Consider the following 72,089-nt stretch of genomic DNA (forward strand, 5'->3'; position numbering starts at 1 on the left):
CCCCGCAGCTTTACCTCCACTTATTTTTTTAAGTTGATCTCTGATTTCACCTTCTGAGATACTAGTTGATAAGTACAGCCTATCTATTTCAGAGAGGCGAGGGAGATCCCTATGGTCCAACTAAATTTTAACGTCCTCCGGTCTATGGTCGATGTCTTCCTTGTATAGATCATACATAAAGGATTTAGCCTCCTCCCTAATCTCATCCTCTTCCTGCAACAGGACTCCAGATCCTCTTTGGACCAAGCTCTTAATATGATTCCTAACCCTATCTATTCTAGATTTCCAGGCCAGCAGAGAGCCACATTTTTCGCCATAGGCGAAATGCTGTAGTTTACTGGCATCCCATTTACCCTTCACGGTTTTATCAATCCTGGCTTGGAAATCGGCTTGCAGAGAGATCAATTCCCTCTCTAATTGTGGTATAAGACTTCGGGAGATCAAAGCTGCTTGTTGTAATTCTTTCTCCTTTTCCTTAATTTTCCTAAGGCTATCTATATCTGCTTCTTTAGCTATTCTACTTTTGTTAATCATTAAGGAGCTCAAAAGTCACCTCAGATATGCCTTAAAAGTCTCCCACATTATTTGATAACTAGTGGAGGCTATATTAAACCTAAAAATCTCCGCTATTTTTACGTCAAGCTCAACCCTCACCCTCTCCTCTAGTAGTAAGGTCCTGTTTAGAGTCCACCTCCCCTGACGCCCTTTGAGCTTAAGATTGAGCTTCAGCTCAACTACAGAATGATCGGATATTGACGCAGGAATATAGGCTATGGATTTAAGATCTGAGAGCAGAGACTGATCTACTAAAAAGTAGTCAATTCTTGAATATTGTCTGTATTTCTTACTATAAAAAGAATATTCCCTAATGTTCCCTTTATCCACTCTCCATATATCCAACAGCCTAAACTCTTTAACAAGAGTCTTAAGTGTGGAGAAAGTTCTGGGAGGCGCATTATATTTTACTTTAGATGTACGTTCCAATTGGGTATCCCATACTAAATTAAAATCTACTCCAAGTGTAACTGGGGAGGATGTACTTAGCAGGCAAGCTTGAAGACTTAAGAGTGGGCCCGGATTGTCCTCATTAGGCCCATAGTAACCGGCACATACTACCGATACACCACAAATAGAAAGAGTTGCCACTATCCACCTCCCGGATTGGTCAGTGGCCCATTTCTCCACCTTAATCCCCATATTACATCTTATAATCATAGCTACCCCTCTTGTGCAGCCCCTCTGATTTGATGACATTACCTCCTGAACCCAACTGAGTTTATTAAAACCTTGTTTGCATTCCTGAGCTTCCAGGTGGGTTTCCTGCAATAGGTAGATATGAGCCTCATTCCTCTTCAGAGACTCACTCACCCGAGATAACTTCCTAGGGTTTCTAAGACCATTTACATTCCAGGAGAGGAACTTGATCTCCTGTGTACTACCTATACCTAATCTGAGAGGAAACTACCTGACTAGAGCCATTAAGCTTTATTATTATTTGTATGAAGACAATTTTCCAATCCCCCCAACTCCCCCCTCACCCACCCCCAACCCCCTCATCCCTCCCCGAGGAACCCACCTTCCATCCCTTGGCGTCAACCGCCATGTGGGATCCTCCCTGGAGCAACCTAGCGTCTTACTATTCTTCAAAAAAAAAGAAGAGAACCCGATAGGCGTGGTAATTGAGCACGACTACAGTAACGGATTTGACAAACTGCACACCAATATTTAACAAATTTATAAAAAATTTATAAAAAGTTCTAACAGTAGTCTTAAGATAATCAAAGGTGCTGCCTTTTGAAAGCCTGTGCAACCCCTACGCAGGCCCTGAAAAATACCAAAAGTCATTCAAACAAAAGTTTGAAAAAGGCGCACTGTCCACCTGCCCTATAAGGTGCAATTGGTCAATGTGTAAAATTAAATGAGTCTGTAACGTACATCAATTGCTAGAGATAGATAAACACTGAGCACATTTAGTGTCAATGTGAGAAGAAACCTATTTCAGTTTGAATCATGAACATCGTCCTAAATGGAAAGTAAACAAATAACATATTCCAAAGCACTTCTTTGTTGTCCAATGTTTCAATATAATACAATCTGAGTATCAAAAATAACTGCAAGTCAAAACATAAGTCTGTGAATCATCATAAATTCTGAGATTCTTCTTTATTTTCTTGGTGTGTTCTGAAGAACGTCAAGTGTCCCAATGCATTTCGGTGTAAAAACACCTTCTTCAGGGGCATACTGTAAAAATATACATGTACGTGTATAAGTCAATTCAAATGAAAGCTATACAAATGTACAATCAAACTTATATATATGTCCATGTGTGACATTATATAACATGGTGCAGCCCTTATCATCCATTGTTATCCAGCCAATGTTCAGCATACAATGTGGAGAAAAGAAGAATTAATGAATAAGGTGTATTGAAAACCCAACGAAGATGAAAAAGAAAAGAAATACCAGTGAGTTCCGAAATGTGGCAGCAATTAAGAAAGCAAATTAGAAAGTGCCCGTTAGAGTAATGAAAGTGCCCGTTAGAGTGATGAAACGCGCTTAAAAGTGAATGTTAGTGAATTTGAGGATTAAAGGATTGTGTGCACGAGTAAGACAAATACCTTATAACCAACGTAATCCAACAAGAACTACATACGGAGGACTCACCTCCCAACGTTCGAATGCGAATTGGCACAGGAAAGAAGTCCGTGTCGTAACTCGCAGGAACCTATATGTCATAAATACAAATGGACGATCTAGTGATGCCGAAAGGAATCAACCAGTGATGAAAAAGGGGTCAAGCGTAAGATGCCACTTACTTTGCCTAATCCATGATGCTTAAGCATCAAGATCCATTCGGTAGAAACACAGTGGTGAAAATCGCATAAACAACGTCTGCGGGTAAAGTGAAGGGATAATGCCGTAAGCATAATGCGTGACAATGTCTCAATACTCAAAGTTTCAAAGCGATTGCGTTCTACCACCAATAAAATTACCTGCTTGTGTAGCGTGCTACTCGACCTCGGAGGGATTCTGTCTTCGAATGGCAATGACTCGAAATGTCCAAGACGTACGAGTGTGTGTTAGTAAAAGCCGTCGCGGATCACGTGACCAGTGAGGAAGCTCGTGAACAAAGAAAGTGGACTACTGTAAGCGCCATATTGAAACGGGTGAATAGTCTAACCAGGAACCCGGTGAAGAACAGAAAAGGCATAGAGATTTAACGTTAACAATTAATAACTCGTAAATGGCAGGGCTGCCTGCAAACTAAATATAAATAAATCAGCGTACAAAATACATGTGTGAAATCATATTAAACATACATAAAGCAATACAAAGTCCACTCATTATCAATAAATCAACAGTAAAATTCCATCAAGATGTTAATGAAATGCAACCACATTTTATCACAGAAAATGTATAAGTTCAATTTTGTCATTCAGACCCCCAGGGCTCATGGTCTGTAAAAAGCGTATCCAAAATGTTTCTCTTTGAGCCAGGTGCCTGTTGGGATCAGCATGTGTGGAATCAGATATCTGCTCAAGAACAGTGAATCGAAGTTGGGGTATGGTGTGCTGGTGTGTGTTCCAGTGTGATGCTAAACACGATTTCAGATTAGAAGTGCGAATAGCACTTTTGTGTTCAGTCACCCGTATTTTTACTTTACGGGTTGTTCTCCCCACATAAACATAGCCACAAGGGCATTTGATGGCGTATATTACCATGGCAGTGTTACAATCAGAGGAATGTTTGAGCTTGATAGATTTGCCCGTGTGTGGATGTGTAAAGGTGTCACCCACCATGACATTCCCACAGTGACCGCAGTTATAACATTTTCGCATCCCTATGTATTTAAGCATATGCTGGTTGGGAGTTTTTTTGGCCAGAATCTCTCTAATGTTTCTAGACCTAGAAAAGGCAAAAATGGGTTTGGCGTGGAAAACGTTTGCGAAATCATTTTCTTGCTCTATGATTTCCCATCTCTTGAGGATACTCCGTTTGATCGCCATGGCTGCTGTAGAGTATTTGAGAACACAAACTTCACGTTTGGAAACAGATTTTTCAGTTTTTTTCAGTAGTTGCGTTCTTTCCATACTGTACATACGGCGAAACTTAAGGCATACAGTATGGAAAGAACGCAACTACTGAAAAAAACTGAAAAATCTGTTTCCAAACGTGAAGTTTGTGTTCTCAAATACTCTACAGCAGCCATGGCGATCAAACGGAGTATCCTCAAGAGATGGGAAATCATAGAGCAAGAAAATGATTTCGCAAACGTTTTCCACGCCAAACCCATTTTTGCCTTTTCTAGGTCTAGAAACATTAGAGAGATTCTGGCCAAAAAAACTCCCAACCAGCATATGCTTAAATACATAGGGATGCGAAAATGTTATAACTGCGGTCACTGTGGGAATGTCATGGTGGGTGACACCTTTACACATCCACACACGGGCAAATCTATCAAGCTCAAACATTCCTCTGATTGTAACACTGCCATGGTAATATACGCCATCAAATGCCCTTGTGGCTATGTTTATGTGGGGAGAACAACCCGTAAAGTAAAAATACGGGTGACTGAACACAAAAGTGCTATTCGCACTTCTAATCTGAAATCGTGTTTAGCATCACACTGGAACACACACCAGCACACCATACCCCAACTTCGATTCACTGTTCTTGAGCAGATATCTGATTCCACACATGCTGATCCCAACAGGCACCTGGCTCAAAGAGAAACATTTTGGATACGCTTTTTACAGACCATGAGCCCTGGGGGTCTGAATGACAAAATTGAACTTATACATTTTCTGTGATAAAATGTGGTTGCATTTCATTAACATCTTGATGGAATTTTACTGTTGATTTATTGATAATGAGTGGACTTTGTATTGCTTTATGTATGTTTAATATGATTTCACACATGTGTTTTGTACGCTGATTTATTTATATTTAGTTTGCAGGCAGCCCTGCCATTTACGAGTTATTAATTGTTAACGTTAAATCTCTATGCCTTTTCTGTTCTTCACCGGGTTCCTGGTTAGACTATTCACCCGTTTCAATATGGCGCTTACAGTAGTCCACTTTCTTTGTTCACGAGCTTCCTCACTGGTCACGTGATCCGCGACGGCTTTTACTAACACACACTCGTACGTCTTGGACATTTCGAGTCATTGCCATTCGAAGACAGAATCCCTCCGAGGTCGAGTAGCACGCTACACAAGCAGGTAATTTTATTGGTGGTAGAACGCAATCGCTTTGAAACTTTGAGTATTGAGACATTGTCACGCATTATGCTTACGGCATTATCCCTTCACTTTACCCGCAGACGTTGTTTATGCGATTTTCACCACTGTGTTTCTACCGAATGGATCTTGATGCTTAAGCATCATGGATTAGGCAAAGTAAGTGGCATCTTACGCTTGACCCCTTTTTCATCACTGGTTGATTCCTTTCGGCATCACTAGATCGTCCATTTGTATTTATGACATATAGGTTCCTGCGAGTTACGACACGGACTTCTTTCCTGTGCCAATTCGCATTCGAACGTTGGGAGGTGAGTCCTCCGTATGTAGTTCTTGTTGGATTACGTTGGTTATAAGGTATTTGTCTTACTCGTGCACACAATCCTTTAATCCTCAAATTCACTAACATTCACTTTTAAGCGCGTTTCATCACTCTAACGGGCACTTTCATTACTCTAACGGGCACTTTCTAATTTGCTTTCTTAATTGCTGCCACATTTCGGAACTCACTGGTATTTCTTTTCTTTTTCATCTTCGTTGGGTTTTCAATACACCTTATTCATTAATTCTTCTTTTCTCCGCATTGTATGCTGAACATTGGCTGGATAACAATGGATGATAAGGGCTGCACCATGTTATATAATGTCACACATGGACATATATATAAGTTTGATTGTACATTTGTATAGCTTTCATTTGAATTGACTTATACACGTACATGTATATTTTTACAGTATTCCCCTGAAGAAGGTGTTTTTACACCGAAATGCATTGGGACACTTGACGTTCTTCAGAACACACCAAGAAAATAAAGAAGAATCTCAGAATTTATGATGATTCACAGACTTATGTTTTGACTTGCAGTTATTTTTGATACTCAGATTGTATTATATTGAAACATTGGACAACAAAGAAGTGTTTTGGAATATGTTATTTGTTTACTTTCCATTTAGGACGATGTTCATGATTCAAACTGAAATAGGTTTCTTCTCACATTGACACTAAATGTGCTCAGTGTTTATCTATCTCTAGCAATTGATGTACATTACAGACTCATTTAATTTTACACATTGACCAATTGCACCTTATAGGGCAGGTGGACAGTGCGCCTTTTTCAAACTTTTGTTTGAATGAATTGAGCACGACTCACACGTGAAAAGAGAAGAGAATTTCCTTCCCACCCTTATTAATTCCTTAATTTTATTACATTTTATTATACTTTTATATTTTGTATTATTTTTTTTTTTTTATTTTTTTTTTTGAAACCGTTTATTACAAAACTAAAAAAATATACAAAGATGGGCCTACAACCTTCCGGCCGGCCGCTAGTAGTCCATCCAGCACTCTATCCTCCAGGGGGGAATACTCCGGGATGGATGCAACGTCCGGGAAGACGGAGCCCAGTGCGTGACGGATCTGCAAATACCGAAAGTACTCTCTGTCATGCAACTGGAATTCCGTCTGCAGCATCTCGAACGTTTTAAATCCTCCCCTCGTCCAGAGATCCCCCACTTTGCTGTTGCCTATCATGTCCCACTTCTCGAAGCCCTTCGAGGTCCACAGGGAGCCCAACTGCTCGGACGCGTATAGTGGCGATGCCCGGGTCAGACGGTCCGTCCACCCCATCGCCACATTGGCCGCGTGCCACACACGCACCATGACACGCGTGGGGCCGGTCAGCCGAGCATCGGGCGCGCTGGAGTAGAGCGCTCGATTATAGTCCCCACCCGGGAGTAGCATCTTATCCATTTCGAATGCCGGGTTTAAGGCGGGCCCGTACAGGCCGTGATTAATCGCAGCCAGCTGGGAGGCCCAATAGTACCGTTTGATATCCGGGAGGGCGATCCCTCCGTCATACCATGGGAGCGTCAGCTTCGCCAGCGCGATACGCGGCCTCCCGTCCCAGAACAGGCGGCGCTGCAAACTCTCCACCTCACGGAAGTAGCGCGCTGGGACGAGGTCCATGGTGTTCTGCAAGGCGTACAGGAAACGCGGCAGAGACATCATCTTAAACAATGCCGCCCGGCCGAGCGGCGAAAGCGGCAAGCGCCGCCAGCGCGTGACATCTTCCTTCAGGCGCAGGAGGGGGGGAAGCAAGTTCCGATCATACCGGGCCTCCGGGTCCAGAGTAATGAAGACACCCAGGTACCGAAATCCCTGCGGGGCGATCTGGATCGGACAGCCCCGCGGGAGAATAGGAGCCTCCCCGGAGAGAACATACACACACGATTTAGCCCAGTTGATGACAAGGCCGGAGTTACGACCAAATGAATGCAAAACATCAACCAGTACTATCAGTGATTTACGTGGGGAAGCTAGGTACAGAAGGATGTCATCAGCGTATAGGGATACGCGGTCCTCATACTCGGGGGTCCAACGGAGACCACGGATGGAAGGCTCCCACCACAGCCACTCCGCCAGGGGCTCCAAGGCAAGCGCAAAAAGGAGCGGCGATAAGGGGCAGCCCTGCCGCGTGCCCCGGCCCAGCTCGAACGGAGCCGATACTCTACTGTTCACCACCACCTGCGCCAATGGGCCCGAATACAGCAATTTGACCCAACTGATGAACCCAGCGCCAAAGCCAAACTTCGCAAGCATCGCCCAGATGTATGGCCATTCAAGCGTGTCAAACGCCATAGTGGCGTCCAAGGACGCCAAAATGGCCGGCTCCCGGATGTACTGAACACGTGCGAGCACCCCATGCAAACGCCGCAAGTTAAGGGCCGTGCTAAGATGGGGAATAAAGCCGGACTGATCCTGGTGAACCAGCTCGCCCACCACGCCGACCAGCCGATTGGCCAGGACCTTGGCGAGAATTTTGGGTTCCGCGTTCAGTAGCGAAATGGGCCGATAGGATGTAACCCGGTCCCGAGGTCTCCCCTCCTTATGGATAACCACGATTGTAGCCAGACGCTGGTCCAGCGGGAGGGAGCCCACCGAATGAGCCTCCAGGAACATCGATCGGAGATGTGGAGCCAGCGTATCCGGTCGCAACTTGTACAACTCGATGGGGAGACCATTAGGACCCATGGCCTTGCCGGAAGCGACCGAACGTATGGCGAGGGCGATTTCGTCGGAGGTTGGAGCGGCGTCCAACGACACTCTGTCCTCCTCCGAAAGGGAAGGCAGCGCGATATCCCTGAGCAGGGCACCGGAATCCTCTTCAGAGCGGGAAGATACCGGGGAATACACCCCACGGAAATAATCCGCGAAGCAGGAGACAATTTCTTCCGGCTCAGTAACACACACACCATCCGTTTTCTCAATCAGCGGGACTACACGACTCGCTCTCTCCTTTTTGTCCAGCCACGCAATCAATTTACCAGCCTTATCACCCACATCATACAGTCTCCCCTGTTGCTCTCTACTGAGGCCCCTGGCCGCCTCCGTGACGAGGGCCCTATAGGCCGCTTGCTTGAGTTGGAGGACATGTAATACGGCATCCGTCACCCCACATTCTAGATTACCCTCCAACTCGGCTATCTCAGCTTCCACCCGGGTCACCTCCTCCCGCTCGCGCCTCCGGGTGTGGGAAATGAGGGACAGGGCCTCTCCTCGTAGTACTGTCTTGAATGCCTCCCACAGTGAGACAGCCGACGGCACGGACCCCACATTCTCGTCAAAATAGCGCTGGAGGGATTTAATCAATTCAGCGCGAATGGTGGGGTCGCGCAGGTACCAGGGATTGATCGGGACCACCCTACCCTCACCCCTCGGAAAAAGATCCAGGTGTAACAGGAGCGGGGAATGGTCCGAGATACCCCGTGCCAAATGACGCACCTCTCCCACCCTCCCAACATAGGCCGCCGGGACCAGGACATAATCTAGTCGTGAGAGACTACCATGGGCCCCCGAATGGAAGGTATACTGTAACTGCGTGGGATGTTTTAAACGACAGCAATCCACCAATCCCAAGGTGTCCAATAGACCAGATAGCCACGCTTGGGCCCGGGGGAGGTCCCTAGGGGGGTGACGATCCACAGTCCCGGAAACCACCACATTGAAATCCCCCCCACCACCAGAATCCCCCCCGGAAGGTCAAGGAGGAGGCGCCCCAGGTCCGCAAAGGTAGTCGACTGCAGCCCCGGCGGGACGTATACTGACACAAAAACGACCACTTTGCCCTCCATCCTTCCCACCAAGACCACGTAACGTCCCCTGTCGTCATGGAGCACCTCATCAATCTCCAACGGGAGCGAGTTCTTAACCATGATGCCCACACCCCTTGAGCCAGACGTGAAGCCCGAATGGGCCACTAGGCGATAGCCACGCCGATTCATGGCGCAGAAGGAGTTGCCAATGAGGTGTGTCTCCTGCAGAAAAACTACATCGGGCGAGATTTGCTTCAAGAACTGCAGGACCACACCTCGTTTTATCCTGTCCCCCAGTCCATTCACGTTCCAGGACAACAAAGTTAGTTCCCTACCCCCCATCGTAGACAGAAGCCACCATTTGTCCCCCCGAGAGCACTATAGAGCTAGCACAATAATACTTTTGCCTTGTGGTAAAAACGAACAACACCCCCCCATCCCTGCCCACCCGCCCCAACAAAACTCCCCCCTCCCTGCACCCCTGCATGAGCCCGAACAGCCCCCCCAACGTGCAGTGTGCCTGTCGCCCCATATATATAGTAAAAACTAGCTAAACCCCCTAGAGGAGGAAGGAGAACCCCCAGTAGACCCCACACAACCTCCATAGGAGGGGAAATTATACAGACAGACGCTTAATCGAGAGTGGCATCATTTTTGTCCAGAGTGAAGCAGAATATTACCCCCTCAGTCCCGATCCAGTGTGCCGTCTCCCCCCGCCGCCCCCCCCCCCGCCCCCCAGATCACGATCCCCAGACAGAGTGTCCAGCCAGTCTCCGGCCGCTTCGGGACGGTCAAAAAAGTGAGTGCGACCCTCTACCTCCACTCGCAGCTTGGCTGGGAAGAGCATAGCGTATTTAAGGTTCAGTTCCCGAAGACGGCGCTTGACGCCTTGGAAGCTCAGTCTCTGCTTCTGGACCGCTGGGGTGAAATCAGGGTAAAAGTTCACCTCCATATTGTCAAGCTTAACCGGCCCATGCAGTCTGGAGGCTTGCAGGATAGCGTCTCTGTCCCGAAAGTTGAAAATCCGGGCAATGAGAGGCCGCGCAGGGGCTCCGACCTTCGGCCTTCCCCCGGGAACCCTGTGCGCCCGCTCCACCGCGAAGAATTTACTCAGCCCCCGTGGCTGGAGATGGGTAGCGATCAGGTCCTCCACAAATAGGTCCGCCGCCGCTTCCTCCCGTCCCTCGGGCACCCCGATGATGCGGATGTTGTTCCTCCGGGCCCGACTCTCGGAGTCCTCCAGGCGCCGATCCATAAGCGCGCTCGCCTGACTAAGCCGGCGCACCTCTGTTTGTAGTGCCGCCACCTCAGTAGTAAGGCCCGATGCGGTGTGGGCCAAAGAATCAACTCGGTCGTTGGTCTTGGAAAGATCGGCCCTCACCAGGCCAACATCCACGAGGACCGAGTCGATCTTCTGTGCCAGTGTGTCGAACCGCTTGCCCACCGAGGCCTTCATCTCGGCAATGGCGCCCATGACATCACGCAGAGTCAGATCCGTGGGCAGGTCCGGGGCATCAGGACGGCCCTCAGGGGATTTGTGCGGTCCGCCGGGAGATCCCTTCTGGAGGGTATAGCGGTCCATACTGTTGGCCTGATGGGTGGTGCCACGCCGGGTCGATTTGGTCTTCGCCCGGTCTCCATCTTGTTTCGTGGCCATGGCCACCAGTCCCCCGGTCGCACCAGCCACGTCGTGAAGAGCAGGCAATCAGGGCCACAAGCTCCGGGGGGGGGCCACCTCAGATCGGCGGGGTGGGTCACAGCCGGCGGGCAGGCCGAGTCTCCCCGCGAGACCACACCAGCACAAAGAGCCCCGCGACCCAACCCTGCAGAGACGGCAAGGGGGTGCGAAAGCGAAAGCGAAAGTGCGGGGTACGCGACTCGCCAGGCCCGGCCCGCCGCTGTTGTTCCCTTTGTCACTGGGTCACCCCTCAGCGCAAATCCGGGGTCTGGCGAGGAGAAGGCCGCAGACTTCAATCGGTGCTCACTCCGGTGTCCGAGGTCCGATTTGACAACGGGAAACGGGTGCCACCTCAGCTCAGGCTCACCAACACATTCCCCTCGTCCGAGACAGGATAAATTCAGGATAGTCGTAGGAGGTTGCGGAGGTCCTCGGGAGCCTCGCACCTACGCGGCCATCTTGGTTGCGCGCTAGGCTCCTCCATATTTTGTATTATTGATGTTTATTATTTCTTAATTATTTTTTTTCCCCATTTCTTCTCCTTTTTTTTCCCCTCCCAAAGACTATTGTTGAGTGAAGTACAACATCGCTGAGTAAAGTACAGTGGAGTAGAGTTGGGTAGAGTGGCGTGGCGTACTCTGGAATAGCATACTGTGGAGTGCTGTACAGTGGAGTGACGTAGAGTCAAGTGGCATAGAGTGGTGTAGAATACAGTAGAGTGGTGCACAGTGGAGTGGTGTAGACTTGAATAGCATAGTGTGGAGTAGTGTAGAGTGGATTTGCGTAAAGCACAATAGGGTAGAGTGAAGTGCCACAGTGAAGTGACATTGACTGGAGTGGCGTAGAATTGAGTGGCATAGAGTGGAATAATGTAAAATGGAGTGGTGTAGAGAGGAGTGGCATGGAGTGCAATGTGGTAGTGTGGAGTGCTGTACAGTGGGGAGGCATAGGCTGGAGTAGAGTAGAGGGGAGTGGAGCAGAGTCTAATAACATAGAATGGAGTTGCGCACAGTGGAGTGGCGTACAGTGGAATGAAATAGAATGGAGTGGCATACAATTAAGTGGCATACTGTGGAAAAGCACACATTAGAGTGTCATAGAGTGGAGTGGTGTAGAATGGAGTGCCATAGACTAGAGTGGCATAGAGTGGAATAGCATACAGTAGAGTGGTGTACAGGGGAATGGCATAAAAAGCAGTGGCATACAGTGTAGTTGCATACAGCGGAATAGTGTCGAGTAGAATAGCATAGAGTGGAGTGGCATAGAGTGTAGTTGGGTACAGCGGAATAGCGTATAGTGGAGTGGCAACGAGTGGGGTTGGGTACAGTGGAGTGTCATACAATGGAGTGGTGTAAAGTGGAATAGCGTAGTGGAGTGAGGTAGACTGGAGTGGCATAGAGTGGAATAGCACTGAGTAGAGTGGTATAGCGTGTAGTTTGTGTACAGTGGAATAGAATGTAGTGGGTAGCACAGACTGGAGTGGTGAACAGTGGCATGGCATAAAGTGCTATACCATATAGTGGAGTCCTGCGAGTGGAGTGGCATATAGTGGAGTGATGTCCAATGTGATAGCATACAGTGGAGTGTCATAGAGTGGAGTGGAGTGGAGTGGAGTGGCAGTGACTGGAGTTGCATGCAGTGGAATACCATAGAGTGGAGCGGGATGGCCTTGAGTGGCATAGAGTGGAGTGCCATAGTATGGAATATCCTAGGGAGTAGTGGTGTAGAGTGGATTTATGCAAAATATAATACTATAATTTGGAGTGGTGTACAGTATTGGGGGGTGGAGTGGAGTGGGATAGACTGGAGTGTCACAGAATGGAGTGGATAGAGTGGAGCGGTGTACAGTGGATTAGCATAGAGTGGAATGGTTTACAGTGAAGCGACATAGAGTGGAATGGCGTAGAGTTGAATACCATACAGTGAAGTGTCATATAGGGAAGTGGCGTAGAGTGGCAAACAGTGGAATATTGTACAGTAGAGTGGCATACAATGAAATAGTGTAAAGTGGAGTAGCAGAGAGTATAGTAGCTTACAGTGGAGTAGCATAGTTTGCAGTAGCAAGGAGTGGAGTGGTGTAGAATGGAATAGTGTACAGTAGAGTTGCATACAGTGAAATAGCATTAAGTGGAGTGGAATACAGTGGAGTGATGTAGAGTAGAATGGTGTAGAGTGGAGTAGCATAGAGTAGAATGGCATTGTGTGTAGTTGCCTGCAGTGGAATAGTGTATATTGGAGTGGCATAGAGTGGAGTGGGGTACAGTGGAGTGGCATATAGTGGAGTGGTGCATTGTGGAATAGTGTACAGTGGAGTGGAGTAGAGTGGAGTGGCATTGAGTGGAGTGGCATACTGTAGAATATCATAGACTGGATTGGTGTGGAGTGTAGTTTCATTCAGTGAAATAGCTTACAGTGTAGTGGTGTCAAGTTGTATACAATGGAATAGCGTATACTGGAGTGTCGCAGAGTACAGTGGTGTGGCATAGGCTGGAGAGGCATACAGTGGAGTTCCGTAGAGTGGAATAATGTACAGTGTATTGGAGTGGAGTGGGGTACAATGCAGTGGCCTAGTGTGAAATAGCATAGAGTGGAGTGGCATAGATTGTAGTTCAGTACTGTGTAGTGGCATAGAGTGGAATAGAGTGGAATATATCAGTATACAATTACACAAAGCCTATGCAACCATACACACCCATTCACTCTTACGCACACACACCCACACATTATATACATTTTCTCACACAGACACTCTCACACACATACAGACCTCACATACCTATAATAGAAAGAGTACACACACTGTATATTCACAACTAAATATATAACCTAGAAACATACCCTGCACTTGAACAGACACAAATTATATACAAAAATACTATAAACTCACACATTCACAGACTATGTACACACTCTCTCAAGCACACCATCCACATGAATACTATAGACACTCCCTCTCCCACATACATCCTCAGCAGTGGTCTGGGGGCTTGTTTTGGCTGTTATCCAGCTATGGGCAGCACAAGCTCCCCAGCACCCTTCGCACAGACCCTCTGCTCCTTGGATTCTGGTGCTCCTCAGCTCTGGCCCGTTTGCCTAGATCTGTGTGTTCATGAATGGGAGTGTCCTCCTGTTCCTAGTTTTACAGCACCTCGTGCTGTACCCACTTGCATATCTGTTGATCTGATCTGATGTTTTTTAATAAAGTTTTTGTCTCAGCAATTTCTGCACCATCTGTGTCCTAGATTGCTCGTTGCAAGTAGATACGTTTCCTGCTAATGCAAGTCCGTATGTGCTGTGAATGTAGTCCAGAGAATGATAAAGAAGGCATTTTGTTGGGAGTAGGATGGTATTAGCTGTTCATCAGATTCTGCATTTACCTGGGCATCTCAGTGCGTGATCAGATCTTAGTCCAATAATTTTTCCTACAAAGTTCATATAAGTGTCTTTACCATCTCTCACCAATGAACACTGGCAGAAATCAGTTTGTGACTTCAGGATAGGTAATAGAAACCAAGAGGGTAAATATTTAATTTCTGTCATTTGTACTTACACCATGTTTTGCTATGACAAACAGGAAGCTTTCAATGGAGGAAAAAAGGAAGCCAAATAAATGGAGGCAAATAAGGCAAAGCAGGATGATTACAGTAGTAAGTCTGAATGTTATACATTAGACAGAAATGTCCAGGAATCGATGGTGGTGGACTCTGCCCATCTGGCATTAACCACTGAGTACTGGATATTGAAGACACACTAAGTTGACTGACGTGAGGTTTAAATGTTATCTTTAAGGTGTCCAAGTAGATTATCAATTGTAGGTTGCGGGAGTGGGCATGCCAATGTTGGAATGCCAAGTGAATCGTGCAGAGTCGAAGGGAGCAGTGGATGTTTAATGATTACTGAGGCTGTACTTTTGTTCATGAAAGCAGGTATGCTGGAATATAGCTGAAGATGGGAGCTATGATTTAAAAGAGACAAAAGTAACGAGCAGCAGGAGAGTAGGTTATTTGCACCAGTTTACTAGTTTACTGAGAACATGTATGTTAACTAAAGTTTTTGGATGGAATGGAATGTGAGCTGGTGTATAATTGAGAGATGCCGCTGTCTGTTTACGATGAGTTTCATTGTGAAACCTGGGGCCGTATTACACAAATTGCCCTGGGGACTCAACAAGCGTTTTTGCCAGCTTTGTGCGCCCCTGGGGCACTTTAGTATTACAGAAGGCGCGGCAGACACTTGTGCAGCCCCTTCTGTAATACTGATAGCACTGGTGCACATAAAGCACCTGCACGATCTTCAAGGGGTGTGCCCTCATTTGCAAGTGGGTGTACCCCAGGCAAATAAGGAAATACCTATGCCTCTGCACCCGCACTGTATTAAAGACGTGAGCGCTGAGGCAAATAAGCTCTCAGGAGGTGCACTGACAGTGAGCCATCTAAATAGTGGTGCACTGTCTGTGCGCCACCTGAGAGCAGCCCTCTGGAGGGTGAAAAGGGGGTCCAATGTACCCCCAGACATCCCCTTGCAGATGGGTGCAGTCACTGACTGCACCCACCTGCAAGGGGATCTCAAATCTCTTTCAAAGTGCTGGCGGGTTGCTGCGCCTGCACTATGAAAACACAGAGCAGTTTCAAAGCAGCTGCTCTATTTTTCACAGGAATGCGCTACCCCCAGGGAAGCTCTAGTTCGCGGCTGCCCTGAGGACAGTGCATTCGTCATAATACTGCACATTTTCCTTCATTGCGCCGAGCGCTCATTTTAAAAGGTTCGCCCAGCATAATAAAGGAAAATGCACAGGATGTATAATACAGCCCCTGATGTTTTGCTGTACTTCAAAAACATAAACACCGAGCATGAAGAATTGCGTGAGGTGCATTGGGTTGTAGTGAAGGGTGTAAGTAAATAGGGTATTAATGAGAATCTAGAGCAGTCTACTGAAATAAAAGATAAACATGCCCTGATGTCTGTCTGTTAAAATGACCCCTGGCAGTCAATTATATTTATATAACAATTCTTTACTCAGTTTTGATTTTAATAAAACCAATAAAAGTACATCAAAAATACAATATTTTTAAAACAACAATATCCCTAAACACAATAAACTATAAAAAGCAACAAAGCATGCAGTGTACTTCATAATACGTATAAAATCAATCGATAATCCTGGGAGTGCTTATAAGTTGTTTAAGTTGATCAGGTGGGGGAAATGAATAATTATGGAAAGTCCCACATTAGTAAGGCTCTGGTTCAATAAACTATGTACGATATTTCCCTCTTTAGTTGCACTTGAACACTATAAAGTGCATGTGCTTTAAATACATATCATATATCAATAATCTCCGTCGATGCATACCAGTTTCCTTACCCACAAAGGAACAATCAGCATAAGTAGCCAACTTATATCCCTGATACAGATAAACAGTTTTTGATTCTCAGCCACTAGGCAAATATCTAGACACAGCAAACACTGGCCATGGTGCAGTATCACTCTTTAAAATTCTAAAAGCCTCCTTTAGGTGCCTCAAAGATAAAGTGTGACAAATCGGGTACAGCCATACTTTCCTGATGGCTAAGTTTTTGAAACAAAGAAACAAGAAGTAGTCCAAAGACTCAGACTATCTGAGCAAAAGAGACAGTTTGGGGAACTTAGAACTTCCCGCCCATCTGCTACAGAGCTCATTCAGTAGTAAAATGCCATATCTATGCTTTAGATACGGGTTCTTGACTCAGGTGGTTCTATGCAATTAAGAAAATCCTTACAGATCATATATCTTTAAAGTCCTTAAACCTGGTTGTTAACTCACCAGCACAGGCACAGCATAACCACTGGGTAATAACGTAGTCCCAATACCTTTTTTTTAGGCTGGAAAGAGATTTTTTAGACATTACTCCAGGGTTAGTCCATAGCTGAGGCATCCCCAGACTGTATAACCACTTCTTGACTTGTTTGAACCAGAGGATGTTCCCTTTGGAGTCTAATGAAATTATTTTAGTAACAGATTCATGTAAAAACAGTGGAAGGTCATTGGTCCACAGTCTGCTCCTAAAAGCCAGGGGCCGAAATGCAACCACATACAACATATTTTTCAGATCACGATCTAAATGAAAGGGGTTAAGGGAGCATTACAAGACAAGGAAATAACAGTTCTTATAAAACTGTTCTGTATAAACTCAATGCCTCCTATGTTATTCACTGTCCATAATTCAGCACCATACAATGCTACCTGTCAATTTCAGTGACCAGTAGTATGGATCTAAATCTTGAGCCATCAACATTTCCTTCGAGAGTCATCAACATTTCCTTCGAGACAGCAACCTTCCCGGAGAGCTGGAAGCACACCGAGATCAACGCCTTACTCAAGAAACCCAAGGCGGACCCCAAGGATCTCAAGAATTTCCGGCCCATCTCCCTGCTCCCGTTCCTGGTGAAATTCATTGAGAAGACCGTCAACAAACAACTGACCCGCTACCTCGAAGAGAACAGCATCCTGGACCTGTCCCAGTCTGGGTTCCACAGCAACCACAGCACCGAAACTGCCCTCATCGCCGCCACCGATGACATCAGGACCCTGCTAGACAATGGAGAAACCGCGGCCTTTATCCTCCTGGACCTGTCTGCCGCCTTCGACACGGTCTTCCACCACACACAACGCACACGCCTCCTCGATGCCGGGATCCAAGAGAAGGCCCTGGACTGGACCACCTCCTTCCTATCCGGCAGAACACAGAGCGTCCTCCCCCCCTTCCGCTCCGAAGCCACTGAGATCATCTGCGGCATACCCCAGGGCTCATCCCTTAGCCCACCGCTGTTTAACATCTACATGGCACTGCTCGCCCACGTCGCCCGACTGCACAACCTCAACATCATTGTTTACACCGATGACACCCAGCTGATCCTCGCCCTCACCAAGAACCTCCCACACCGCCAAAACCAACCTCCACGAATGAATGAAGGCCGTCGCCGAATGGATGAGGAACACCCGGCTGAAGCTGAACTCGGACAAGATGGAGGTTCTCATCCTCGGATCCACCTCCCTGGCCTGGGATGACTCCTGGTGGCCGACCGCACTGGGAACAGCTCCAACACCCACCGACCACGCACGCAACCTAGGGGTCATCCACGACTCCACCCTCTCCATGACGAAGCAGGTCAACGTTGTCTCTTCCTCCTGCTTCAACACACTCCTCATGCTCCGCAAGATCTACAAGTGGATCCCCACCGAAACGAGAAGAACGATCACCCAGGCCCTCATCAGCAGCAGGCTGGACTACGGAAACGCCCTCTATGCAGGAGCCTCGGACAAACTCCTGAAACGGCTTCAATGCATCCAGAATGCCTCTGCATGCCTGATCCTCGACATTCATCCCCACAGCCACATCACACCCCACCTGAGAGACCTGCACTGGCTCCCCGTCAACAAGAGGATAACCTTCAAGCTCCTCACCCAGGCACACAAGGCACTCCTCAACACTGGACCAGATTACCTCAACAGACTCAGCTTCTACACCCCCACCCGCCAGCTCCGCTCTGCCAACCTCGCCCTCGCCACAGTCCCCCGAATCCGAAGAGCGACCTTCAGCAGCAGATTGTTCACCCACCTCGCCACCAAGACCTGGAACACCCTCTCCATCCACCTACAGCAGACCCAAAACCTGCTAATCTGAAGAAGACTCCTCAAGACCTGGCTTTTCGAGCAGTAGCAGCATTCCCCACCCCCCCAGCACCTTGAGACCCTTACGGGTAAGTAGTGTGCTTTACAAATGCTATTGATTGATTGATTGATTGATTGATTGATTGATTGAGTTATTCAACCTTTTAGATATGGCACACCCCATATGCTGTAGTGTCACATGGCTCTTGATTATTTGTGGGGACCATGATAAAGTATTAGTGAACCTGACCCCCAGATAATCAAAGTGTTTTACATGCTCCAAATACATGTCACCCAACTTCATCTTACCTTTAAAGGGTCTTGGTGGGTTGAAGGTTATACATTTTGTTTTTACTACATTTATTTCCAAACCAAATTCCCAACAGAAAAAAGGAAAATCAATTTAATAGATTATGCAACTTCATAAGTGATTTAGACAGTCAGTTAAATTATAGTTCAAGCAGTATTGATGCAAAACCATAAATAGAAATACATTTTAAGCACATCTTGATAGTCAAGGAATGTTCCTGCAATTGCTAGAACCCAAATTCAACATAAGTGTCAATTGCTTGAAGTGTTGGGATTTCACTGCAAAAATACAAATAAATCTTAAAAGTTGTCTAGGTCATTTTGCCTGGCATCTCTGAAAAGTTCCTTTTAGCAAGTGTAAAGATGAATATCTAGATTGTAATTTTTGTAATTAGCAGTGGCTGACTGGAGTGTGATCACTAGTCAAGCATCAACAACAATCCTAGCAAGGGAATGCACGAGCAAACCCCAAACTAATCTGTGCTCAATCCACTAGTAGCTTGGCACAGAGCAGTCAGGCTTAACTTAGAGGCAATGTGTGAAGGACTCATGCAGCACTTCAAATGGTAAACAGTGAAAACACCATGGAAAAGGATTCCAAATCAGGTTGAATAAATAGAGCAAAATTTAGTAAATAGAACAAGACAAAAATGACAAAAATTCAATAAGTAGACCCAGAGTTATGAGTTTGTAAAGAATACACTGCAATTTAGTGCCTAAAAGCAAAAAGCGCCAATCGCGGCTATCTGGTCATGCTGGATCTGGTCAAAGTCAACACTTCAGGCTGATTGCAATAGAGCATGGGTCGAATATAGTAACAGATAAGTCCAGCTGAAGTTTTTCCTTCTCAAGTTTTCGCGTTGAAGAGGGTTGCCGGGGGCAAAGGTAGCATCACAGGTGGTGGTCAGCTTGGCACAAAGAGCAGGCCAGGCATTGTGGGTGGGTGTGCTGGAGCTTCATGTTGACAGTTTACTGTGAGCTGTCAATGCTGCTGTGCGAAGAGACAGTCTTTTAGGGGATTACGCTGTTTTATGGAGCGAGCCGTGCGGATCCAGTGTGAACAGGTCCATTCGCAGACACAAAGAGTCCAAAAGCTTGATTTCAAGAGCTCAAGAGACACACCAAGAGTCCAAGACCTATGGGGCATCAATTGGAGGCCAGGAAGCTGCTAAAGACGGATCCAGGAGCCTTTTATGTCCCTGAGGTTCAGATCAGGAGGCCAACAGACTAGAGTTTTGAGCCACTGTGGGGTCCTGTGTTCCAGATGAGTTGCATGTCCAGGCAAGAGGGCAGCAGGTTCAGTACAACAGGGCAGCGGTTCCTTTAGAGCAGCTGTCCAGCAGAGTGGAAGTCCTTTTAGCAGCACAGCAATCCTTCCTGCCATAACATCCACAAGTCCAGTAGTGTACTGAATTTGTGGTGTCTGAGGCCCTTCTTCTGCACACGGTTGTGCCTTTCAAGTGGGGAGACGCTTCTGGAGGCATGCTTTTGAAGTGCACAAATACCCTTTCTTCTCTGTCCTGGCTCCAAACTACTACAGGGGTTATGCAGCTCTTTGTGTGGAGACAGGGCACATTCTATTCAGGTGTAAGTGAGGCTGGACCCAGCTCCTCCCTCCCATTCTGCCAGTGATGGCCCATCCTGTCCACCTAAACTCCCATTGTGTGTGGCTCTCTAGGAGGAATACACAAAGCCCAAATGCCACCTACACCCAGTCAAGTGACCAGAGACAGGCTGCAGGCACCAAATGATTAAGGTAAGACAATTTCGAATTTCTAAAAGTGGTATTTTCAAAATTATAATTGAAAATCCAACTTCACCATTAATTACGATTCCCGAGATACCAAAAAGGAACAATTCATCTCTTCCCATTTGGAAGTGCACTTATAAAATGTAATAAGGCATCTCCAATGTTATCCTATGGAAGGCCTAGGCCTTGTAATAGTGAAAAACGAATTTAAGAGCTTTCATTTCCAGGACATGTAAAAATTAAAAGTACATGTCCAACATTTACATACACTACACCCTGCCCTTGGGACTTTCTAGGGCTTAACTTAACGGACAACTTATATGTATTAATAAGGAAGGTTTGGGCATGGTGCAAGGCTTCTTTTGCCAGGTGGACATAGCAAGTTAAAACTGAACACACATGCTCAGGAATGCCAGGTCTGAGACATATTTAAATGGCTACGTAGGTGGATGGTTATGTTATGTTATGTTAACAGGTATTTATTAAGCGCACGGCTACTCATGGGAGTGTCCCAGTGCTCAAGGCAAATACCCGCACCACTGAGCCAAAGTACTCCAGTTTAAGGCTGCTGTTGGAATAACCAGGTTTTTAATTTCCTTCTGAAAGTGAGGAGATCCTGGGATTTCCTCAGCGCGAGGGGCAGACCATTCCAGAGGCGAGATGCCACCACTTGGAAAGATCTGCCACCCCTCCGAGAGAGCAGGATATGTGGGGTAATGATCAGTGACTGGGCGGATGACCTTAGAGTTCGACACGGAATATAGTGCTGCAGTCTTCCCCCAAGATATGGGGCACCTATTGTATGAAAGGCCTTAAAGAACAGCACTAGTGAGTTAAAGGCGATCCGTTTTCTAATAGATAGCCAATGCAGGGAGGCCAGGAGGGGTGTAGAATGAGTTCTCGGTCCTGCCAAGAGAATGGCTCTGGCTGACACATTTTGGATCACCTGGAGGCAGCAAAGTAAAAATTCAGGAAGGCCAAGATACAGGGCATTGGCATAGTCCAATCTCGACACCACCAGAGCTTGGACTATCGTCTTCCTGTGGGAGACCGGGAGAAGAGGCAGAAAGTTCCTCAACATCCTCAGCAACCCGAAGCAGGTCCCAGCCACTGATTGAATTTGAGCCTTCATTGAGAGAGAGTCATCACATTTGACGTCTAGATTTTTTACAGCCTGAACGGCTGCAGTGGGAGGAGACATGTCTTGCGGCCACCAATGATGCCATAGATCACAGGACCGAGAGCCAAAGAACATCATCTCTGACTTCTCAGAGTTGCACTTCAGTTGTTTTTTCCTGAGCCAGTGGAAAACCTCTGATAAGCATGTGTTTTTTTCTCTTAAATTCTGAGCTCTTCTCGCAGGTAAACAGCAGTTGTGTGTCATCAGCGTATGACACTATCTTAGCCCCATGATTCTCTGCGAGACACACCAGAGGCGCCATATAAACATTGAACAATGTGAGGCTAAGAATTGAGCCCTGAGGGACCCCCACATTCATAGGGGAAATGGGTGCCGAGAAAGGCGGGCACCAGATAGTTTGCTGGCGGCTGTTCAGAAAGGAATTAAACTATCTCAACACCGTGCCTCCGTTCCCGCCCTCTTGGAGCCTTCGTAAAAGTCCACTGTGGGGCACGGTGTCGAAGGCCGCGGAGAGATCCAGCAGCACCAGAGCTGCCCTGCCTCCCTTGTCCAATGTGATTTTAATAGTTTCCGCAACTTCCAGGAGGGCACAATAATTGCTGCAGGCCCACCAGTAGGATTTAATTTACAGTGCCTGGGCACATGTAGCGCACTTTACTAGGGCGATAGTAGTAAATTAAATATGCCAATTGGATATAAGACAATGTTACCATGTTTTATGAGGAGAGAGCACAAGAACTTTAGCACTGATTAGTAGTGGTAAAGTGGACAGAGTTCCAAAGCCGACAAAAATGAATTTGGCAAAAATTAGGAGGAAGTAGGCAAAAGCTTGAGAGTGACCCTGCAAAAAAAGGGCCAAGTCCAACAGGCACTATTTACTGAACATAGAGTCAAGTGAAAGCATTCATAATACTGTCCTGGAGAATTAAAAACATATTTCAACATTGTTTTATGGCAAACAATGGAATTTCGATGATTGACATGTGCTTCATTTTTTGCCAACGGAGAATTGCGAATAATATCAGTAAAAACTATTCAAGAGTTACGAATAAAGCATTTCTCTCTCTGAATCTCAAATTAACTGGTATTCATATTGTCTTTTCAGCAAGATCATTCACTGTTCCCAAAGACAATAGTTTCAGGACAAAAATACTCATTGGCGGTAGAACAATAAAGAAACCTCTGAACCTCCCTTTGCTGCAACTGTCTAAAAGTTCCCAAAAGAGATATGAGATATCACCATGCTTAGTAACAATATTTATATGCGTCCGAAAGAATGCAAACAATTCCTTACTTCCCTCGTTACTATTTCTAGTATGTGCTTGTGCTAGTGATGAAGGCTTCTCCTTAAAATTCTGTCATCAGCTCACTGCTTAAGAAAGGCTTTGGGTAAAATGGCAAAGGAGTAAGTTCGGGGTTTGAGAGAATATCTGAACTTTTGAGTTGCAATCAACTACGCCCTAAAATGCTGGCTTCAAGTAGTAGGCGGGGAGACATGGACATCTTTTTATTTTTCTGCACTCTGAGCAGTATTTCTTAAAGTCGTAAAGCTGTTATAGAGGTCACTGATGAAAGGACATTGTTCGACTCTGGCGTGGTGTGGTACAACATTCTTTGTCTTTTACCTCCCAAGCAGGAGAAACAGCTTTGCTAAATCATTAACCTACATTTAAACAACATGGCCCCTTCAGCTCCATGTTTGGTTTTCCTTCTCAGTCAGGTATCAGAGCTGGTTTTTCCACCGAAACCACCTTACTTGGGGTCACTGAAAGCATACGCCACCACCTGGACAATGGGGACACAGTTGCGCTCATTTTACTAGATCTGAGCGCCGCCTTTGATACGGTGTCTCATGCTGTGTTAATAAATACACTTAAAACACAGGGTACCGGCGGACCCGCCTTAAACTGGCTTACTGCTTTCCTTTCTGATCGCACTTTCCAAGTTTTCTCACAAACAGCCTGCTCTGAAGTCCACTCTTTCACCCATGGGGTGCCACAGGGATCCATCCTCAGCCCCTTGTTATTAAATCTTTATGTAAAACCACTGGCCGAGGTGGCAGAGAAATCAGGGTTGCCTCTTTTTTCTTATGCCGATGATTCTCAAATCATTTTCTCCCTTTCCTCACACAAAACAAAGGCTCCTTCTATTCTCAAAATTGGCCTGAACAAAATAGCTTCTTGGATGCAGCAAAATTGTCTTAAGCTAAACGGAGAGAAAACGGAGATATTGGTGTTAGGAAAAAACAAAGATCTCTGGAACCCCAAACACTGGCCTTGTGGAATTTGGTGATCTTCTGTCCCCTTCTACCCAAGTTCCTCATCTGGGTATCACGATTGAGATATTCACTCAGTATGCACCCCCAATCAGTCAAAGTCGCAGCGACTTGCTTCACCATTTTCAAATGGTTAAAGAAAATCTGTTGGATGCTACCGGAATCTACCAGAAAAACATTAGTCAATGCCCTAATTACATCTAGGCTTGACTATGGAAACGTACTTTATTTGAGCTAAAAAAAATTTGTAGTCCGAAGACTACAGACGGTACAGAACGCTACTGTCAGACTCTTGTGTGGAGTCCCAAAGACCACCTCCATTTCGACCTATCGACGCAAGCTGCATTGGCTTAAAATCGAGAATCGAATAAAGTTCAAGGTACTGAGCTATATGCACAAAATTAAATCCTGTTATCTTCAGTCCTTAGTTAGTCCTTACTTCCCCTCCCAAAATCTCTGCTCTGCCACCCAAGGAAGGTTCGTCGTCCCCAAATTCAAACTAGCCCGGATGGGCGGCAGGTCTTTCTCTTACCTTGGTCCCTTGTACTGGAACTCTTTACCCACAGCACTCCGGAACGAGACAAACTATACTCAGTTTCGAAAGTCTTTAAAGACTTGGCTATTCGACAGATAACGGCTTTCTGTTTTCCTCTAAGCCCTGACTTGTCCTTGGCGCCGGGAAACCCTTTTTGGGTAGCTGTTGTGCATTATAAGTTTAAAAACTAAACTAAACTAAGAACACTAAAAGACCTTCTAATTTTTCGGTCGAGCCTGAGTCAGCGTGATTGTGCTGCTTTGGCGATCTGCTGTGGTGGAGTAGGGAATAGAAGCCCTGCCCACTCTCTGCCCATATTTGCCATTGGCTTGTGTCATTGTCTGTCCTAAATAATGGCTTCGGATTCGTAAATAGGATTGTTTGTCCCTCCTTAGTACCTCCTCCTCATTTGTCACCTCCCGTGGGGACTGGCGCCTTTACTTTGGTTGTTACACGGTACTGTTATTTAGGCTGTGAGCACTATTGTCTTTATCCAGTTTCTCTTACTGCAGGCACGACATGCTAATGCTTGTTTTCATATGAAATGGTGTCTCCTTTTTACCCCCGGTTTTGGCCTAAACTACACAACTGACGAGCCAACCACATTCTTGTAAACTGTCGCCCTGGTACACTTGCTGTTTTTGTCTGGCAGCGTCTTCATTGTGTTTCTGCGCAGCTGATAACACCTCAGGTGGTGGAATAAATAATTCCTTCTCTCTTTAAGAAGACAGAAAGGGTGGCAGGGTGGGCGAAGTACGAGGGGTGTGAATGCTCAGGTCAGGTAATTGAAAGTGTGCGCAGAGAGCAGAAGACTGACTTCACTCTTCTTCTATGTGAAGGCTAAATGAGTTGGGGTGTGCATCAAGTCACATAGAGCATCAGAAGCCTCGGTGGAGCATTAAGGTGAACCCGACCCTGGTTGACAGAGGGACATCGTGCAGGGGTCAGTTAGTCACCCTGGTCTCCAGAGACCTGGATATGGTGGAGAGGGAGGGAGATTTCCAAAAATCAGTTTCAGGAGCACACTCTTCACTATTGGAAAAGAAATATCACAGCAAGAATTGTGATGTAACAGCACGACTAGAACTTCACACTGATTCCACTCCCACCCAGACCGAACTCGGTGAGAAAGCTCAGTGAGTTCAGTGCTAGCTGCTGGCGCCTGTCGAGCCATCAGTCGCAACTTGAAATCCTAGCGCCAGCCTTTCCTCGCTCACGATGAGCTTAAACTGAGCACCATTGAGCAGGTGCCTAATAACACATCTTATCTATAGCGATTCGAATCGGTCGACCTGTAGGAGAAAGCACTATAGGCCATGTATTATTATATGTACTAGTAGTATTTCTATTCTGTGCTAAGACAAATAAATCACTTTTATTTTGCTTCTTGCCAAGGGCGCTAACATGGGCGGGCAAAGCTAGGCTTGCATAACCTAATGACTTCCAGGTACTTGATGGAACCGCTCCGGGGATTGGTGTAGCGTGGCGGGGCCTTGGGAGTGATTAGGCCTCGACTGCGCTGAAAGAAATACACAAGACTACACTTTCGATATCGTGGCCGGAAGACCCCGAGCGGTCTCCTGCCGTTTACTTATCCCCTCGGGTCGAGCCCGCCCGAGGGGTGTGGAGATGCGTGTAAGTGGCAACACTGTAGTGAAGAGCCCAAGTGGCTCTCTACATCCCTCCTTTCTTTCGGTTCTAGACCATCAAGTCCTCTCAGTTCACGTAGACATATATGCAAAGTCTTTCAGTCTCTGACTAGGCACAGGATTTGGCTGGAGACCATACTTCTGGCTCCAGGAACTAGGACCGGCCTGAGCACTGGACGGGATACTCTCAGATGACTCAGTTGCTGTGCTTTGACCAGTCGACCTGACGGTGTCACTAGACCCTTGGCTAGCTTGCCGAGGTGTTTCCGATGGTGGGCTCCCCATGCTGGGAGAAGCAGGTGGGGAGAAACTCGGAAGGGTTTCCTGATGGTCAGATGCTTCTTGGTCCAGCTCCCTCTCGGACACCTTCTTAAAGCTGGACACATTTCTCGTGACAGAGTGCTGTCCCCTTCGAGCAGTAACCATGGTCCCTTGAATGCCTACAACGACCCATGCTTCCAGCTCATAGGGCATCCGAAACTTCCAACCGGGGTGTCGGTCTTTAATCACCACCTGATCTCCTACTCTCAGATGGTGTTCCTGTGCCCTTCGGGCTTCGCTGGCCTTTCGATTGGTTGTTTCTCTCTTTGCTTGGACTGCGTCGTTGTCCCGTTCCATGAGCATCCACGTAGGGTCAGCCGGGATGCTGTCCCTTTGCGCCCTTTTGAACAATAGATGAACCGGCGCGCACTTGGTCGTACTGTGTGGGGTCTGTCAATATGCTCCCAGAAATTGATCAAGAGCCATTTCAGCATCTTCTCCCCCATCCACAGCGATGCGCAGTGCTCGGTTGAGAGTCCTCATTAGGTGTTCTACTTCCCCATTTGCTTGGGGCCATAGCGGGGTGATCTTCCGGTGCTGTAGTGCTTTGTTTTCAAGGTACTCTTGAAAGTCTCGGCCCTGAAATGGGGGTCCATTGTCCGACTTGACCTCCTCCGGTAGCCCCATCATTGCAAAAGTTCTGTCGAGGACCCTCTTCACTTGTGGAAATGCCGTTGACGCAACTATTTCCACTATGGGAAACTTTGAGAAGGAGTCGACGATGACCAGCATGTGACATCCATCCGGGAAGCTCCCAAAGTCGAGACTGATTTGAGTCCCAGGGGCCGTGCTCGGCTCTTCCGTGATCACTGGTGCCGGTGCGGGATCGCCTCCAGTGATCGTGCAGGCATGGCATTGCCTTACCATTTCATCCACCATAGAGTCTATTGCCAGGAACCAGACCTTGGCCCGCAGCCTGGCTTTCATTTTCGCCCTTCCTTGGTGGCCAAAATGTGCCAGCGCGAGAATCTTCTTCTGTAAACCCTCCGGGACCACTATGAGGTGACCTCTCAGAACCACTCCTTGCTCGCCCACGCTGAGTTCGTGGCGTATTTGGCACAGCTGCTGTCGGGCGTGACTGACTTCCGGCTGGAGGGCGCAGGCCACATCCATGAAGTGTGTCCATCCGTTGTTCTCAAGTGCCTCCTTTACCATGGACAGTGTGTGATCTTCCTGTGTTGCCCTGTCAATTTCTTCCAGCGTCATGGCCGATGGGCACGCCCCTTGAGACACCATATTCACAAAGGCCTCTGTGTGACACGCATCTTCCGACAGGTCTAACGCCCTAGGGTGCTCCGGGTGACGAGACAGGTAATCAGCCGGATTATGAGCGCCGGGACGGTAGATCACTTTAAAGTTGTATGATTGCAGCTGCACCACCCATCGTTCTATCCTCGGGGGCGCCAGCCGAGATGAGCCTGTGAACAGCGGTAGCAGAGGCTTGTGGTCGGTCACCACGTGAAACTCCTGGCCACACAGATACAGATGGAAGTGCTGGCATGTTCACTTGATGGCCAACACCTCCCTTTCTATTTGAGCATACCTGGTCTCTGTGCTGTGAGAGCCTTACTTGCGCAGGCAACTGGCTTCCAGATCTCCGAACCATGTTCTTGCAGGAGGACAACCCCTAGGCCAACCGGACTTGTGTCGACGACTAGCTCTGTGCGCCGTTGGGGGTGGAAGTAGGCCATTACTGTCTTGTCAAGTAATCCTGCCTTGATGGCGTTGAACACCTTGTTGGCAGCCACTATCCACTCCCATTTGTGATCTTGATGTGTGAGGGTCCGAAGTAGTTCTAAAATGGCAGTAAGGTTCGTACGTGGCCATACCAAGAAAACTCCTCACCTCCGTTGGATTCTTCAGGGTGCTGGCGGCACGGATGGTCGCGGCCTTCTTGGGGTCTACGAGCAATCTATCCCGGGTGAAGGTGTACCCAAAGAAGTCGACTGTCTCTTGATAGAATGAGCATTTGGACTTGTGCAGGGTAAGGCCACAGTCTGTAAGTCTCTGCAGGGCAGCTCGGAGGTGAAGGTGATGGTCTTCCAGGGTGCTGGAAAACACCAAGATGTCATCACTCAAGTTGATTACTCCCTGCAACCCAGCCAGTGCTTCCCTGATGGCGTTTTGAAAGACTTCAGCTGCCGACGACACCCCAAAATGGAGCCGTTTATATCTTCGGAGTCCAATGTGGGTCGAGAAGGTTGTGATATACCGGCTTTCCGGCTCCAGTTCCAGCTGATGGTAGCCAGCGTTGAGATCTAACTTGGAAAACCACTTGGCTCCATTCAAATCAGCCACTATGTCGTCCATCGTGGGCGTGATATGGTGTTCTCTCTTCACAGCGGTGTTCGGCAACCTCATCTCGACGCAGAGCCGGATGGCTCTGGGTTGCTTGGGCTTAGGTGCTATGACCAGCGGAGAAACCCAGGGGGTCGGGCCAGAAACCTTTTCGATTACATCTAGTTCCTCGAGTTTCTTTAGTTCTTCCTCGACCTGCTGGTGAAGGTTGAATGGCACTCTCTGGTGTCTGAGGGCTACTGGTCTGATGGAGGGGGCAATGTGTAGTTTAAACCTTTTGCCTTTGAGCTTTCCTAGTCCTTCAAAGAGAGCTGGGAATTCTTGCAGTATTGCTTCAGCGTGCGAATCATGGACTTGATTCACAAAGAATACGAGTCCTAGATCTTCTGCCGTGTGGCAGCTCAGCAGGGACCCTTTTCGTCCCTCCGTGATGTAGAACCGGGTTTCCGTTGAGTTGTTCTCGCTCCATGACTTTTGCTTGCATGACCCCACGGAGAGGAAGCGTGTCAGTCCCTCCATATGCGTATATTCAGGCTGTAGAGGGCGTTAGCAGGGGACAAGGTGACAGGCAGTCGTATTGTGTGGAGTCCATCACATTGACAGACGCTCTGGTGTCAATGAGGCCTTTACTTCTGTGTCCTCGACTGCGACTGAGCACATGGGTGGGAGGTGGCCACCACCGCTGATCTGTTCTGCCAATATACGACACTACAAACACCTCGTCATCTTCGTCTTCATACATGGGCCGTCGCCCCTGTGGCTGATTGTCCGCAACTGTTGGCGGATCATCAAGAGAGATCTGGCGGACGCGTTGTGCCATGCCCTGGGACATTGACGACATTTGCCTGAAACGCCCTCCACGGCATACTCTGGCATAGTGGTTTAGCCTTCCGCACCGGGAGCATGTCTTTCCTTTTGCCCGCAGACAGCTGTCGCGGGGTGGTCCTCTCCGCAATATCCACACGGTCCCCCTGGTACCGGTTGCGGTCTGGGCGATTGGCGAGCCGCCAAGAGGCGTCGTTGGATGGCTTCAACTTTTTCCTCTTTGATCGGCGGATGTCGGGATGCAGACAATGCGGCAACCGGCGTATGTAAAGCGACCTCCATCTCCTGCGCTCGGACGTCCGACAGTTCATGGGAGCGGGCTAGGACCAAGATCTCGTCCAGCGAGATTCCAGGTTGCCAGAGGATCAGCTTCCTCAGGAGTTTAGAACTGCATCCCAGGATGATTTGGTCTCTTATCTCCTCTCTCTGATCCGTGAATGTGCACGTGCTGGCCAGCCGGTGCAGCCGTGTGTAGAACATGTCAACTGACTCTGAGTCCAACTGCCAAGCCCTTCTGAACTTGAACTTCTCAAAATCGGGGTTGAGTTGCGGGTCGAAGTGCCTGTTAAGTGCAGTGACGTCGCATCGTAGTCGTCGTCATTGCCCGTGTTGGGGAGCGTCTCAAAGAGGTCATATATCTCCGCACCTCCATAGTAGATGAGGAATGAGCGTTTAATGGTGCCATCTGTTTCCCTTGTCCCCTTGAAGTAGTGGTTGAGCCGTCCGACCCACGCTTTCCATCTCGGCGCGGCAGTGGAAGGATATGAGGCTTCACTGAAGGGGGGCAGAGGCGCAACTGCCATGTGGCTGTGTCCTTGGAGAAGCACATTGGCACCCCCACGTGGATTATTCGCTCCATCCTGCTGAGCAGCAGCGCCAGCTGCCGGAGGGTTGCTCATGGTGGCTGTGCGCTGGGGTCCTGGAGCGAGTCAGGGGCCTAGATGTCAAGCTTGGTGGCTGGGTGCGTGTGTTGGCGCATGGCCATGTGCCACTGGCTGACTTGTGGCAACACGTGCGTGCGTGGGAGGCGACCCATCCTCTGGCGCAGTCCTGTGGTGGAAGAGAGGCGTGGGTGTAGCAGGCGTCTGTGTTCCCTGATGTGCACTATTGCCCCTTTCACTTATAATTTATGTTAATGTCCTTTCAGGTGTGTGACCTCCCCTCCACTCTTCTGTTGTGCCCCCTCCTTGTTGTAGTGAAGTTGTATCCGTATCTAGGTAGAATATTTTCAAGCAAGTGGTCTAGTAGTGACCACGTTGACCAGTGCAGAAGTAGGGCAATATCTCAAGCCTCGGAAATCGGTAGACTCTACAGACACTGCAGCCGAAGACACTTCACACACATCCTATCAGTTTGAAAATAAAAATCCCGTCTGTACAGAGTTACACCTGTGAATAAGTAGATGAACAGCAGTGTGCTTATTTCGAGAAAGTAGAGGAGCGCATTTTGCGACAAATGTGTAACCTAAACTAGGCAGCTTCAATAACAGGCTCGAATTTGGCCTACTCTCCGCTTACGTGTTTGCTATGGCTGAGTGTTTAGATTGAGCAATGAACTACTGAATAGTGTTGAGAACCCCTTACGGGTTTCATTGTGTGAGGAAATATTTGCCTCCCTGAAGGGAAAAAGTGTTCTCTTCAGGAATTATAAGAAAGCTGTAAATGTATTTGAAATAGAGTGAAGAGGTATGCGCCCTCTTCCTAGACAAGTTTTGAAAATAAGAATTAAAATAATAGTTTATGAAGTCTCTCATAAAGGAGATAAAGGAGATATAGTGCTCTGCACATTCTAGTAATGATATAATAGCAGGGAATAGTTTGTTTAAACAGCCCCAACCCTATGTTCTATGGATTCTTCCCCACGGAGTACACAGAACCATTTTGCTGCTAAGGTTTAACCTGCTTCCTATACGAAATAAAACAGGGGCATGGGAGGGTATACCTAGACAGGATAGACTTTGACACCTATTTGGAAACTGGCTGCATGATCCAAACCATCTTTTATTTGTGTGTCCCCTACTACAACCAGTACAACGTTGCTTTTTGCGACCGTTGTTTTTATAATATAATGTTGCTGCAGCTGAGGAGGCTCGAAATTGTCTTTTGCCTCACCCCTCTGAAATAGTATGTTTTAAAATGCTTTGCTTTTTTAAGCAATTGTTATATAGATTCTAGAGTAGGACTACTGAGATGTGATTTTCTATAGTAGGCTGGATATGGGTTTCTTTGGGCTGAATCAAATGCATATTTAGGCGGAATTTATGGGTCCTTTTCATTTTACAGCTGAAGTTGTTAGTGTACTCAATGGCATGACATGCTCTGTAGTGTCTACGTCAGAATGGTACCCTAAAGGACTTATGCAATTGGTACTGTAGCTACACCCTTGTACCTTTGACACTCTATATGTTGCTATGCTTTTTCTCTGTACAATGGATGCATATTTCTAAGCTCTTTGTATGTAATTTGCATAAGCTCTACTTAGGGTAAAATTAATTTTGTTACTTCATTCAAAGTCGCTTAAAGGTCTTGTGTAATTACTTTCATACTTGAGCATGTGCGTTTTTAATGCCTCTTATGCTGCTATGAACTGAGTACTCTACAGGAAATTTGTCATTGTGTACAAGCATTTGCACTTTTGTCATCTTTTCTTTTTTTGCTGTTATGCACTGCGTACTGGATAAGGAACCTTAAAATCATAAAACGCTGCTACGAATTGAGCACTTTACATGAAATTTGTTATCTCTATCCAGCAGTTGCACTTTTATAATTTTTCTTGCTGCCACGCACTGTGTACTGTACAATGAAACTCAGAATTGTTAAATCTTTTATTACAATAAGTACTGTTGGGCTAAATTCATTCTACAAATGCTTTTTAAAGATCTTTTGCATTACATTGTTGAAGAACTCAATGGTATAACTCGGTCTGCACTGACTAAGGGTGGTGGGAATAGGGACCGCCCGCTCTGCATGCGCCTGCCATGGTCGCAGTCTGGACCCGCCCGCCATCCTAATCTGGCGGGCGGTGAATCGTCCTTTGATGGCGGAGGGATCGCCACTGCACGGTTGTGGGTGCCGGTCCTTCCGTCATAGCAATCACCCCCTTAGCAAGCTCTGTATTTTATAGGACCTATGAAATCGGTTTTGCATCCATAATCTTACTTATTTTATCTTCTGTATGCAACTATGAATTTTGTATTGTTTTATGAAATCTGTACTCTAGGAGGTCTTTTAGCTTGTTATTCAGTTTTGGAGTACATGATATATTAGAAATTTTTGGGGGGAACATTTTTATGTGGAACTCTTTTGAGCTCCAAATCATAATAAATAAATTGCATGGTCCACTTTTAAAACAAGAACAATAGCAATTAGAGAACTTCTGATTCTTCAGTCTACTTGTCCACCACATAATACAAGACAAGCAGTTCCAACAAGTATTAAACATAATATGGGACAATGTAATAAGCATTTCCTATATTGTACAGCATTGCAGATATGGCTAGAATCTTTTACAAGTAGCAGGGTCATATTATAGTGCACTCCACTCCTTCTTGTGTAGATAACAGAATCTGCTTTTCAACTTAGCCTAATGTCAGATCGATTAAAGATCTAGTTCACTTGTGAGCAGTGTCAGGAGTCCTTTGTCTAGCTGTCTGTGGATTAAGGTAGAGTGCCATTATCTGTGGGTGTAGGGCATACACACTGTCACCTGACTTGTCATATACACATAATAAGATTAAGAAAGATCACTAAGGACTGCCACTGACAGGAAGTCGGTTTGTTAGAATTAAAATTCCCTGTTCCCATATCGCATTCAGCATGTTATATTAGGTTAGCAATGTGTGACTATAGTACATGTAATTATGCTCACGTTATGCAACCCACTGAGTTATCCCGGTAGCATGCAAGCTTTTGTTAGCCAGTGTGACCTAATTTTGTATTTTGTAATCCTTATTAGACTGTCTCTGTTGAGCCCGTGTTAGGCCTTAGAATTCAGAATAGCTTGCCTCAGCTGAATACTGTATTCCGTTATATTTCCTTACTCTGTGCAAGGCTGCAGCTCGACTTGCTAACAAGACAATTATTCTGCTTTTGCATTCCATTGTATACATGTAGCTCTGCTCCCACGTTAGGAAACACGGAGACTCGGCACAGTGGCCTTGGGCCACTGATAGCATGCCCATCTGGCAGGTGTTGGCTCATCTCTCTGTACCTCCTGTGTTTGTGTCCGGCTCAGACCAGTACTTTTCCTCCAGAGGCGTGGCCGAAGTCTCCTGAAGGGTTTATCTTCTATTAGCAAATGCTGGGGAGTCAGTCCCCTCACAAACATCTTATGGTGATGGTCTGACTGGACTCCTCTGCAGAGATTAACAATAAATATGTATGTTTTCATTCTATCGACTTTTCATTTGGGAAGGCATAGCAGGTGGTCATAAGTGCCTGCGTGGTCCTAAAGAGCCCCGTCCTTCAGTTGGTACCTGAACAGGGACCCCACAAAAGGGCCCCTCACCCGTAATCGGGTTCATAGTGGCAGGGGTGGTGTCTGGTCGGTCAGGCGGACCGTAGCCCCTCACATACAAGATCGAGCTTGGTTCTTACAGCTGCCCTGCCCTCTCGATCAGGTTGATCTTCAGCTAGTGGCCCTTGGCTGGGGTTCTGAAAAGGCGAAACCTTAGAGCTGACCGTTTGGTCTGAAGAGTCGGCAGTGGAGAATAACTTGCTTGACCTGTGTGCACCAGGTGAGTGATTTGGTTCGTGGGAAAATGGCATCATTCTTGGTTGACACGAGCCTGCGGGCCGTGTCCTGGTACAGTCTCTGACTGTCTTGTTTGAACGACACAAGCCGACGGGCTGTGTGTCCTGGTACAGTCTGCGGACAGTCTTGTCTTGGACTTGGTGGGTCTGCGGACCCTTGAGGGACACAGAGCACTTGAGAGCAGTCTACCGGACCAACTGGTAATTAGCCTCTTTGTGAAAAGGCCCTGGACTGTTCACAGGTAGTCTTCCAGACCAACTGGTAATTGGATCTGCTTTTGAAAAGGTCTGGGGCCGAGGCCTGTCTTCTTGTATTGGTGCAATATCCGGACTGTCTTGGCTGCAGTTTGCGAACTGCCTTGCTTGGATGACACGAGTCGACGGGCTGTGTCTTGGTGCGGTTTAATACTGTCTTGATTTGTACTGGCTGGGTTTGTGGACCCTTGGAAAAGGCAAAGAATGCTCGTGAACAGTCTGCCAGGCCAACTGGAAACCTGGCTCATGCTCAAAAAGGTTTGGAACTGTTTGCAAACAATCTGCCAGGCCAACTGGAAATTTGGTCTATGATTGCAAAAGGCCTGGGGCTAGAGCCTGTCTTCTTAAACAAGGTAAGTCTCTGGGCTGTCCAATTGTCTTGGTACGGTCTTTGGACTGTTTTGTTCTGATGCAGTTCCCGAGCTGACTTGTGGTTTGATTGTTGCGTTTGAGTGTTATGAGGTTTGTGGACTGACGTTGGTGGTGGTGTTTGTGCAATTCTTCTTTGAGTGAGTAGCGACTGTGCTTTCCAGACAGTGCTTTTGGTTCGCGAACAATATTTGTTCCCCTATTTTATTTGTATTACAATTGTGGGTTTGATTTGTCCGTTAGGGACAGTATACGTGTCTTATGTTAAGATGCCTTGTTTCAGTAAGTTTGGATGTTTCAGATGCCAATGCTGTTCTAAAGATGCGCGTTTGGAAGAGAGCCAGCCCGCCCCTCCGGAGGGTACTCCGAAGTTTGACATATATGTCAAACACGGTATTGGCCCTATGATGTTTAGCACATTGTGACATAAGTATACGTGGGACAATACTGAGCTGCAATGGCCACTTACTGGTTCATTCGATGAACAGGAAATTAATTTCCTGCAGGATAAATTGTTTGCTAAATGGAGTAGACAGTCCATTTTTGACTCTTTGAGGCTGTGGCAGAAGGAAGCGAAGCAATAGTGCTTGAGAGCAGAGAAGGTGGCTAGAAGGAAAGAGACGCAAATGATCACACAGAAGGCAGTAGCCTATGATAGGGAAAAGATAGAGAAAGGCATAGAGCACAAAGACAGAAAGTTTCGACTGCAGACTGATAAAAGTTATGTTGCGAGGGAGGAGAGAGATGAGTTAGTTGAGGAGCTTCTGGATTCTCGTCCTCCACCACCCTATGCCCCGCAGCGGATATACCCCACGGTCCCCACTTCCTCAGCTCTGGCTTCTGGGACTGCTCCCTCTGATATTCCCGGCACTGTCGCATCAGCTTCAGCCCCACTTGCTTCCCTTACATTCCCGCCGGTAACTGGAATGAACATACTTTGTCTAGTTCCACCTCATCCACTACCCTTCCCTTACACCCCCCACTCTGACCCCCTATGTGATGGTACCCATTTCAGCATCTACTATTCCCTCTGTGGGTGCTATGCCGCAAACACCGTTGCACACTGAGACGCCCAAGCGCGGACGTCCTGACACCAATTGGGAGGCAGTGCAGGATCGCATGAATAAAGTGTTAGTGCGCTCTACTGTAGGCACTGAGGAGAAACAGATGGTAGCGAACCAAGCAGCACAGTGGGCTTGACACCCGATTTATACTGTGGAGGATGTGTGGAGTGTGATGAAAGATTTTGAGCCCTTCATGCAGCAACATGCCCTTAAACACATGTCGGCCACTCTGATGCAATTGTGGGAGCAGTGTTTTCAGGGCACCGCACCTCAGGTAATCTATGACATATGAGACCGAGAACATGTTGCAGACATAGCCCGACTGAGGTTTTTAGTAATTTGTCCACCTTAGTGTGTTATCGAGGCAGATTCCTCCAGAAGGTTCCGTCACCGTGGGCACAACACCCCATGTGGTAAGTCCATCCTATTTACCATCCCGAAATACTAGAATTGCCTGACTCAACAAATACTGTAATAAGACAGCGAGTCGATGCTCGGTTTCAAGAGCAATGGATCTATAACCCTTGGAAAAGGAGTGAGGTCCTTTCCCTAAGGAGTCAGTTACCAGACCCGTGAAAAAACCCAACTGTGTGCTATAAGGAATTGACAGAAGCGGCCTCCTCCACAGTGATGACGTTAGCTGACATAGAGTTATTCTTCGGCTTGTTGGTACCGGTAGATAAATGGAGACAAGTCCATACGCAAGACCATGTACTTGAACTGGGTGGCACATGGGAATAGATCAGAGCATGGGATAAGGAGCGCAAGCCCGGGGAGAAACCTGCCTGGACGTATTATTGCCTACATGCACTTCGTTATCCCACCGATGAAAGTGGATTGGGATAAGTTGACTGTGTGTTGTCAGAAGAAGGATGACAGTGTGTCAGATTTCTTTACCAGATTTGAAGGGGTGTTCCTAGATTTTAGTGGTCAGGATTTGTCAAAGGAGGATGGTGTTCATTTGTTTGTGAACAGGTTTGTTACTAATTTACTCCCTGAGATTGACTGCAGTCCTCGGAGAGTACCTGGACCACATCCTCCCAATCAGTCATATTAAGTATCGCTCAGTATTATGAGCATAGAGAGAATGAGGACAAGGAAAGAGTGGAGAAGAAGGCGAAAGATTTGAAAACAAGAGTGTTGATGCAGCAGGTTGCAAGAGGAGGTGGTAGAGGATGTGGTTCGGTGCCAGGTCCGCAGAGCCCCAGGTCCAATAAGGGTGGTGCGTCAGGTATGGCCGTGGGGCCTGACCAATGTGTCTACTGTAGAAAGAAGGGACATTGGTGGAATGAGTGTCCGGAATTGTTTCAGAGAGGTGGGGCTCCTAGAGGTAGAGGTTCTGGAGGAAGAGGACAGGGAGGGGGAGGCCAAGGTGAGACGCAGTCAGAGAACATGACAAACACTAGGCAGAGCGGGAACTATTTTGATGACCCCCGAAGCCGACAATACTATCATGACGACTATGACATGGATGAAGTGACAGGGTTGTCTCACAGCTAGGACAGCCAGGGGCAGGGCAAGGGACCAGTTCCAGGGCCTGTAGATCAGCGTGGACCATACAATACTGCAGATTTACAAGGCTCCACATAGAAATTCCTAGTTGATACAGGGGCTATGGATAGCTCTGTTTCCCGTTCACTGGTCCCGGGGGGGGGGGGCAGCTCTGTCTGGCCAAAATAATATTTCGGTAGGTTTTTCAGGTGTGCAGGTCATTAGCCACATTTCTAAGCCTCTTGCTCTTACTATTGTTACTTTTACAGTCGATTCACCATTCCTACTGAAATCGGATCGTGGGGAGAACTTACTGGGACTGGACTTGTTAAAAAGGTTGCATGCGACAATATATTGCTCCCCGGATGGTGTTCACATGACTGTAAGCCCGCGAGTTGCCCATGCCAAGCAATACTTTGCAAAAGACGACCCCCTCCCTCCTGAGTTCCACGACATACCACGCTCAATGTGGGCTACTGGTGATACAGATGTTGGGTTGCTTGATACCCCCTGTCTCTATACAGGTGAAAGACAATGTCATGTTGACCAGAACTCCCTAGTACAAGATATCCCAGGCAGGAGAAAAGGCTTTATTGCTAATAATTCAGGATTTGATTAAGGCTGGGGTAGTTGAGGAGACAACAGCAAATGTGTGCAATAGCCCCATCCTTCCTATTCTTAAAAAGGCCCCTTTGAAATGTTCAGACGCTACTCCTGACATTTACCGTTTTATGATAGATTTGTGAGAGGTAAACAAAATTGTGGTTCCCCAACATCCTGTGCTGCCTGACATCACAATGATTTTGACTATGATTCCCCCGACTGCTCAATTTTTCTCAGTCATTGACTTAAAAAATGCTTTCTTCAGCATTCCCATCTATCCTGATAGCCTTCTTCTTTTCAGATTTGCAATTGCCGGTCGGAGTTCTAGATTCTGTCGTGCTGCACAAAGCTATACGGAAAGCCCTAGCATTTACAGCCAGGCTTTAAAAGCGCCATTGGATGCATTGGAGTTTCCATCTGGTAATGTGTTGCTACAATATGTTGATGATCTTCTGGTGGCCTCAGCCACTGAGCAGGGCTGTAAAGAGGCCACAGTTAAATTACTGCACTATTTGGCACACCATAGACACAAACTGTCCCTATCGAAGTTTCAGAATTGTCAACAGGAGGTCACCAACTTAGGTCTCCTGCTTTCGAAGGAGGGTCGCAGACGAACACCAGAACGCATAGCTGACATAAATAACATGTCGGTCCCTAATCCCAATGCTAGGTATGCGCGTTCCTGGGGATAACTTCGTATTGTCTGCAATAGATCCCTAACTTCTCCTTACTAACGAAACCCCTTCTTTACCTCACCATCATAGATGTGAATGAGCCTTTGCCTTGGACACCTGGATGCCAGCAAGTTTTTGAATAATTAAAGACTGTGCTTTGCTCTGCTCCTGTGCTTGATACCCCTGACTACCAGAAGCCTTTTTTTGCTCTATGTACACGAGGCCGATGGTTGCGTGCCTTCTGTACTAACACAAGGTTTCGGTGGTAAGCAGAGACCCTGTGCCTACTTTTCAGCCATTTTGATAATGTCGCCAGAGCGCCCCCAAGCTGTCTGAGAGCTGCTGCGGCGGCAGCAGTATCAATCAGACAATCGGCAGGGTTCGTCCTCGATACTGACCTCACAGTGATGGTACCTCACGCTGTGGACCAGCTATTGAACAAGACGAAGACACAGCACCTCACCAGTGCAAGTCTTACTGGATATGAACTGACTCTATTTGCTCCAGACACTACCATAAAAAGATGCACCACTTTGAATCCAGCCATGTTACTACCCCTCCCTTCGGAAGGAGATGACAATGATGTCCATGATTGTCTGTTTCGAACAAAAGAAGAAACGAAGGGATGGGTAGACCTGACTGATGTTCCCTTATCTGACCCCCAAGGGGAACTATATGTTGATGGCTCTTGTTTCAAACTGCCGGATGGCACTACTACTGCAGCCTATTCAATCACCACAATACATACTGTAGTTGAGACATCCCATGTCCCATATCAGTCGGCCCAAGCTGCAGAATTGGTCGCTCTTCTAATGGCCTGTGAATTGAGTGAGGGACTGGCTGTTAATGTCTACACTGACAGTCAGTATGTCTTCGGCGTAGCACATCATTTTGGGCATCTCTGGGCAGAGAGGGGTTCCTGACATCTCATGGACAGAAAATACAACAAGGCACCAAATACTCAGATTGTTATCAGCACTGACACTCCCTGACAAACTGGCAATAATAAAATGCAGCGCACATAAAGCTGTTGTGGATGATGTGGGGGTGAATGGATTTGCGGACCAGACAGCTAAGGAGACAGCTAGGTCAAAGATGCGTAAAATGTTTGTGGCAGGTCCTGCTAGATGGGTTCCAGACAATGGGATGTTCGAGAATACCGTGGAAAGTGTAAGAGAGGCGACTGCAGACAAATTGGCAATGTGGGAGGAGAGAACAGGACGTTTAGACGATGACTGGTGTTGTAATGATTTGTCAGTCAAACAAAGGTGGTTGGTGCTGAACGCATATGTTTATCCTGTAGTCACCATGGCCAATGGCCCAGCGCACATTAGTGCAAAAGGCATTTGTAAACTGTTAGACCCAGTATGGTAGAATGAGAATATCCCTAAAGTTGCAGCACACTTGGTGAGACACTGTATCATTTTTCTCAAGCATAATCCTGGAAAGACACCCCTACACCTGCTGGTATTTTTGCACCACCTTCCTTCCCTTTCGAGGTTCTCCAGATAGATTTCATCAAAATGGAACGAGTGAATAACCTGAAGAATGTAATAGTGGTAGTTTGTACATTTAGTAAGTGGCTTGAGGCCCACCCCAACTAAAGAGACTACGGCTCTAGCAACATTAAAGGCACTGTAAAGGAGTACTTCCCACGCTACGGATTGCCACGTGTGATCTGGAGTGACAATGGGAGCCACTTCAATGCCAAGGTCATTGATTTGGTGTGTAGGAGTTTGCAAATCACGCAAACATTTCATGCAGCAAATCATCGTCAATCAGCTGGCCTTGTTGAAAAATACAATGGCATTCTCAAACTGAAACTAGCAAAAATACATGAAAGCACAGGATTGCAATGGCCAAATGTGCTTCCCCTAGCACTAATGTCGGCAAGGGTGACAGTGCATTCTAGGACTGGATTGTCACTGTATGAAGTGGTTTTCGGGCACCCTGCTAATGTCTGAGGTGTCCCGAGACCTAAGCGCTTTTCTGAAATTGAATTCCCTCTTTTGATCGGCAATTTGTATGCCTTGTCAAAAGATCTGCATTCTGTCCACCAACAGATATCTGCCGCCCTACAAGCATTGCCAGGGGGTCCCGGATATCAGATTCAGCCTGGAACCTTCATACTCATTTGTTAATTTCAGCGAAAATCCTGCTTGGAGCTGAGGTGGGGAGGCCCCACCCAGGTGCTTCTGGACACTCGGACAGCTGTGAAAGTGGATGGCTGGAAGCACTGGGTGAATGCCTCGCATGTAAAAAGGGTGCCTCCTGCTCTACCATACGATTCCTGGGTGAAGGACGGGGTTTCTGACCAGGAAGGGGAGCTGGTCCCCCGCTTTTTTCCCTTTTCCGATGCCCGGCTGAGAGGGACACGGACTGACAAGGAGAGTGATGAGGCCTTATTCGAGGCGATCCCCCCTGGATACTCCAGCTCCCGGAGCACAAACACCTGAGTCTCAATCTCCAACTGAATGTGAGCTCTTACCTTTGTTTGTTGATGAGAAAGTGCCTGGGCACACAAGGTGCAATTTGCGGCCCCGATGGAAGTACAGTGCACCAGCAGGGCAACGCAGGAGTTAGGGAACGACTTGAGCTTAGGGAGCAGGTGCTGTACCTCTGGTGCCTGTCTTAGATTAGAGTGAAGAACACTGGAGCACTGCCCTGGACACTGGACAGGATCATTGAGGGTATTTGCCCTGGAGGGAGGTTGCCCTATCCTGAAAGAAGAAGGATTGTTTTTATTAAGGACCGCACTTGTTTTCATTCGGGTTGCCCTTGTGCAGCTCCACCGTGGGCGATAACGTTTGATGAACGATAGGAGCCTGCCTGTGAGGCTCTCGAAGGACACAAGAACGACGAATATCCCTCTGGCTGGTTGTATAGTGGCTCCAATTTCCCAAGTACTTTTTTTTCCATAATGTATCCCTTTGGCCGCCTTCTCCCTGATGAAGAGCAGCCTTTTGCCGCTCCACACCCCACCCCGCATGGCCCTGTTTGGTCCTTCTGGCACACAAAGACTAAAGTGATATTTGTGATGATAATTTTGCTTGCTTTGATGTTTGTACTTGGAATACTGTTCTTCCTGGAAGAGAAATATCCTGTGCATGCTTGGATTAGTACTACACCAACACCTCCTGAACATATCATTGGCACTTTGGCACCCCGCAAAGAATAGTACCGGAAGTCTTATAAAGATAATGTTTTTATTCAGACGCTGCATCAAACACATGCTGTATATAATACAACAAAATGTTGGGCATGTGGGTTGTTACCTCCAGTCATACATAAAAGCAAAAGACTGCTCCCTGTGCCTCTGTCCCACATTAATGGCTGTGAGGGTTGGTTTGTTCTACTTAGCTTGGTTCGTCCATTCTCCCAGCCTGACTCCTTGGATCCCAATAGACGCAGCTCCCATTCCATGTCAATGAAAGTATATCCGCAGCAAAGATCCCCATATGGTACCTCCTCTGGCGATGGGCGATTTTATCAAGTATTTTTGAATTCCTGCCTTGCAGCGGTGGATATGGGTAGAAAGCTCAACAGGACAGGGATAGACACAGATAGATTCTTTCAGTTTAATGCATCAGAATATTACCAATCTTTACAAGCCCGTAATGTCACGGAGGACAAGCCTATACCTCTGGAGGTTGCAGATGTACCGGCTCCTTTTGTGTTCCGGGAATGGGAACAGTGGATGTGGGGAATAGCAGATGCAACACCACCTCCATATTGAGAATGCCAAAAAGCCCTCCATTGATCCCACCCCCCAATGTTTATTTTATTTGTGGTGACCGTGGTTATGTGTGGTTACCTGAGGGATGGTCTGGGCGATGTTACCTTTCCTAACTTTTTCCTCAAGTCTATCTGGCTCCTCCTGACTGCCACAGAACTCGTTGTCTGCAGCGTAGGGATGTCTCGGTTTTCCGTGCTAAGAGAGTTGTTGATCCAGATGACATTTTCCAGACAGATAACTCCCTGCAGGAGTTTACTGATATAATGAGGGGTCTCATACCTTTCTGGGGCCCCATGTTCAATAGCCGCAACATTCGTTGTCTCACAAGAGTAGTTGAGGGAGTCATTAATACTACTGCAAGTATACTGACCAATATCACAGTTGAGCTCCAGGCTACGAGACTTGTCTTGCTACAAAATACAATGGTTTTAGATGTTATCCTAGCCAATAGGGGTGGAGCCTGTAGTGTCATAGGCAGCAGTTGTTGTGTATACATACCAGATAGCGCCCCGACTGCCTATTCTGCCATACAGAAATTGCACAAGCTTGCCTCAGAAATACATGAGGACTATGGTTCATGGTCTCTCACAGGATGGCTCTGGGGTTTGTTAACATCCTGGGTTGAAAGATTCTGCTTGTCTTGATAGGTATTGCAGGTATCATTTTTTCTTGTTGCTTGTGCATTCACTGTCTCCAGGTATGCTGCACTTACTGTGTTACTAAGCTTACACAAACTCCTAGACTTTCTGGTCACAATAATAAAGTCTCCAACATGATGTTGCAAGAAGTTTAGTCAATTAAGCTTATTGATGAAGACCTGTTTGGTTATTGAAATGCTTGCCTTGTTACTACTTTGCTTTGATCGATAGATGATTATGTACTGTCTCCTCCCCACTAGAATTGTAAAGACCCTACCGGATAGCAATAAAGGCTTTAGCCACACGTGCTAAAAGGAGGGTCTGTTAGAATTAAAATTCCCCGTTCTCATATCGCATTCAGCATGTTATATTAGGTTAGCAATGTGTGACTAAAGGACATGTAATTATGCTCACGTTATTCAACCCGCTGAGTTATCCCGGTGGCATGCAAGCTTTCGTTAGCCAGTGTGACTCCATTTTGTATTTCGAAATCCTTATTATACTGTCTATGCTGAGCCTGTGTTAGGCCTTAGATTTCAGAATAGCTTGCCTCAGAAGAATACTGTATTTCTTTATATTTCCTTACTCTGTCCAAGGCTGCAGCTCTACTTGTTAACAAGACAATTACTCTGCTTTTGCATTCCATTGCATACATGTAGCTCTGCTCCCCAATTAGGAGACGCTGAGACTCGGCACAGTGGCCTTGGGCCACGGATAGCATGCCCATCTGGCAGGTGTTGGCTCATCTCTCTGTACACCCTTTGTTCGTGTCCGGCTCAGACCGGTACTTTTCCACCAGAGGCGTAGCCAAAGTCTCCTGAAGGGTTTATCTTTTATTAGCGGATGTTGGGGAGTCAGTCCCCTCGACAAATATCTTATGGTGATGGTCTGACTGGGCTTCTCTGCAGAGAATAACAATAAATACGTACATTTTCATTCTCTACTGTCTGATCGACTCTTCATTTGGGAAGGCATAGCAGGTGGTCATAAGTACCCGCGTGGCCCTAGAGAGCCCCGTCCTTCAGGTTGTGGTCAGTCCGACATCCAAGGCATTGGCCCGACTTCGGGATTATGATTCTGGCAGTTGGAGTGATGTCGTCTGAGGGACCGCCCACCGACTCTGACAGGATCAAGGATCCTGTTGGGGCATCGGTCTGAGGCCTAATCCCTGCAATGGTGGCACTGCCGTAGGGATTAGGCTGTCCTTTTCAGACAGCCTTTCCATGTTGGCCTTTCTGACATGGAAAGGCTGTCGGAAAGTGACTTTGAGGGCCCCTACCAATGCCCCCGTCCCCCCTAGGCCTCCGCTGTGTGGCCTGGGGGGGCTCATGTTGTACCTCCCCAAATATCTCTGCAGCGTGTGCCAGGCATAGATGTTTAGAAACATACCTGTTTAGCATTTCAGCTTGTGCTGCTGCCCTTTTCCAGTGCAAAAACAACAGTTGATGGACAGAATGCAGAACAATGTCATAGATTCACCCCAGTACAGAGATCTGGGCCTAAATCCATCGTTTTTTTGCTCACCATGCCGTTCCAGTTTCAACCCAGCCATATTGAAATCAGTCTTGACACTGTGCCTCATGGGAACAGTCCAGCCCGAACTGCCAAGCCAGGTCCTCCCTGGACTGGAAACAAGCATCCTAGGACCGTTTTCGGGGTTTCACCCCTCTTCAGCCAGGATAGCTTGATTCCAGTGGCATGGAGAGCACGGGACCCACGTCTGGGCATACCCTTCCCACTCGGGGTGAAAAATGCAAAAACAACAGTTGATGAACAGAATGCAGAACAATGTCATACATTCACCCCAGTACAGAGATCTGGGCCTAAATCCATCGTTTTTTTTGCTCACCATGCCGTTCCAGTTTGAACCCAGCCATATGCAAATCAGTCTTGACCCTGTGCCTCATGATAACAGTCCAGCCCGAACTGCCAAGCCAGGTCCACCCTGGACTGGAAACAAGCATCCTAGGACCGGTTTTGGGGTTTCACCCCTCTTCAGCCAGGATAGCTTGATTCCAGTGGCATGGAGAGCACGGGACCCACTTCTGGGCATACCCTTCCCACTCGGGGTGACAAATGCAAAAACAACAGTTGATGGACAGAATGCAGAACAATGTCATACATTCACCCCAGTACAGAGATCTGGGCATAAATCCAGGGCGCAGCACAAGCCGCAATGGTAAAGGTTATGTTTCCAACCGCCGTGCTGGTGGTTACATCATAATATTGGGAGTGGAATCACCAACTACTTGTCCCGCGGTTCCACTACCAAAACAATGTCGGTCAGACACTCGTCTGACCAGCATCATTATAAAGCCCTAGATATCTTTTCTAAATAGTGGCACTTCATGTATCCTTACCATACAATTACAAATCTCCAAACTGTCCTCTCACTAGTTGGTCACTCAGTCCACTGTGATAACAGGAGTCATGTGTCCCTCCTGGATACCATGCAACAAGATCAGTGATGAGCCATGTGGTATGTTATATCACCTGTATAGTAAAAGAGTGTAAGCTCTTCAGATTTCTGTGAAGGAATTCACTCCCTCAGAGGAGGAGCTGGAGAATATGGGTTCTAGCCACACATCCAATGACATGTAGGCATTGCGCAGTAAAAAATTGGACCTTTCTAGCCTGTAGTACAGCATGAGTGTTTTGGAAATGTATATGTGAATGCATTATTTCAACCATAGCATCAATGAAGTTTAAAAAAAAACCTTGACAGGGCACTGCTTGATATGCTCCCACCAACTGCAACTGTATGCTGATAACTACCAGATGATAAAAGGAGTAAGCTGCATCAAACCTCAATAGATGTAGGGTTGTCTCAGTGCGTTCGGTGTACCTGCCTTCAACACTCTTCAGCTCACCAATCAAGTTTAAAATCACCTGCTTACTTCCTCAATCTAACTCAATCATAAGCATCCTCCTCAGTTTGTTCAAAGAGGGATCCCATCTGCTGGAAAAGTCTCTTCTTTCTCCTCATCCTCTGTTGTGCTCCTAGCATGTACATCCTTCTCACCATAGCACAGAGTCCTGCCATTAGCAGGTTTTCTACATATTCTCTCAGAACACAGCCCAGGAACAAGATTTCTAGACCCTCTGGCACTAAACACTTAGGGCCACATGCATCAAGGCAAGAACCGGTCGCAAACGGGCAGATTCTCAGAATCTGCCCCTTTCCAACCGGTATTCTTGCATTTGGGATGCATCATCCCAAATGCAAAAATCGCAATTTGCGATTGAATTTAAGGAATCGCAAATTGCGATGCCTTAAATGCAATCGAAGATTGCATTTAAATAGCGATTTCGCTATTCGGGTCCGCTAAATACAGAAAATGTAACCCTGATGGTATTTAGCGAATACTTTGAGAAACGCACTACAGTGCATTTTTCAAAGTTCCAAGTTACACACTCACATGCCATTGGGGCATGTATGTGCACAATATGGGTGCACATATCAATTTCAGGGGTGCAACAGGGTGTCGTTTTGAAACCCTTGCACCCTTGATATTGCATGCACAAATTGCGAGTACCTGTAGGCCCATAGGAATGAATGGGACGCCATTCCTTAATTGCGACTCGCGATTTGCGATTCGCAATTAAGGAATATTTAGAAATCGCTATTTTAATAGTGATTCCTACATGCATAGGCTTTTGCAAGTCCTTAATTGCAATTCCTTATTAATCGCAATCAAGGACTCGCAAAAGCATGGCTTGGTGCATGTGCCAGTTAGTCAGTATTGCAACCTGAAACAGATACCCCAGTGGTTTTCAACCACCTTGCAACTCACTGATCATTACTTGAATGAGTTGCACGCTAGGCAATTATCAGACCTGTGAGGTTTTTATAGGGATTGTTAGTGGAACCCAATCCCTCATTTATCATGAATAGGTACAGTCAAGAACAGTAGGAAACCAGTAATATATTTTCTAGATTGATTAAAATCAAAATATATTCCTACTGCAGACAATATGAATAGTAACTATAAAAACAAACAGGATATTGGCAACGATACTTGTCAGGAGACATAATACTACAAAACAGTGTAATATAATGATGGTAATTTAAAGCTTATTTACATCAGCATCTCCAACCTCTCCTCTAACTTGACCAACTAAACTAAATTTGGAACCTACAGACTGAAGCCTCTTTTGAGTTTTGCATATGGTTTACCTCCACATACCTTTATGAACAATAGATCCAGTGTTCAGCAAAGATACAATCACAGCTCTCATCATCTGCATTTAAAAGCAGCCTGATATGCTTAGTGAAGGCTGGATATGCTCCCTCATAGCCTTCAGCAAGGAATGGTCATTGCAGCTCTGTAAGACCCTCAATTTTGAATCCCTGGTAGGACGTTCCTCTCAATCTCATAACGCTCTGTTCTAGGTTATATATTCTGACTGAACATTGTTCAACATTTCAAAATAAACAATTAGTAGTAAAGCCATTGCAACCTTGCAACCTTTCATTCACTTACATTTTTTGACTATGACAAATAGTAGATATGCTACTGGTGGTTGAAAGAGAATGTGAAAATCACAATAGAAGGGAGATTAGAGTCTTATTTAGAGTTTGGCAAACATGGGACCTCTGCCAAAAAGTTGTGGTTGTCCCATTCACCCTAGAGTGCAAGAGCATATTTTGTTTGCTAACAAAAATGCTTTTTATAAAAAATGTCTAAAGCCATCTTTTAAATAGCAGATACACAAAGCACAAAAATTTGTAGCAGGGAACCATACTTAAATGTTATGCTCCTGCAAGTGAAGCAAATAAGTGCTGATTTACGTCAGCCTCATTTTCAGTGGCATGTTTACTGAAAATAATGCATTTGCATTCAAAGGCCCATTTTCTCATTTAGATTGTTGTTTACATTAGATGTTTTTTCCACTTTTCTGCAGATGTTGTAATTTTCCTGAAGCCTTCTGTTGATAGTGAATAGGCACTTGTTTTGTATTTGGCACTGACAGTCAGATTCTCGCCGGGAATGAGGAGGCAGCAGGAAGAATGAGCCCTGAGAAGAACAGTCTGGACCACAGATTTCGAACAATGTAACTTTTTAAGTTCTAATGTCAAAAGACTATTGTTCCAGTATGAGAAAATGGGGAGTTTGCCTATTCCTAGGAGTTTACTGAAATTCTATTGGAGAATCTAGAAGACAAAAAAATAATGTTGCGACACAGAATACTTTGTTTACATTAGTGCATATTCCTAGAGTAACAGCCAGACTAAAGGGTGAGGGTTCCAAGTTCCTTTCCCCACTCTCTTGGAGAGCTGATCTCTGGGTTTCTGATACTTCTCTACATGAGTGGTTGCTAAGCCTAATTTTTTTCCATTGTCTACTGATTTTAAGCTGAGAATACTTACCAGGTTATTATGCCAAAGCTTTATGCCAGAGCATTGATTCTCTCATCAGAACTCTTTTATTGAGTATCTAAACTAACACCTTAGTTTCACCTTATCATAATATATTTAGATTAAAGAACTTCCTTGGTGGAACATACTTAATACATTATAACAATACTTACTATTGTTTTGACTAATGTATTATTTTAGCTCATATTGAAATATCATTTATTGGACTATGTTTATTTCTAAAGCTGATGCTTAAAAGCCAAAGGGCCTGTTTACGATCTTGGCAGATGGGTTACTTCGTCACAACGGTGGCAGATAACTCGTACACTAAAATATAAATCCCATTATTTCCTATGCGATTCATAATTCGGCAGAAGGAATATCCTTCACCATTATGACGGAGTAACTCATATGCCAAGATTGTAATCAGGCCCTAATTCTTACTGAATAGAATTGAGAAACCGGAGACATTGAAAAATAAAACTCATTTAACTCTCTCAAAAGTCTTTTTATTGACTGTACTAAAAGTTATTTACAAGATGACATGTAATTGAACTAATGTAGATGATTGATCCTTACTTTTCCTTGTCATCGATCAAAGGTACATACGACCAGTGGCGGGGGATATTAATGATTACACCGGAAGACTAAGGTATAGAAAACCCCACTCCGTCAAGTGGTAGTGAGAGGAGGGTTTATGTCACAGTAGAAAAGGAGCTGAAATAATGTGCCCCAGTTTAGATTTGCCCATGCCCCTTAAGTTTAAAGCTTGAACTAGAAGACTGAATGAGTTTGTGCTTTTGAATGCAGTTGCATTGGTGGAGGTGTGGACATCAATATGGTTATGCATAGCAATTTTCCTATCAGGAGTTTTCCCTGTGTTCAAGTAATGTGTTTGGTAAAGTCGATGAAATAGTGGTGTTTATGCTTAAATGTTGAGCACTTGAAGTTGTTATCAGACTCAGAGTTGTCCAAGATCCCAGGATAGGTTGAAAGGTATTGTCAAGAAATAATATGTTGTGGTGTTATTTGTCTGCTAAGGTTTGTGGAGCAGATGTGTGGAAATTTAGTTCGTATCTGAACATTATCTGCGCCATCTTGTCTCTCCCCAAGCGCCACACGCAGAAAACGCGCGACGGCCATTGTAGCCACCATGGTCTCATTGCCGATCGCCAGCGTGTCCCTCAGGCGCTGCAAACATCCCCCGCGCGCCGGCCACCCCCCCCCGCTCTCTCATACATGGGCCATAAACCCTCTCCTTCTGCGCGACCCTGCCATGGAACCACATCCCGCGCCTGACCAACACCTCCTTTCATCCTATACATGGTCATATATCCTTTTGATAACCCCCTTCCTCTGCGCCCGATTGTCCGAACCGATTCCAGGCCATCACCTAGCCCTGCGGATGCAGTTTATTGCCCCTACTGTAAGGGAAACACCTCACATCAAAGGGATTACAGTAGATCAAGGCCCCCACCCCCTGAGACCCGACCAGTCGCACACACCCCCGGGAATTGGCGGAATGTCCAGCTGTGTGATAGCCATCTCCTACTGTGGGTGGGGTGGGGACTTCCACTGTAGTTATGTGTGGTAGCGGATCCGAGCCGGGGATTCCGAGGATGCTCTTTCATGTGTCAAAGCAATCTCAAGAATGTGCCATGTACAATAAACCGGTAATAAAGTCAAAAATGTGTGTATAAGAGACCAGTCTCAGAGATGCAGTTGGAGCACCTCGAGACGATACCTTGCTGTCCGATCTGATGTGTTCTGCTCCGACGGAATAAAACTTTGTTTCCTGCCTTCCAGTCTCCGGCGCCTGCCTCTTTTGTTGATTAATCATCGAATGGTATAAGAGGCGATTACCGCCGGGCAATACTTGAAAGGTTATCGACTGAAACTGCCGCTACCATTTAACAATTGGCGTCCCAAACGTGGGGCCCATCAGCGACACGTGGATCCAACGGGAGAGGTCCCGACGACAGAGTGAACGACTGCAACGATCGGGAAGAGCTCCTGCCCGATAGACCCTCGTCTGGCAGCCGATCATCCGAACTTCACTGGTTCCGAGCAGACCTCTCTCGAGTGATCTACGGTCCTGACTGGGAACCATCAGGAGTGCCGCGGCAAATACGGAGAGTAGAGGACGATCGGGCGCTGGAGGCGGAAGACGAGAAACTGTCCATGCGGTCCGGGTAAGGTCGTGTAACACGACAAATTGCGAAACGATTGATTGATTGATTGAAAATACTAGTATTGCTTATTTGATTGTTATTTTTGAGATATTCGCTGCCTACAAACGGGTAAGAGTAAAAATACTCTCTCTCCCTTTGCAGATAGTGAAGGGTAGGTAACGCGGACTTTTGTCCCCCTTTGTAACCTGACGTGCCTATTTTTCTCCCCACTGATTGATTGTCCGAACATTGATTGTTTTTGACGAATAGTGCTTTTTGAGATATTCTCTGTTTGCAAATAACGTAGAATAGAAATATTCTGTCTAGTCTTTGCAGATAGTGAAGGATAGGTAGTGCAGACTTTTGTCCCCCTTTGTAACCTGTCATGCCTATCTTCTCCCCACTGATTGGTAGTTGGTTCTGCCCGGACCGTTTATTAGAGATGAACCATCCGGCTCCACTGGAAGGCACCCCTAATAAGGACATGTTTACTAAATATGGACTAGTCGCTGTAGCTTATAGCAAACTATGGCATAAATATACAAAGAAGGACTCCGAAAGTCAGTGGCCACTGATGGGATCCTTTGATGACCATAAAATAGAAACGCTAGAAATAGCTCTACGTAGCAATAAAACGACGCCCACTATGCTCGACAGTATCGGCATGTGGCGCAAAGAAACAACGCAACCGAAAAAGAGAGAAGAAGTAAAGGCAGAAAAAGAACTACGAAAGGCAGCTCACCTTGTCGCTAGAAAGTTAGAGGAAGAAATAAAGGAGAGAAAGGAAGCTAAACAAAAACAAGAATCTGAAACATCAGGCCAGTGCCCTGTTAGGTCCCCCTCTACGCTCTACCCTGAGTTGCCTTCCAAGCAACGGGCGAACGATGAATTGCTATTAGGTCCTCCGATCATCTACATGCCCCCTCCATACGCTCCCTCCCAACCTATAGTGCAGCACCCACAACCCCCGAACGCAAGCGAAAGCAGTACCAGGGCCTCGGTCCTCACGGCCTCCGTGCCGGCCGAGCCTCTTGTACTGAACACAACGTTAGCAATAACGTTAGATGACCCCGAGACGAGAAAGAAAGATTCCGCCAGAATGAATCGGCTAACAAAGGGGGAACGAGCCGGAATCGATAAGGTAGTGAGAACACTAGTAGAACGGAAGGAAAGTGAGGAATATGTGACAGATATGTATAACTCGTATGCCGACAACCACAGACGACACTTTGTCGTACGACTTTGTTATCACACTCTGAATGCCTATGAGGATAGGTACCAGGATAGAGGTCCCGAAGGCTTAGCAACCTTGTATAGAAAGGTTGATATTGGGGAAGAGGGAGAGGGCGATATGACGGACCTCTTCACACGTACACTCGAAGTCTTCCGACATCTTAAAGAACACAGGCAGACGACCAAGACAGAAACCCCCATAGCGACTGAACCCCAGGCAGGAAAAGCTGATACCATGATGCCCATCAAGGAAGCCGCTCCTTACTGGGTCCCCCCACGAGGTCAGGGAACACACGATGACATTAACCACCAAGATGCGAAGGGAAGGGTTGTATATAACTGGGTCTATCAGCCATGGGACCGACAAGACATCCTGACCTTTAGAAAAACCCTACCTGACTTAAGAAAGAACCCGACTGCCTTTTACACAGAACTAGGTACGGCCTTAGGTTCAACTATAATGACCTTGGTGGATATCGATTTGTTCTTCGGGTTATGTCTGCCGGCTGATGTGTGGAAGCAAATCCGGAAAGTCGACCACGCTGAGCCGTTCGGATATACCTGGGTACAACTCGATACCATAGACAAGCAGCGAGAACCTGGACAGAAACCTCTAAAGGCCATATTGGAACTCCCAGACAAGATTGTTCAGAAATTAAAGACCCTAATCCCAGAAAGGAAGGTAGACTGGTCGATAGTGACGGCTTGCCGCCAGAAACCCCAGGAGGATGTATCCAAATACTTCTCTCGATTCGAGATAGTGTTTTCCGATTATAGTGGCCAGGACATGACCACTGCAACCGGACATCACCTCTTTGTCCAGAATTATGTGAAGGGTCTGTCACAGGAAGTCTCCCAGAAGTTACAGACCAGCGAGAGTAGTTGGGCAGCCTCCAAACCCGTGGCTATCCTCCAGATGGCCCAGTACTACGAACACCCAAAGAATGAGAATGATAGGGCGTCCGAGAGAAAGAAAAAGGAGCTGAAGGAAAGGGTAATGATCGCACAGTTGCAAGGGGTGACTATAGGAAGGGAACCTCCCATGGGAAACTACCAACCGACTGCTCCTAGAAAACTACCCCCTAGAGACCATGCACCCACACCCTACGCTGGACGCAGGGACTTAGACGAGAATCAGTGTGCGTTCTGTAAAGGGTTCGGACACTGGAAATCCCAGTGCCCAGTCCTTCTGGATATGAACAAGAATAGGGACACAAGAGACATAGCAAACAGCCCCAGAAATAGAGGACAGGGACGAGGGTACACGAACGACACCACCAACGACAGGCCAGACAGACCAAACACCTTCGACCGCCCCTGACAGAACCAGTGCCAGCAGTCCGACTACGAAAACACCCATGACTTTGCATAGGACCGCCAGGGGCAAGGGGGGGATCCAGTCGAACTCCGTGTTGACCAGCAAGGTCCTTACGTCACTGCTAAGGTCCTGGGCACAAAGTCTCCATTTTTGGTAGATACTGGGGCGACACGTAGTGCGCTATCTAAACGGCTGATCCCAAGGGCACCCTTGTCTGGCTCAAATGTAACCTCAATAGGCTTTGATGGAACGCCCTCCACTAATCCCTTGTCCGCACCAATCTCCTTTGACTTGGAAAATAACACCACTGACACGACATTTCTGCTCTCCTCCAACACCCCCGACGCCATTATGGGTCTTGATTTACTAAAACATTCCCGGGCTACCATCAGATATTCCCCAGACGGAGTTCGAGTCATACTGCACGATAACCCAGATCTGTTCAGGCCTCGTCTAGCACGACGTATGTTCTCCATAACCGATGCTGACCTGTCCCTACTTGACACGTTACCCACACATCTATGGGCTAAAACCGACTCAGACGTAGGACGCATGGTGATCGACCCTGTACACATAACTGTCCGACCGGACGCAGTGCTCCCAAAGCTTCCACAGTATCGGATATCGCCCGAAGGCGAGAAGGCGTTGATGGAAATCATCCAGTCCCTAGTCGATGCAGGAGTGGTAGAAGAAGTAGTTAGTAATGTTTGCAACAGCCCTATCCTACCCATTGTTAAGAAGCAAGGCGAGGGAGATGAGAAAGCATACCGCTTCATTGTCGACTTACGAGAGGTTAACAAAGTAGTCATACCTCAGTACCCCATAGTCTCAGATATCACCACCATCCTCACCCTGATTCCGTCCACTGCCACTACCTTTACCGTTATTGATCTCAAGAACGCATTCTTTTCCATCCCCATCCACCCAGACAGCCGCTACCTTTTCGGCTTCACCTTAAAAGCCCGTTCATACAGATTTTGTAGGGCACCACAAGGCTACACTGAGAGTCTCAGCATATATAGCCAAGCCCTCAAGAGACAACTGGATGCAGTTCAACTACCGGACGGAGTGGTGTTAATACAGTACGTCGATGATATTCTTTTGGCGGCCGACACCACTCCGCTTGCAGTCACAGCCACCATCCACCTCCTCCACTTCCTCGCGGAGAACGGTCACAAGGTCTCCAGGAAGAAGTTGCAATTCTGCCAACCCCAAGTGACATACCTAGGCCACCTCGTATCCAAAGATGGGAGGAAGCTTACACCTGACCGACTTCAGACCATCCTAGAAACCCCTGTTCCCAAAACTCAGAAGCAAGTGCGGTCTCTGGTAGGCCTCACCTCCTTCTGTCGACAGTGGTTGCCAAACTTCAGTCTTATTGTAAAACCTCTGCTTTCCCTGTTGGCTAAAGATGTCCCCTTCCCCCTCCCCTGGACACCCGAATGCCAATCCTCCTTCAAAGAATTACGAGATGCCCTTTGCTCAGCACCACCCCAGACTACACTAAACCTTTCTCCCTCTTCACCCACGAAAGGGAGGGATGCGCGTTGTCTGTTCTAACCCAGTCCATAGGTCCCAAGCAACGCCCTTGTGCCTACTTCTCTGCCACTCTTGACCCTGTAGCCAGAGCTTTGCCCGCCTGCCTTCGAGCGGTAGCCGCCGCTGCTGTCTCTATCCGACAAAGTGAGGGGATCGTGCTTTCAAACCCCCTCACCGTGCTAGTACCCCATGCAGTCGACACCCTCCTGAACCAGACTAAGACTCAACACCTGACTAGCGCACGACTGACTGGTTATGAACTGACTCTGCTTGCACCCCACATCACGTTGAAACGATGCACCACTCTGAACCCAGCCACTCTGCTACCTCTCCCTGACAATGACCCCAATGCGTCCCCTATACATGACTGTGTGACCCTCACTGACGAACAGATCAAGAGTAGGGTTGACCTCCGAGATACTGCCTTCCCAGATCCTGACGGAGAGCTGTGGGTAGATGGCTCATGCATCAAGCTCCCCGACGGCACCACCTCAGCCGCCTATGCAGTCACCACGGCCCGAACAGTTGTTGAGACAGCCCGCATCACACAGCGATCCGCACAGGCGGCTGAACTTATTGCTCTCACACGAGCATGCATCCTAGCAGCGGGGACAACCGCAAACATTTACACCGACAGCCAGTACGCCTTCGGGGTGGTTCACCACTTTGGGCTCCTATGGAAGGAGAGGGGATTCCTGACTTCCCATGGCACACCCATCCTACATGGAGATCTAGTCTCCGCTCTGACGGAAGCAGTCCTCCTCCCCACACGGCTAGCTGTGATCAAATGCCAGGCACACAAAAAGGTGACGGACATTATAGGACAGGGAAATGCGCTGGCTGACATCACTGCCCGAACCACAGCCGAGAATAGGTCAACAACACGCATGTACGTGACCAGGTCACCAACTGAAAAATGGAAGGATGCTAGGGAAACCATTAGAAACATACAATTGGCCAGCTCACCACACGAATTGACTGAATGGGCACGGGTGGGATTGAAAGACGATGAAGGCTGCTGGCGAACTAGAGACACGAACAAATGGTTGCTACCTGACTCATACCCGATTCCCATGCTGACCATGACACACTCCCCCGCACACATAGGGTCTGCCCCCATGATTGAACTCATCTCCAAAGTCTGGCACAACGACAAAATCCCAGACTCAGCTAAACGCCTAGTCCAACAATGTCTGATATGCCTCCAACACAACCCTGGTAAAGGAACTGCTGTGCCCCGGGGAGGGTTTGGGGTTCCTAGTCACCCCTTTGAGGTCCTACAGATGGACTACATTCAGTTAGAAAGGTGCCAAACTCTGAAGTACGTGCTTGTCGTTGTGTGCGCCTTCAGCAAATGGGTGGAAGCCTACCCCAACCCGCGACAACACTGCTATGACTACCGCAAAAGTACTACTGAAAGAATTCTTCCCCCATTACGACCTTTGTCGAATTTTGTGGAGCGACAACGCCCCCCACTTCGTAGCCGAAGTTATCCAACTCATCTTAAAAGGGTTGGGTGTAAAACAGAAGTTTCATGCGGTCTTCCACCCCCAATCTGCAGGCTTGGTTTAGCGACATAATGCCACATTGAAACTCAAACTAGCCAAAATAGTTGCCACCACAGGACTGAAATGGCCAGACGCCCTCCCACTAGCATTGCTATTAATGCGTTCCACTCCTACCAAACACCACTTAACCCCCTACGAGGTCGTCTTCGGGCGACCCATGAACCTTTGGACTGCACCAAAACCAGCATCCATTCACGACGTCCCGGACGTCCTCATGTCTGACTATCTGTACAATCTAACTAAAACGTTGTCTGTTATCCATCAGCAGGTGCTGCAAGCCATTCCCGATGCTTCCAGGGGCCCCGGACACGACATCCAACCCGGTGACTTTGTCCTAGTGCGCAACTTCCAGCGCACCAAGAGTCTGGAGCCCCGGTGGACGGGCCCCCTGCAAGTCCTGATCACCACCCGAACAGCTCTTCGAGTGGAGGGGAAACGTAATTGGCTGCATGCACACCACTGCAAGAAGGTATCATCGACCCTGACGACCACCGACAACATCACCGCCCAAGAGGAACTTCTGGACAAAGACCGACCATCCCTGAGCTGCTACCCGAATACAGAGACACTTGAATTGACTGAATATCCCGATCCCACTGTGCCATCCAAAGAAGGGTATAACCTACGACGAAAGGAGGGAACTTCAGCTAAGCAGACCACGAACTAAGTTGAAATCTCAGAGCGGTAGCCTAGTCACCTCAAAGGCCTCCAGGAGAGAAACTAAACAAAGTCTGTGGTTCTGCCCGCTACCGAGTCCCTTGAAGGTGATGGAAGCGCCCGACATGAAGATGATGGAAGCAACCGGACGTCCGAAGATCCACTACAAAAACCCAAAGACTGACAAAATGCACAGCTCAAAGACTATTGCACTTTTTATTACCCTTCTCCTTTGCCTCCTTCTCATGGTCACTTTCTGGATCATGGAAGAAAACGCACCCGCTCATAAGACATTGCTGACCACTGCTCAACCCACCACCATGAAAGAACACCATCTGATTTCACTTTCACCCCAACTCCGAGAAAGACGTAAGGAGTTCTGGAATAACTCTTTTGTGCAACTGCTCCACCAACACAATCTTGCCGCCAATGCCACTAACTGCTGGATCTGTGGATTGCTACCACATGCCACTGGACATTCTATCCCTTCCATCCCTTCGCCCTTCTCTGTCCATGGCTCCTGCCACGCTTGGCTAATCCTCCTGCAAGAAAGTTACAAGGACAATTGCACTTCCGGCAAAACTGTGTCGCACTTCTATCATGGGTTCTGGCTGAACCAAACTGGAAAAACCTCTGCCCCCTTTTGTCCTCTGAGATCAAACACCCCTTTCCGTATGGACATCCCTGCCAAGGAGCGAGTTGAAATGCAGGTGTTCAACAACCCAGCCAGACCCACCTTCTCTTACCTCCGGAAACTAACAGCCGCCACCCTAACAGTGGCCCTATCCGTCATCAACATCACAGGTCTGGTGTGCCTCGAAGGCCTAGGAACACAGCCGGTAGGCCACAGTTCCTGTCTCATCACCCGAACATTGGACTCAGTTGACCCACCCTCCTATGTTAACTCTCCAAATATGTACTTCGTCTGTGGTACTAAGGCCTACACCTGGCTTCCGAAAGGTTGGGGAGGCACCTGCTACATCGCTTTTATCCTTCCTCCAACATATGTGGCTCCAGCAAACCATCACCGGCAGAAACGTGCAAAGGACATTGTACAAGCCGACTCCACTGGAGCACAGTTCATGGATGCAGTAAAGGGACTTGTCCCACTGTGGAGTCCAATGGCAAACAGCTGTGCCATCCGGCACCTAACCCAGGCAGTCGAAACCACAATGAACATTACAGCCGGCATCCTCACCAACAACACCGCTGAGCTTCAGGCCGTCCGCCTGGTAGCTCTTCAGAACCGCCTCATTCTAGACATGGTTCTGGCTGATCGTGGAGGAGCATGCCGCATCATTGGGTCCAGCTGTTGTACCTACGTACCGGATAACTCACCCTCAGTCTACAAGGCGATCGAACACCTCCACAGACTTTCCGCAGAGGTTCATCAGGAGCAAGAAGGATGGTCGCTTGGGAGTTGGTTTTGGGACACTATTAAAAGTTGGGGGTGGAGGTTGTTTACATTTATCATGATACCAATTGTGATACTGTGTGGGTGCTGTCTGGGGATTCAGTGCTTGCCACCTTTATGTTCACTTTTCACGAACTACATCTGCCCTAAGACTCTGAACTTTGAAGCAGAACGAATGAAGGCCCTGTACAAAGTTGAAGTAAGTGGTATTCTGGGGATAGATCCGAACTAAACAAGCTGGCGAGATATGTTAAAAGGGAGGACTGTGGAAATTTAGTTCGTATCTGAACATTATCTGCGCCATCTTGTCTCTCCCCAAGCGCCACACGCAGAAAACGCGCGACGGCCATTTTAGGCACCATGGTCTCATTGCCGATTGCCAGCGCGTCCCTCAGGCGCTGCAAACATCCCCCGCCGGCCACCCCCCCCGCTCTCTCATACATGGGCCATAAACCCTCTCCTTCTGCGCGACCCTGCCATGGAACCACATCCCGCGCCTGACCAACACCTCCTTTCATCCCATACATGGTCATATATCCTTTTGATAACCCCCTTCCTCTGCGCCCGATTGTTTGAACCGATCCCAGGCCATCACCTAGCCCTGCAGATGCAGTTTATTGCCCCTACTGTAAGGGAAACACCTCACATCAAAGGGATTACAGTAGATCAAGGCCCCCACCCCCTGAGACCCGACCAGTCGCACACACCCCCGGGAATTGGCGGAATGTCCAGCTGTGTGATAGCCATCTCCTACTGTGGGTGGGGTGGGGACTTCCACTGTAGTTATGTGTGGGAGCGGATCCGAGCCGGGGATTTCGAGGATGTTCTTTCATGTGTCAAAGCAATCTCAAGAATGTGCCATGTACAATAAACCGGTAATAAAGTCAAAAATGTGTGTATAAGAGACCAGGTCTCAGAGATGCAGTTGGAGCACCTCGAGACGATACCTTGCTGTCCGATCTGATGTGTTCTGCTCCGACGGAATAAAACTTTGTTTCCTGCCTTCCAGTCTCCGGCGCCTGCCTCTTTTGTTGGTTAATCATCGAATGGTATAAGAGGCGATTACCGCCGGGCAATACTTGAAAGGTTATCGACTGAAACTGCCGCTACCATTTAACAGATGCATTAAGAGGCAATTGACTACAGAATTGAGATAGGCACTATAACAATTTGTTGTGATTGTACTAAGATTGATTAGTGTATATGGAAACTATTGTGCAAAGGGGAAACTCTATCAGTCAGGATAATTTTACGCTAGTTGAGATTTCATTTGTGTGTATTTGTGTGTAAGGAAGTTATGAACATGGTACATACAAAGTTATGAATAAGAGAGAGAGAAAAGAGGGGAAGAATGAGAGACAGAGGAAGGGAGGAGAAGAGAGTCAAAAAAAGAGGGCGGAGATATAAAATGACAAACTTGGGGGCATATCAACAGCAACCGGCGACAATTATCGCAAAGCGCACTTAGCGCTAGGATAATTATCGCCAGCTAGCGTGGATTTTTATCGCTGAGATAGCGTGCTATTAGCAACGCTTATCTCAATAGCGATAAAAATCCTCACGCTAACTGGCTAACGTGAGATTATCGCTGGAAACCCAGCGATAATCTCACGTTAGCTTGTTGATAGGGACTCACAAACTTAGCCATGATATCCTCCTTCCATAGGATATCATGGCTAAGTCAGTCCTGAAGCAGGTGTTAGGAAAGTAGCGATAACAGGTGTTATCGCTACTTTTCCTGACGCTTTGCTTCATAGCGTGGGGCTTGATGATAGGAGAAATGTCGCTTAGCGACATTTCTCCTATCATGTCAGGTCAGGAACGCCCATTTTTCATCTCATTAGAGATGCAAAGCTGGGCGTTAGGAATCCCCATGCTAAAGCAAGGTTTCACGCGTTAGCGGGACCTTGCTAATATAGCGATAAAATTATCGCCGCTTTTCGGCCGAAAACGGCTGCTAAAGCGGAGATAATTTTTTATCGCCTTGTTGTAAATATGCCCCCTAGAGAGGCATAAGCCTTGCTGCAGCTATTATCAGTGTAGCAGATTCTTAACTACCAGGGTACGGGTGAGTGAGGGGTCCACCATATCCTAATTGTCAGCATTTCAATAATTTCCAAGAGGTGAAAGTGATAAGGGGTCAATTGTCCTTCCCTGTGTTAGTGCTCATGGAACCCAGCCTGTGCCGCAATGTGGGCCTAGTTTACACTCCTTGAAATTAATAAAATAATTAAAAATGCACAGATGGCATTTCTGTGCAGGATGTCTACATTTCTGTTTCTGCATTCCTGGACTGCCCTAACTAATCTTGCAAGACTCGGTGCCTTATTTAGAGTTTGTAGATCGGATACTGTTTAGAGTGGACGAAAGCACGTCCGCCATGTTACACGTGCATGTTTTCCTATGACTTGTAAGATGGCAGACGGGACATCCGCCTAGTTTGTGACTGAGTGTCCTCTTCGCTAAACTCTAAGGGCCAGATTTACAAGCCCCTTGCGCCACTTTTGCGTCACTTTTAACATGGGAAAAGTGACGCAAAAGGGGCGCACGGGGCTTGTAAATCTGCCCCTAAATAAGGCCCTTTGCTTTTCGTCTGTTCAGTACTCTGTGTTCAATGCAAACGACTTTCACCCACAAATGGCATTGTTTTTTTTTAATCAAACCAACATACAGCAAAATAAATCCCTTTCTTTGATCTTATACAGATCACACATCTAGATGTCAATTGAGAGAAGAATCCTTTTTTATGCGGGTTAATTCAATTCTTCCAGGAGTCAGTTGCTGGCAGGGATGCGGATATGACACGTCTCATGATTTCCAGTAGCATTGCTTTGAGGAGCCTGACCCACAGCCGACGAAGTGCAGTAATGCGGATCAAATTTATGACGACTATCTTTTCATGGAAGTTTAATTTATCTGCGAAGGAGCCGCCGACTTGAAAAGCAATTCAACACCTCTCTATCTCTGAAGACACTCTTCGAGGAACGCAAGAGGAAATTCTATTTACTGCGTGTCAGAGCTCAGAGAAGCGCGTGCAAAGGAAATAATAAGGGAAACACCATCTCTCGTGAAATTAAGTGAGTTTTAAATTATCATGCTAAGGGAAAAAATAAAAAAGGGAAACTGCTGCGCTGTGGAGCCATAGGCACATAGTTGACTGTGTTGTAAACATGCATAATAAAAAGCGCATTTAAATTCTGTTCAAGGCAGAGCTCGAGCCGCGGTGTTTCATGGGCATAGTGTAGGTTGAATTCATTTTGTCTACGTTAATTACTGCTGTCATAGCTTACACCAATGATAGGATTTGGCCTCGGGATGTGCCAGGGGTGTAACAAAAACAACAGTTAAATACTTAACAATTCAAGGAAAATGTACTTATATCTGATTTACTTTTTTGCTTCTTTTTCCTTCCTTGCTCTGGGGCACACACCGAAAAATTGATCCTGATTCAAAAAGAATTAGACCACAGAACAAAACATCTGCAAACAGATTTCCTTTTACGATTTTCCCTGTAGGAAAAACCCTTCTTCTTCACCCCGTTCAATATGAAGGTGTGGGTGCTCCTAGTAATTTGGATGTGTGAAGATGTCATTGAGTAGTAAATAAAGGGCATATCAGCAACAACCGGCGATAATTATCGCTAAGTGCACTTAGCGCTAGGATAATTATCGCCGGCTAGCGTGGATTTTTATCGCGGAGATAGCGTGCTATTAGCAACGCTTATCTCAAAAGCAATAAAAATCCTAGCGCTAACTGCCTAACGTGAGATTATCGCTGGAAAACCAGCGATAATCCCACGAAGTTTGGCGATAGCTTGCTGAGAGGGCCTCACATACTTAGCCATGATATCCACCTTCCATAGGATATCATGGCTAAGTCAGTTTCAAAGCAGGCGTAAGGAAAATAGCGGTAACAGAGGTTATCGCTACTTTTCTTGTCGCTATGCTGCTTTGCGTGAGGCTTTCTTATAGGAGAAATGTCGCTTAGCGACATTTCTCCCGTTATCCTGGGAAGGAACGCCCACTCCTCCTTAGAGATGCAAAGATGGGCGTTCGGAATTCAGGCGCTAAGGCAAGGTTTCACGCAATAGCGTGACCTTGCTGATATAGCGATAAAATTATCACCGCTTTTCGTCCGCAAAAGCGGCAATAATTTTTTAGCGCCGCCTTGTAGATATGCCCCTAATGAACTTATAAAAGAGGAGTAAATAAGGGGCCCTGTGCAAAATTAGGAAACGGTTTCGCAGCTGCAGTGTCTGTCACCTTTAACTTCCAGCACCAAGAAAGGGGAGGCACTTTCTGCAGAGTTGCGGCTATGCCAAGTGGCAGCAGGGTCTGTCCATCATCAGCCAGTTCCCGGCGCCCTGATGATCCATTCATATTTGGAAGGAAACCGAATGAGAGGGGAAAGACTTCTCAAGTCAACTTTTAAATGTTCCCGCACCTGCTTCACACTTATTTCAACCTCTAGACTTCCATGACTTAAGGTTCAATATTATGTTGGATGAGAAGGATTGTGAATATCCAGAATGTTAGAAGATTGTGTCTGTTCTCTGAGGATTCCCTGTCTTGATAATGAAGGAGTTCACACGTAGGTAAATAAGAACATTATGGTTCATTTTAGCCTCCAGTAGCGGTCTTTCCTTCTTCCACGCTGCCTGCAGTACACCCTTCTTCAAGTACATTTTTGCAAGGACAGTCATCAGGGCACAACATTAACACAGAAACATAAAACAAACATTTCACAAAACATCATGAAGTGTGGTCTATCACAAAGTCATCAGCTGGTTGTCGTGTTTAATTTGTAAAATTTAAAGTGCCAGGGCTCTGAACAGGAGGCAGTCACGGCTCCTCGAGGGAGTGCTGCGGGGCTGTGGGGCGTGGTCGGGGAGGGGCAGGGTGGGAGGTAGTAAACTGCAGCATACGGCCGGCCAGAGTTAAGTACATAAATAAATAAATAAATAAAACGAATTACATTGCAGCGCTGCAACACAAATGGCATTGCAGCGCGCGCAATGTAATTTATTAATTTATGTACTTAACTCCGGTCGGCCGTATGCCAGAGTTTACTACCCCTCACCCTGCCCCTTCCCTGCCCCGCCCCCACTGCCACACAGCACTCTTTCAAAGAGCCGTGACTGCCAGGAGGCCACTGCAGCTTGCACCACCCATCGCCCTTGTCATCCCTGCCAAAACAACTACTAATCATCTCTCTCACATGTAAATGCAGCAGTTCAGATTATTCCAGGTCCCCAAAGGTAAAGAAAATGGTTGGGGAGGCAGGTATTAGCACTATGTGGTAGACTGTTCTAAGCATTGTGTTGATAATAGGCTGCAGGTGGCGAGCACCGGAAACCAATTAAGTGCCGGTGTTGAGCACCGGAAAGCGCCGGCTCAAATTAAGCACTGGTTGATCGATGAGTATTTTTTCATTGAATAGCATAATTCTGAGCTGTACAGGGCAGGAGCCCAAGAGTACACATTCAGATCCAATGGCTTCGCTCCGTCTCCTGAACGTGTGACCAATATTCTCTTGGAACCCCGGACATGTCATCTTAGAACATCCAATATGTCATAACACATTCAGGATGCCAAAACCTAACATGCTTCAAAGCCAACACATTTATACGTCTGATTATATCACATATTACATCTTTCCACTTTACATAAGTAACCATAATCCAACATCCAGATAAAGGCACACAACCCATAGGATCCCTAAATTACCATTTAATACCTTAAATCCATGGCCAAGCAAAAGACACGACTACTCCACAGCCACCAAGGCTCACTATTACTACAAAATTAACCTTCCCTACATATAGGGATTGCCACCTTCATGCAACTATCCGAAGTTATGTAATGGTTATTTAGAGTGCACTGTTACCCAGACAAGAGTGTTCTGGCCCTACTATAGAAAATGAGAGGAAGGGAACAGGGCAGGCAACTGGTCTGCAGAAGTAAAAACAGAGGTTTTCAATTTATTCTCATTCCAGTGTTTAGGTACCAGGAGCAAAAAAGATCAGCTTCCACTTCCCGATTGAACAATTTTTGTTAAAAGACCAGTAGTTGCTGAGCGAAGACATCCTGTGTAGGCCATACATTTGGATGGAGATGTGGGGATATTAGGGTCCTAGTCCAGGAAGAGTTCTATGGGCTAAGCACGCAAGATTTGAAAATGTCTCTTTTTGGTGCGGAGCCAGAGAACCACTTGAAGTGCAGGGGATATATGGGCTTAGCAGGAGAAATTAAGAATTAACCTCACTGCCACATTCTGAATTCTCTGCCGTTTGGAGCCCAGCTTGGATGATAAGCCTAAATAAAGGCATTACCACAGTCAAGTTTAGCTGTATGTAATGTTTGTGTGGCCTTTCTGTGTGCATCTGCTGGGAGAAATTTGAATATTTTCCTCCTGAACATTGTCACAGTATAAAAGTAGACTGACATGATGATGTTCACCTGATGTGATATGAATAGGTCTTTGTCAATAGTGATGCTCAAATTTCTTTCAGATGTGACTAGGGTGGGGATACACCAAGTGTGGTAGGTCAGAAAAACCTACCATGGACCGGGGGAAATACCCAGAAACAGAACTTCAATCTTCCAGAATTAAGTTTCAAGTCACTGGAATGCATTCAGCAGATACTTCTTGTATGCATGCATGCTATATCAATTATATTTTGTCCAGGTCCCAGGAGAGTGATATATGTAATTGAGTGTCACTGGCACAAAGGAGGAGATTGAAACTTAAAGATTGGATAAGTTTTTCCAGGGATAAAATATAAACATTTGAACATGTGGGCTCAGGGAGGACCCATGGGGAACCCCTGACTAATGAGAGTCACAGAGAATTAGAAATGAAGAGAGACAGGCAGTCTGAAATCTTCCTCTCAAGAAAGAGTCAAGCCATTTTAGAGCAGAAGACCTTCATTCGATTCTGTGATCATTGTCGGACAGACTTAAAAATTGACAACTGGGTTTCTCTATTTTTCTCAATCCTTACTTACCACAATCATTTATCCTCCCCGCAACTTTGTTAACAAAATATGTTAATCAATCTGGTAAAGGCTCTCCTGCCACACACAAATTCAAATGGGTTTCTGCTTGAGGTAGACTGCAGCACAATGTGATAAGACCACACCATGCCCTGTCAACTTTTGTTTACCAGAAAACCATTTACTCTTTCTGCCAGAACCATTCAATAATTTTTTTTAACACAGGACAACAATTCTTTCAATTTTTAAGGCTGTAAACTAAAAACGGTTAGTCCACACTAGTTGTAGAGAAGAACCCTTTCATGAAAACGTATCTGTCAGGAATTTGATCTCTACTTCAGTTAGCAGAGCCAGACAATGTTGATAGCCAGGTAATATGTATAGGGGACTATGAAATCAATGGAACTTGAGTATGAGGTTGACTCCTCAAAGGGACATGTTTGTCTGAAGACTACCAAGCCTCCATATTGAAATCTAGCTCACTGTCCATATCCGGACACCAACATTACATTTGAAACCAGTTTTTTTATGGTTCCATAGAAATTACTTTCAGGGTCATAATTCATCAAAATCTGCTTACCACCAGGTGAAGGGATATTGCAAAATGGCTTCTGCCCATTTAATGTTCCCAAAGTATTTGCTTTTTTGTCCACCTGAGTTTGGACTTTTAACTGTGTGTGTGTCTCACTACTTGAATTAACTGTGTGTGTGTCACTACATGAATTATCACATGGCAAATGGACTGCACTTGTTTTTCACCAGTGTCTGACTTTATAAGATAAGGCTGCTTCAATCCAGCTAGGGCTAGGAACACTTGGCCGTTTATTGTAGGAAGATGTCTCTGTATATACTTAGTAAGGTATAGGTTGCACAGAGTCCAGTGGATTCCCAAAAGTAGGCAGAGGTAAAAGTAGGTAATACCTTACTCTCTATTTGTGGTAGTGTGGGCGAGCAGAAAGGCTTTATCAGAGGGTAGTGTTCAGCATTTATTGTACACACTCAGGCTAGAAATGATATCACACACTCAAAGACTGAACTCAGGCCAATTTGTTTGTATAAAAATATTATTTAGTTTGTAGGTTTTTTTCTAGAACCAAGTCAAGCCTGGTACAGGTAAGTATAATAACACTTTGCAGGAATAATGCAGTTAAATACAGTTTGAATACAGTTAAATGTAGTAGGATTGCTCACAGATAAGTCAGTTGGTTGTAAAGCAGTTCAAATTACTTTTCAGTTACTTTACAGATTACTTTATGGATTACTTTTTCTACTCAGTGTGATATGCCTAGATATCACACTGGTACATCTCCTAGAGAAAAGGTTAGTAAAACAGTTTATGTATATTTGCAGTTTCTTAGAGTTCCATACAAACCAACTACACACCGAACAGTTTTCAAAGAAAAGCAGTCAATTCACTCTTATGGGAGGTAAATGGAATTATCGGTTTACAGGTAAGTACTTGGTTGTGGGAGTTGGGTTTCTGGGGTTAGAACCAGCGTTGAGAATGCAATCTCAAAGCACCCTCAGTGGCACTAGGGGGGCCGGGTGCAGAGTGCTCAGGCCCAATGTTATCCAATGGGGGATAGGGGATCTCCGGTTGGTGGCTGCTCACGAGCAGGCCACCAGGTTGTGTGGAGCAAAGCTCCTGGACTTAAGCTCAGGGCAAAGCGGGACCTGAGTTAGCACACAAGGTTCACCCACAGCGGCACAGGGGTGGCCGGGTGCAGGGTGCTGTTTTGGTGTCGGGTGCCCTGTTGTTTTCAATTGGGATTGCCAGTTTTGTTTTTTAGCTGCAAGCTCGGTCCAGGAAGTCTTCCAGGAGGAACCAACAGCTGGGCAGGTAAGATCGCGGGCTCGGGGATGTAGGTGCACCTCAGGTCCTCTTCTCCAGGACGCAGAGCGGCCGGATGCAGGGGTGCCTTTTGAGGTTGAATTTCACATTACAGGCCCCTTATGGTTGGGGGGGGGGGTCTCCATTGCAGCGGCTGCAGGCGACCTTGGGGAATCCAGGAGGTGTCAATCCACGGTGGACTCAGAGTCTGGAGTTCCGGGAGACCTCAGTGGGACTGGTGGGCCACTCGGACTACGGCCCGTAGGCATCGGGTGCAGTGCTTGTTCCATGCATCGGGTTTCTTTGTCCTCAGCAGGCTTGGAATCTTTCTTTGGTGCTTCTTTAGAACAGAGCTACTATTCACAGGAGATCCAGTCTTTTTTGAAGGCAGTCAGTCCTCCCAAGGGTTCTGAAGGTCACTGGCTGCAAGAAAAGGTGACTTTTGGCACAGGATCTCTGGAAACTGCAGACAGGCCGTTAGGGCTGGGGCCAAGTCAGTTCTTCTCTGCAGTCTCCTCTGTTGGGCGTCTTATTTTGTACTTCTTCTTTGTAGGTTGCAGGAAACTGTCTTCTTGGTCCAGGGCTGCCCCCTAAATACTGTATTTAGGGGGCGTTTTAGGTGTCTCAAGGTCAGTAGCCAATGGGCTTTTGACCTTAGGGTGACTACACCCTTAGTGTGCTCACCCCACGTGGGGGTGTGGGCACAATCCCTAATCCTGATTGGAGAGTGCCTGCCATTTCCAAGAAAGCGGGCACTGAAGATTGAGCTTCACGTCGCCTCACACACCTGAGGGATGGGGTTGGCAGAGGTAGGCACACCTGCTGGGCTGTGCTAATTTATCCCGACTGTCTCCCATCCGAAAAGGAGGGGAGACAGGATGGGGGCCTGGTCCTGATAGCAGGAGAGGCTGGGGGTCACGTTACAAAGGCAGCAAGGCCTTTGAAGCTCCCCTGCTACAGATGGCTCTTCCTGGCCTGGGGAGGTGTGACCACCTCCTCCCAGAAAAGGCTTTGTTTCTGTGCTCATTGAGCAAAGGCTCCAACCCCAGGGGGTCTGAAACATCTCTCGTGGTGGCAGGCTGGTATGTACCAGTCAGGGAACCCAACAGAGGCTGGTCCTTTTTCAGCGGGCACCTCTAAGATGCCCTCTGAGTGCATTGTATAATAAATCCAGCTTTGGCATCAGTGTGGGTTTATTATGCTGAGAAGTTTGCTACCAAACTTCCCAGAAGTCAGTAAAGCCATTATGGTGCTGTGGAGTTCGTAATGACAAAGTCCCTGACCATATACTCTTTACGACTTTACTGCACTTACAATGTCTAAGAATGGACTTTGAAGACAAAAGCGGGGATCACATAGGTGGAGAGCCTACGGAAACCCGAGGTTTGAGAGGTCTGTTAGGCACCCATCAAAGGACAGAGAGGGAGAGCGACAGAGAGAGGGAGAGAGGGAGAGAAAGAGAGAGGGAGAGAGGGAGAGAGAAAAGAGAGAGGGAGAGAGAAAAGAGAATGAAAGAGGGATAGAGAAAGAGGGAGGGAGAGAGAGAGGGAGACAGAAAGAGAGAGTGCCGACACTGCGGACCCAGACTCTCCAACCACGTGCCGGCACACACTGCAGTCCCCCAGGTCACTCATCTAAAACAGTTGCCAGAGACATGAGTCCACACAGTAGCACACGCCATCACCACTTGCCTGCTCCTGCGCACACAGGCTGCTGCACCCCAGCCCCTCCCGCCACCCAGAGGAGTCTGCCCACCCCTGCGCAACCAGGCCTCACTGCTCAACCTCCGCCACCGGCGAGTCACCAAGAGGGCCCACCATGTGCCGGTTGGATGTCAAAGCCCGCGACCATGGCACCCTCCATATCATGCAGCCACACACCCTGGGCCACCAGGTCACACACATGATTTTGGGTCTTGATTTCGCAATGGCAGAGAACACATCAGTGCATAGGGCATCATCACAGGCTGCACACCTGCTCAGCCCAATAGGTGCCACTAACTCTGTGAACTGTGAGGTGACGCCACGTGGCAGGATGCACGCACTGCCCACTGGCTCAGGCCTACACTGCGGTCCAGCAGGGCTCACACCAATGCCACCATTCTGGAATGCCCGGATGGTGCATCATCGCAGGCTTCATACCCGCTCAGCACTGAAGGTGCCCCTATCTCAGTGCACCGAATGACACCGTCCCGTGGCGGTGTGCCTGTGCCTGCCGCAGTGCATCCGGTGCCACCAAGTCTGTGCACCGCTAACCATGGACCCCTTATGATTGAGTCCTGTGGTGAGGACGCCATCAAGTCAGCCCCAGCACCGGGCAATGTGCTCTGCCCGGGCTCTAGGCCCTCATGCATAAAGGATACCCACACGGAGACACCCATTTGGAGAGTGGAAATGGCATCCAGCATGTGCGCCAGGCCCTTTTTATTGGCACGGTCATGTGTCCTGTGACGCCGGTGCTGAATGGGTGTGGTGTGGGTGTGATCCAGCCATGAGATTGTGGCTGTGGCATGCGGACAACTAGACCTGTGAGCAGCAGATCCCTACAGGGAAGACCTGGGACATGTAGGGTTGTTGTCCCCCCCTGTGAGCGTGAGCAGAGGGGACTGGCCCGGTGTATGCCAGTCCAGCATAGGTGTGCGAACAATGACCCCGGGGCTGTGTGCGTGATTCCGTTCTGGCCGGGACAAGGAAGTAACAAATGCGTGTTTCCCCGTTATAGTGTCGGCGCCACCCGGCACACAATCGGCAATGTGTCACCCTGTGACCCAAGTCCCACAACATAATCAACATGGATGTAAGGTGCAATCTATGACCCTACATGCATTCATGCCTCCACACTTGCAAGATAATAGACATGACACATTTTTGTGAAAATTAATGTTTAATGCACATTCAATGGAGTGTTGTATGCGGAGCTGTACAGGACCATGCAAAGCCCACCTTGCAGCGTCGGCCCATGGCGGGCCATCCAGAGTCCTTCTGTGAATGACATGTTCCTCAGTAGTGGAGGAGTTCAGCCCGCAGTCTGATATCTGTGTCATGGGTGACCAGACAGAATATGGCAGTCCATGACGAGGTCCAAGGTGAGTGTCGCAGAATGCATCCGGGGACACTGGAAGGGGATGATGCTGAGGGCAGAACCAAGCATTGTCAGGCCATATGGCGGACATGGATGCTACCGCTTCCTTATGACCATGAGGCCAGATTTATCTGCATCTTCGTCCTCTGCTGTTGCAGGTGCCTCACATGTGGGTGGTGGTCTTCTGTCTCCAGCACTGTGTGGCAGTGACACCACAGGGGCCAGAGGTGGATTGTCTGCCGCACTGCGTGGCACTGACACATCAGTGTCCGGAGATGTTGATGGAGTGGTATCAGAAGCATGCATCTGCGTCAGGCCTTGTGGCAGCAATGCCATGAGGATGGTCTTTATGGCATTGAGGGACCCAGCCAGCTCTCGCTGGTGTGCAGCTGTGTCATCCGCTGTTTCCGCCATGAGCCTCTGCATGAGTCCCAACTCCCAGTCGAGCTCGCTGGAGCCACTCTGACTGAACAGTCGTTCTTGCCTCTGAGTCAGGACCCTGGTGATTTCAGCCATGGTTCGTTGGAGGGCATGAAGCGGATTGTCGGTGTCCGTTAGGGACTGTGAGTGTTCCCTGATGGGACTTAGACACCCACATATGGCATCTAGTTTGTCTGCCATGCGGTCGAACCTGACCTGCACCTGTTTGGCCAGCTTCTCCTGGCACCCCAACACACAGAGTTGGAAGGCCATGTGTTGGTCGTGGGGGTCCTGGCAGTCAGCCGTGGTGGTGGGTGCTACCTGCTGTGTGTAATGTGCAGGGGGTGGGTTCTCCTCGTAGCAGCTGGGCTGACCTGCTCCTGGAAGTGGGCTCCGGAGGCTGTCCACAAGCTGTTGGAGGGCGTCAGAGTCAAATGTCTGGTTGTCCTCTTCGTCATCAGAGAAGAGAGGTTCAGACTGCTCTGCAGGAGGTGTTGTATTTCCCTCTGTAATGTGAAGGGGTGATGCAGTTTAACATTGTGCTCACATGTATGTTGACGCATTGAACATATTTACATGCAGACTGAATAACAGTGTACATTGTGACTGTTTTTGGGAAGCTGCCTATGTGATGTGGGACAGTGGAGATTTCGACGACATCACGGATGTGTGTTTGTACTAGTACATTGTCAACTCACATTTCTCTGCGATGCCATATGTGTTTGGCCAGTTACTGCACACAAGCAGGACCAGTTGTGTCCCCTGTTCTGTTGTGGAAGTGTTGTGGATTGTGCCACATCGTTATCAATGTTGTTGTGCTCTGCATGTGATGTGTGTGTGCCGCATTTTAGGGGAGTCGCCCCTGCAACACTGAGTTGGCTGCCTCTGATCCCTTACATGCAGTGTGCATCTGCCTTCTGTGCTAATACAGTGCTGGGATGTGGCATTCGTGGGTGCATTGGTATCTTGGTGGGAGTTGGAGGTCTGGGGCATGGTTTTTCTGATAATGTGCTGTGCTTACTTGTGCATGTGTGCAATTGTGCCCATCTCCCCCCATCCCCCCAGTCCCTGGTCGTTACTCACGCTGTTGCTGTTGTGTCCGGTCCTGTTGAGCAGTGTCCGGGCCCCCAACTCCTGCCACCATCTCTCCACTGATGACTGT

The sequence above is a fragment of the Triturus cristatus genome, chromosome 11 (genome assembly GCF_964204655.1).
Source record: "Triturus cristatus chromosome 11, aTriCri1.1, whole genome shotgun sequence".
Taxonomy (NCBI): domain Eukaryota; kingdom Metazoa; phylum Chordata; class Amphibia; order Caudata; family Salamandridae; genus Triturus; species Triturus cristatus.